General features: G+C 36.4%; 4 protein-coding genes across 7 annotated transcripts; 2 read left to right on the forward strand and 2 right to left on the reverse strand.

Annotated features, from left to right (window-relative positions):
- Positions 1-3,571: 3,571 nt before the first annotated feature.
- Positions 3,572-7,107, reverse strand: LOC122022945. Its single transcript, XM_042581047.1, has 3 exons — positions 6,919-7,107; positions 4,020-4,117; positions 3,572-3,743 (listed from the first exon to the last, which is right to left on the reverse strand). The coding sequence occupies exons 1-3, from the start codon at positions 7,105-7,107 to the stop codon at positions 3,572-3,574; spliced, it is 459 nt and encodes a 152-aa protein (XP_042436981.1).
- Positions 7,108-13,781: 6,674 nt separating this feature from the next.
- LOC122025594 (Fanconi anemia group D2 protein homolog) lies at positions 13,782-28,973 on the reverse strand. 2 transcript variants are annotated; one of them, XM_042584428.1, is made up of 31 exons: positions 28,439-28,973; positions 27,890-28,328; positions 27,503-27,757; positions 27,214-27,426; positions 26,890-27,021; positions 26,549-26,678; positions 26,404-26,450; positions 26,226-26,327; positions 26,006-26,113; positions 25,000-25,142; positions 24,775-24,869; positions 24,582-24,663; positions 24,445-24,496; positions 24,289-24,369; positions 19,205-19,300; positions 19,023-19,126; positions 17,774-18,230; positions 16,697-16,732; positions 16,394-16,598; positions 16,180-16,313; positions 15,926-16,112; positions 15,608-15,840; positions 15,440-15,535; positions 15,197-15,289; positions 15,079-15,111; positions 14,876-15,004; positions 14,686-14,746; positions 14,558-14,613; positions 14,437-14,493; positions 14,241-14,361; positions 13,782-14,152 (listed from the first exon to the last, which is right to left on the reverse strand). In XM_042584428.1, exons 1-31 carry the CDS (start codon positions 28,792-28,794, stop codon positions 13,977-13,979), a joined length of 4,509 nt encoding a protein of 1,502 aa, XP_042440362.1. In that variant the 5' UTR covers positions 28,795-28,973; the 3' UTR covers positions 13,782-13,976. The 2 variants fall into 2 exon arrangements, with proteins under 2 accessions (XP_042440362.1, XP_042440360.1); XM_042584426.1 differs by having other exon boundaries at positions 19,205-19,303.
- Positions 28,974-29,377: 404 nt separating this feature from the next.
- LOC122024306 (splicing regulatory glutamine/lysine-rich protein 1-like) lies at positions 29,378-35,308 on the forward strand. 3 transcript variants are annotated; one of them, XM_042582902.1, is made up of 7 exons: positions 29,378-29,524; positions 32,493-32,642; positions 33,226-33,900; positions 34,006-34,125; positions 34,619-34,716; positions 34,804-34,869; positions 34,995-35,308. In XM_042582902.1, exons 2-7 carry the CDS (start codon positions 32,504-32,506, stop codon positions 35,283-35,285), a joined length of 1,389 nt encoding a protein of 462 aa, XP_042438836.1. In that variant the 5' UTR covers positions 29,378-29,524; positions 32,493-32,503; the 3' UTR covers positions 35,286-35,308. The 3 variants fall into 3 exon arrangements, with proteins under 3 accessions (XP_042438836.1, XP_042438839.1, XP_042438837.1); XM_042582905.1 differs by having other exon boundaries at positions 35,032-35,308; XM_042582903.1 differs by having other exon boundaries at positions 29,384-29,524; positions 32,464-32,642.
- A 1,298-nt stretch (positions 35,309-36,606) lies between these two features.
- LOC122022705 (cullin-4-like) lies at positions 36,607-52,727 on the forward strand. Its single transcript, XM_042580774.1, has 17 exons — positions 36,607-37,170; positions 40,910-41,025; positions 41,121-41,467; positions 46,363-46,543; positions 46,647-46,769; positions 46,849-47,136; positions 48,736-48,861; positions 48,959-49,060; positions 49,153-49,206; positions 49,727-49,833; positions 49,950-50,010; positions 50,089-50,220; positions 50,303-50,440; positions 50,507-50,587; positions 50,652-50,732; positions 52,249-52,329; positions 52,407-52,727. Exons 1-17 carry the CDS (start codon positions 36,774-36,776, stop codon positions 52,518-52,520), a joined length of 2,529 nt encoding a protein of 842 aa, XP_042436708.1. The 5' UTR covers positions 36,607-36,773; the 3' UTR covers positions 52,521-52,727.
- The last annotated feature ends 19,184 nt before the right edge of the window (positions 52,728-71,911 follow it).

Here is a 71,911-nt window from a genome sequence, read left to right on the forward strand (position 1 = left end):
GAACCGCCGGTTAACCGGCGGTTCATAGCCGTTGGAACCGCCGGTTAACCGGCGGTTCGTAGCCGTTGGGAGGGTTTTTTAGGTATTTTTTTTCAACGGTTAGGATCATTTGACCGTTTTTTGATCAATGGCTATGATTTAGTGTCCGTTACTATCAAAACTCTATAAATAGAGAGCTTATTTCATCATTTTTCACACACATCTTCTCTACTCTTAATCTCATTTTCGTATTCTCTAATCTCTACACGCTTTCGTTTTCAATTTTCAATTACAATGGAAGGAGGCCACGGAGGTGCATCATCTCGAGCTCGGAAGGGAAAGCAAATAATGAATCCGCGGGAGGAGGACCCCAACATTCAATCCACCGATGATGAGATCGAGCATCTTCCGAATCCGACACCCGAAACACAAGGAAGTACCGATGCAATTACTTCTAAGGTTCGGGAACTTCCTCCTCTAAAGTCTTCTATTTTTACTAAACATTTTGAGAATGTCACTCTTCCGTCAGGAGAAATGCGTGCAAAATGTAAGCACTGCAATGCTTCCTACAAATTCCAAGCCGGCGGCGGCTATGGGTCGTTGAAACGACATGTAGAAACGAAGCACCCGACGGAATATGGACTCGACCGTTCTCAAACACAATTATCAAGATTTTCTTCAACTAGCGGTAGTACCGATTCCGGTTTATTTTTATATTCGGATAATAAATTAAGAGAATCATTAGCTAAATTTGTTTCCGTAGAACATCTTTCTTTTAGTTTTGGATCTAAATGCACATTTGAAGATTTTTGTAAAGAATCTCTTAATCCATGTGCTAAACGTGTTCCTAGGACTACACTTATTCGTACAATTAAAAAATTAGTAAAACAAGGAAAAAAGAATTTAATTGATGAATTTAGTAAATTAGATAATAAAGTTTCTTTATGTTCCAATATTTGGAGTGATCATTGGCAAACACATTCGTATATGGGTGTGACTTGCCATTGGATCGATAACTCTTGGAACCTCCAAAAAAGATTATTAGCTTATAGAGTTTTTGATGAATCACATAATGCTCATAATATCGCACAATTATTATGTTTAATTTTAGAAGAATATGGTTTAACTCATAAAATATTTTTAATATCATTAGATAATGCTAGTTCTAATACCGCTTGTATAGATGATCTAAAATTTGTTTGTCAACCTATTATTGGAGGTTTATTTTTTCATATTCGTTGTGTATGCCATGTTTTAAATTTATGTGTTCAAGATGGTTTAAAAATTTTAGAAAGTTATATTAAACCAATTAGAATTGTAATTTCTTATTTATGGTCTCATCCATCTATAATGAAACAATGGGGTAGGTTTTGTAAAATTAATGGAATGAGACCTAAAAAATTTCCACGTGATGTACCAACACGTTGGAATTCAACATACCAATTATTACAAGATTCATTTCAATATAAAGAATTATTATGTTCATTTTTTGCACAAAACACTAATACTAATATATATTTATTTTCACAACAATGGAATATTTGTAGTAGTATTTGTGAAATTTTAAAAGTATTTAATGATGCAACCGAACAACTTTCCGGTGTTTATTATCTCACTGCTCAATTAGTTTTAGAAAATTTTCTAATATAGTATTAGTTTTAAATGAACATATTAATAATGAATCTTTATCTCCTTGCATCTTAGCTATGAAAACTAAATGGAAAAAATATTTTTATTTAATTTCTGAAATTTATTTAATTGCATTTGCTTTAGATCCTAGATTTAAATTAGAAGTTTTACAAGAAATGTTAACTTTATATTATGATGCTTTAATTCCAATTAAAGATTCTTCTTCCCCTGATCCAGCTAATATTATATATAATGTTAGAATTTATTTATATGATATTTATAATCAATATTATGCAAAATATGGAACACAAATTAATATTTCTGAAATTCAACAAACTACTAGTAGTAATTTAAAACTTACAAAAGCACAACTCTTATTAAAAGAACGGACAAAACGTCCACGGGGATCCTCAAGTTCCACACAGGAACTTGAGAATTATTTTACGACTTCTTTTGATTTTAATGAAGCAGATAGAGAAAACTTCGATATCTTAAAGTGGTGGTCACAGAAGGCTCAAAGCTTTCCCGTTCTCTCCGTGATCGCAAAAGAAATTTTAGCTTGTCCAGTGTCAACTGTTGCTGTGGAGCAGACGTTCAGTGCCGGCGACAACATATTAGATGAACGACGATCAACTTTATCTCCCGACTCATTGGAAGCCCAAGCATTACTGGACGATTGGACCAGAGCGGAGAAAAGAATCCAAGGAATGCAACTTTCAGATGAGTTGAAGATTTTGATACTGAAGGAACAAATACGATAGGAACAGGAAATGGAAGTGAATGAAAATGTAAAAGGATAAAAATGTAAAAGAACTACGTGGGCTTTGATTCCCCTAAAGGGATACGTAGGCAACTTAAATAAGTGCAAGCCCTTTTTTTAATAAATTTTAATTTCTAATTTTTAATGTTTAATGTTTAATTTTTAATTTTTAATTTTTTTTAACATATTAATCTTGAACCGTGACGAACCGTGACGAACCGTGAACCGGCGGTTCTGAACCGTGAACCGTAACCGTCTTGGGCGGTTAAGGTTAAGGGTCGACCTGCCTGAAACCGTCGAACCGGCGGTTCTGAACCGTCGAACCGTCGGTTCCGAACCGTGGTCAGGTCTAGTTCTAATTACCATGCCGGATAGATTAGTTTTGGTTACCCTATTGGGTAGGTTAATTTTGGAGGGGGCGGCTATTCTAGAGCCTCCCCCTGAATTATTGGTCTATTATTTTTAAGTTTTAATTCTAGATTTGTGTCTGTTACTTTTGTAACTATATTTAACTTGATGATAATCTGATTTTTGATGGGTTCTAAAATTTTTCAATTTTGATTTTATCGATCTAGGTTTGTGTTTTGTTTTTGATTTGGTTTATCAGATTTTATATAATATATTTTATCTTTAGGTATGTAATATTGGTTAATTCCTACTTGCGTGGTTAAACACGCTTTCGGAACCCAAGCTTTATTTTGTTGTTTATGTTGGGTTATTAATGATTTAAATGTTTTATTTGAACTTGACTTGTAGCCAAGTCCTGTTTTATTGTAGACTATTTTTTGACTATTTAAAATTAAATCTAAATTCTTAGATCTTGTTGTAAATTTTTCTAACATACTTTTTAATTTATTATTTTCTATTTTTAGTGTTAAATTTTCCTCCTCAAGTGTTAGGTCTTGAGTTGGCTTGGAATTTATGATTTGTTCCTTGAGGTTTTGGTTTTCCTTAAGGAGCAATTTATTTTCATTTTCTTTTGCTATTAATTTTTATTTAAACAAGCAATAATTCTAAAAAATTTCTTATTCAAATTAAAATATACTCGTCGGGACCTTCGGAAACGAGTACGGACTTGTGGCTCAATTCGGGTTCGGACCCGTCTTCCGATTCATCCTCCGATTCTTCTTCAAGGGCCATCAACGCGAGGTGACTCTGGTGCTTTTGGTCTTCAGCCTCCGATTCTTCTGAGGAAGAGTCGTTCTAGGTTACTTTGAGAGCCTTCTTCTTGGATGTCTTCGACTTGTTGTTCTTCAATCTCAAACACTCATTCATGTAGTGGCCTTTCTGGTTGCACCCGAAGCAAGTCACGTTCCTTGATTCAGATGGGGAGTTGATCTCTTGCAGGTTCTTTTTGCTAAAGTTTTTCTTCCTCCTAGAGAACATCTTCGTTACTAGGTTCACCAGGTACTCTTTGTCTTCAGAGTCTTGGTCGAACTCATCTTCAGGTTCAGGCTTGGTCTTTTTCTTTTCCTTGGAGGGACCTGCAAATAAGGCAATACCTTTCTTGGATTCGGCATTAGTCTACTCGTGTAATTCTAATTCACAAAACAATTCATTGAGTTTTAATTTAGATAAATTTTTTGAAATTTTGTAGGTATTCACGATAGATGCCCACAAGGTATTACATGGAAAAGCATTCAATACGTACCTTATTAGATTGCAATTCTCCATTTGCTGGCCTATCGCGTGGAGTCCGTTGAGGATGTCTTTGATCCTCTCATGGAGTTGACTCACTGTTTCTCCTTTCTGCATTTTAATGTAAATAATTTATTTAATAAAAGGTTGCGCTTAGTTACCTTGGCGTCGCTTGTTCCTTCGTGTAGTTCGATCAACTTGTCTCATAACTCTTTCACATTTTGGTGCGGCCCCACTCGGTTCAGCTCTTCCTTCGTCAACCCGTATTGCAGCATGTTGAGAGCTTTGTAGTCTGTCGAGGACTTCTTTCTCATGTCCGGAGTCCACTGTTCCGAGTCTAGTGGGTTTCCGGAGTTGTCAATCGACACCTTGTAGCCTCTGGTGACACTGAACCATTGATCGAAATCAGTTTTTAGGTAGACCTCCGTCCGCTTCTTCCAGTATAAAAAATCGTTCCCGTTGAATAGGGGGGCGTACTATGCTAAGGCCTTCAATTTGAGACATATTTGTCCTGCACACACAAACAAAAGCAAGAAATCCCAAGACTTTGTCTTGGATTAGTAGTGCGGTATTAAGAAAAATATGTAAAACTGAATTGGTGTTGCACCAATTCAGATTAATTATGATGAGAAGATTTCCAAAAAGGTAACGATACCAGTTTGGAATATAACGAAAAACTAAAAATCCAAAAAGAAAATGAAAAAGAATTTCACCCCCTGTTTGATTAGTGGTTGCACCAAATCAGAGCGGTACCTACTCTGATATCACTTGTTGGATCGTGTAATTCGATAGAGGGGGGAGGGGTGAATATCGATCAGAAAGAATTATCATAGAGTAAGCAGCGGAAAAGAAGACAACGAAAAAGTACAATGCTAACACGAGCCTTTTTACTTGGTTCGGAGCCTTGGTCGACTCTTACTCCAAGGCTCGCACTCGTCGAATGCTTTTGTTGGACAATCCACTAGCAATCTGAAAAGATGATTACAGAATTTGAAGTACAAAGATGCTAAAATGAAATAAGTACCGACAACTAATAAAGAAAAAGAAATCAGTGCGTTTGTCGGAGAAGCTTCATCACAGGAGCATAATGCAGGATCGTAAGCGTCAGAAGGCATAGTCGTGTGTTGTATCTTGCTCCAGGCCTCACCCTCCTTATATAGGAGGCTCGGGGCGCCCGAATCCCTTTCGGGCGACTGGAGTGTGACATAGCCTAGCCAACCATGAAGTTCCACGTGTTGACGTGCGTTTGAGGATAAAATTTGCCTCCGGGCACCCGGATCCCTTTCGGGGGCCTGGACCCTTGTTTTTCAGCGATCTCCTTCCTGCAAGAAAATGTTAGTCCGAGGTAAATGTAAATTATATATCCTGCAAAATAAAGTGTTAGCACAGTTTATAATCAAACAGAATAGTAATTAGATTCCGTCTCACCGAGACCGGAATCTAGTCAAGATCTCAACTTAGAGTTCCGAAATGGTTCTAAGTTGGATCAGCGCCTAAGTTCCCTTCCCGGGAACACGTCCTCACAGTCACTCCCTTCCAGTGACTTACCTCAATTTACCTGCCAGACATCCGATCAACCCGTTGACTCGTCTGGACTTCGTGCTAGCTATCAGGTCAGCCCATCGACCTAGCTGGACTTCGTGCCAGACGTTAGGTCAGCCCGTCGACCCGTCTAGACTTCGTGCCAGCTATCAGGTCAGCCCATTGACCTAGCTGGACTTCGTGTCAGACGTCAGGTCAGCCCGTTAACCCGTCAGGGCTTCTCCTGCACACTTCGTAGAAGTGTTAGATCAATATGAAACTAACTTAACCTACTTTGTTATTTATAAAAACTTGAGTTAGACCATTAGTGCTAATCGCACCAACAATAAGCTCCTGCACACTTAGACACAAGGTTAAAATACCACAGGACCTAACTTAACTTGTTGATCACATCAAAATAACCTTGGGGTTCCAACAATCTTCCCCTTTTTGATGTGAGCAACCTGAGTTGAGCTAGGGTAAATAGACATAAAAGTAAAACAAATAATATCGCAATAAAGTGCAAAAAATAAAAAAAATTGTAATCTACCTCCCCCTAGAGACTTAACCTTTTCCTTCTCCCCCTTTGATCACATAAAGAAATGGGGTACCAAGAGAAACTCTAAGGGTAATAATTTTGAAAACTTTGAAATTTTTGAAAATTATCGATATCATCAAAAATTTGTAATAACTTTAGAAAAAATTAAAATATTTTTGAGAACTTTTCTAAGCAAAAAAAATTTAAAGCAAGAAAATTTTTCTAAGCTAAAAATTCTACGGTTAAAAAGAATTTTAAGTAATTTTAGAAAAAATGTTTGAAATTTTTCTTTAAAGCATTATTTAATTTTAATTTTAATTTTAATGCTTTATCAGTAAGTTAATTAAACATTTATTTCAATATTTTGGCTTCCAGACAGTGGCGAGACACTATGCCTTCTTGGTTATTGGAGCAACAACCACTTTTTTAGACAAAGCCTCATAAAGAAATTTAACGTTTAATTTTCTCGCTAAAAGCACTAAGTCTAATTTAGAGTTTAGGTTAAACAAGACTTTGGAATCCAATATAGGTTCCAACCAACTGGATTAACTAAGAATTTCTTAGGGACATACTTTTTTGAAATATTCCTAATTTATCCCTTGTGATATCTAAAATACCAATTTAGATTGTTGTATTTTCTAAAATTTGTATTATGTGAACATGCATGATTTTTTAAGTTATCTACTTGTATTTTTAAATCATTATTTTCTAATTTTAATATGTCTAATTCTTCTAATGGGAAAGATTTAGCTAGAATTACTTTTAAATTTTTAATCTCTTTTTCTAACTTACAACAATCCTTAGTTAACAATTTAACAAACTTAAATAATTTATCGGGAGGAAGAGATCGTACTTGACTTATCTTGTCAATCTCGTTATCCATGTCTCCTCCTGAACTGCTGATTTCCTCTGAAGACTCTCCCCCTTTATCGATGCTTATCTGGGATGAACTTTCTGTGTCCTCGGGAAGGAATTTGGCTATAAGTGCTGCCTCGGCAATTTCTTCGGTCTCGAATTCTTCTGACGACGACTCAGTGTCCATCGAGGAGTCGGATTTGGCTTCAATCGGTTCTTCGTGGAGCTTCAAGAACTTTTTCCAGAGTTCTTTTGCACTTTGGTAATTGTCGATTCTGTTGAAATCCTCCACCGGTAGTACACTTAAGAGATCATATTCAGCCTTACCGTTTAACATGAAATCATCGCGTTGCTTTTTGTTCCAGAGGCATTTTTTAATTTCTTCTCCGTGTGCATTCTTTGGTGCTTCATAACCATATTTCATTATTAGTAAAATATCGAAATCTGTTTTAAGAAATACCTCCATTCGTCGTTTCCAAAACACGAACTCCCCCTCGAACGTTGGTGGATAGATGTTAGCTCCGGCCATCTCATTGCTTTAGTCGGCGGTTAGTCTTTTTGAGGCGTCCTTACTCTGATATCACTTGTTGGATCATGTTGGTCGGCTAGAAGGGGGGTTGAATAGCCCTAAAAAAACACAAACACAAAGTACCATTCTTGGACTTTTAAAATAACACTTGCATATAATTAAAGAAAGAAAGCAATAAACTAAAAGAAGAGGCTCACAGACTTGAGTTGGTTACAACCGGGGAGGTTGTTAATCCAAGGAATGAATCACAGACTAAAAAAATCTCCTTCAGGCGGAGAAGCCTCTTACAGTAGTGAAAGCATAAAAAAGAGAAGCTAAACTAGAAATGGAAGCTCACAAGTGTTGTATTGCTAATTCTTGTTGTGTTTAAAAGCTTCTAAACCAAGACTGTATTTATAGCCTTAGTCGGGGTGCCTGGAGGGTTCCAAGCGCCTGGGAGGGGAATAAAATTTTATCCCTTTTGCAACGGATTGTGGTCAAACGCGATCTGGTCAAAATCAGGTTCCGGGTGCCCGAACCACTAAAGTCAACTTGGTTGACTTTTGGTCCGGGCCCTCTGCTCCGGTGCTGCTCGCCTCGGTTCAGGTCTTCCACTCTGGCTCTTCTTGCTTGGGTGATTTCAGCTAATCGAAATAAGGCTCACCCGAACCCAATTTCGGCCTTCTCGAGCAACCTTCCGCTCTGACTTCTCGTCCCTCGGAAATGTTGCGCGCTTCCTTCTCGTCCGCCCGTGTACTCTTCTGCAGCACCTCGTTCCTCGGACTCACCGAACCCATCGACTCTCTCTCGTGTCGTTCTTCTCGCTAGCTGCATCTTTTACTCGACTCCCTATGCTCCTAAGCTCCTGCACACTTAGACACAAGGTTAAAATATCACAGGACCTAACTTAACTTATTGATCACATCAAAACAACCTTGGGATTCCAACATGAGGAACCTTTGTGTACACGTGGGTCTCTCATCACGAGTTAGTGACTGGAGATCACTGCTAGATTTGTCACAGATGGGCGAAGACATGGGAGGATGCACGGATAAGGCGGACTGATGAAGATGAGATGCCCTAATTGATAGCACGAACACTGATAGAGTACATAGATGTGTGAGATCGATGTGAGAAATGTATGACTGTGATTGTGTGTGCGATAGTGTTGGGATTGTGATATTGTTGACAGTGATGTAGGTTGGTGTATTTGTGCGTACACCAACCTTATACGGTACTCGAGTTCCCATAGTTGATCCAGCGTTTGCCTGGAAGTGATGTATTTGGAATCGTTCGTACCTTTGGTATGTACACGCTTTTTCGATGATCTATTTACCTATTTATCAAAAAGGAGATAGACCCTACATATTAGAATGAACTAATTCAAATGGTGCAAGAGAAACAGAGATACTTATATAAAAAGGTAAAGCAGAGAATTTTACCAATTTGCAGCTACAATAATCTGAAATATCATGAGTTTGCAATTTTCCTTTAGAAGCTAAGTATTTCAAATGAGAAGAAGAAATATGTCCAAGATGAGAATCCACAAATAAAAATCAGAAGAAGTAGAGCTTAACCGAAAGGATGACAAATCAATACTAAAAGCTGCAACATCTGGAACTTTCAGCTCTTCTAATACATATAGCTCCCCCTACCTATGACCTATCCCAATCAGCTTCTAGGATCGCGGATCCTGCACCTAACAAGAAGATGAAGTAAAAGAAATTGAGAAACCAAAGTCACATAATTGACCGACTGAGACAACATTCAAAGTAAGATTAGGAATATGATATACATTAGACAGAGATAAATTAGACGTACAAATAGAGCCAACACCAGCTAATGACATGGGAAAACCTTCAACGGTCATGATCGACACAGAAGGTGATGAATTTATAGATATAAAAGAATTGACATTAGGCGGCATATGATGTGAAGCTCCAGAATCAAGGATCCAGATAGGGGAATGTATACCTAAGGTACCACTAGAGGGCAAACCTATGTGAGAAGAGACAGACATGGCATGTGGCTAAGACACAAAGAACTTCTGAAACTGTTTGGTAAGAACAACACCACCATAACCACCATAGCCACCTCCAAAAGCATGATTAACTCTAACCATACAGTCATGAACATCCTTTCTATCCATGCCACTAATGGCAGTAGAGGCTTCTTCGCTAAAAGTAAATGTCACAAATCCAAACCCCTTGGACCATCCAATTTCCCTGTCCATGATAACTCGAGCTTCAACCACTTCACCAAAACTAGTAAATACTTCTCTCAGACTTTGATCCTATGTGCCATATGAATGTCCTCCAACAAAAACTTTTGAGGATGGCATCCACCTTGCTGTTTGAAATAATGGACTGGAAGTTACAGATTTCTTCAAGAGATTACCAATTCTATTTGCATAAGTCATCCTTGCATCGAGGATTCATAGAGGTTGATAGCTTTGCGCATCCAAAATTCAATAGTCATGTTTTTTGGTTGTCAGGTGGACTTAAAGAACTCAAAATTCGATCTCCACCGTTCAAAATGTAGCCTTGGATGTGAGGAATATTCTCTTAAAGTTTTAAGGCGATCCAACGATTGAAACTCAAGAAAATACAATACTTCTACAATCACCTCAAAGAATTCTGAAAATAAAACTATTCCACGATTCACTAAGAGAGGAGACGAGGAGATGGATTGACTCTGATACCATGTGAACAAAGCAAAGAATGCAAATAGAGTATAAAAGGCAATAAAGCGAAGAAGAGAAAGAGATAATCACAAAAGGAGGCTAGCAAATTATATTGCAAAAACTTGGATTTACAAAGGAAAAGAAAAATATAAATAGACAATAAAAATAATAATAAAAGACTAATATACTATTATATAATAATAATTTAGTATATACTAACGGAAGTATGTCAAAAATTTACATCATGGGTTTCCTAATGTTTGGATAACTTATAGAATACTATTAACTATACGGGTTATAATAGCTTTTGCTGAAAGAAGTTTTTCAAAGTTGAAGTTGATAAAGAATTGAATTGAATAAATTAAAATAAAAAAAATTCAAACTAATCTAATTGTATTTCTGAATTAAATAATTTCGATTCATTATTTTGATTTAATTAAAATTTGACTCATTTCCTATTAAGAGACATAACCCAAATACTAAAGCGACCCGAAGTTATATTTATGAATTTAATTTATTCAATGTTAATAATAAAAAAATCAATTATTTTAATTGATAAAAAAATCAATTAATTTAATTTTAATAAATTTAATTTAATTAGTTCGATCTTAACTAATACTCACGGTTTAGTGCTGTGACAGACACGTCACTGCTTATGGAAGGCCACTAATGGACGTAAATCAGCAAGGCAGCTAGGGTAGAATGCAATGCATGATTAATCACGTGCCAAAGCGTGAGTCAGTAAGAGAGTTGGACACGTCCTGGGAAAGCAGGAGCAGACTTAGGGAGTGCTTGGTTGGAGGGAATGAAAGTGAGGAATGGGAAAGGGATTGAAAGTTAGTGTTTGGAATGTTAATGTTTGGAATGGGAATGGTGGGACCCACGGATTCAAACCCCCAAATATTGGATTTGGCCATTACCAAATAAAATGGGGGGAATGAGAATAGTGAGGTCCACGGATTCAAAACTCCTCATTCTCATTCTTATTTCAATGAATCTCATTCCTAATCCCATTCCTTTCCACCAACCAAGCACCCCCTTACTCCAGAATCCAGATAGACTTTTTAGATTTAAAGTTTATTTTAATTTCATCGATTCGAAAACTATCTACATGGATGGGTGGCCTTCCAACACTGCTACGTGCGCATAGGGAAGTAGGGCTTGACCCAGTCAGCAGCGCTGTTTGCTTGGATAAAGACATCTGAGTGTGGAAATCCATCCATGTTTTTAACAAAATGGATAAAATCTAAGTCTCGCTCTCATTTCACATTACGGTTATAATATAGGATAATTAATATATTTATGGTAATTTAAAAAATTATTCGGTATTTATGGTGCTTTTAAAAAATTAATTCGATTTAATTTTTGATTGGGTTGATATTGGACGGAGGGCATCCGTCGGGTTAGCCAACTCCCTCCCTTGCTATCCGAATCCAATAGCCTGCGTGATTTTTGCTTAAGTAAATCTTTTTCTATCGGATAGATTTGGGAGAGATGAAACGAGAGTGACTAATATGATCCTGAATAAATATATTCAAATAACTCTTCTAAAATTTTATTTGACTATATATATATATATATATATATTCAAACAACCATCATCATACTACAACACAAGTATCAAAATCTTCAACATCTTGAGATAAAATCGCTCAAACATTATTACGATTTTACTTTTAAAAATAAAAAACAAAATTTTCTTAGTTTTTTATTTCTATCGGCCTAAAAAGAGAAATATTATATAAAAGTATTTGGTTAACTCCAACACTGTGGTGGAAAACTTTAGCAACAAATTGGAGATCCTACAAGACAAGCCGATTCCCCTTATCGGAGTAGAGATCCTACCAAATTTATTTTGAAAGCCAAAAGATATTTCTTCTCCATGACACGTCAAAGGATTCCAAGATGGAGATGACATATTTTTCATCTCAATAAGGAAGCTCTCCGATGGTATCAATATTCAAATCATGTCATGGATATGTAACATAGGAGTTTGTAGATGATTTTCACACTTATTTCACCCCTTAAGAGAATGACAATGAAGATGAGTTATTCAAAATTCAATAGATCATTAATAATAAATATCATAGTCACTTTCTTTAACTCTTCAACTAAACTCATGATCAGTCCAAATGAAAATTATTGAATATGCAACATAGGAGTTTGTAGATGATTTTCACACTTATTCCACCCCTTAAGAGAATGACAATGCAGATGAGTTATTCAAAATTCAATAGATCATTAATAATAAATATCCTAGTCACTTTCTTTAACTCTTCAACTAAACTCATTCAGTCCGAATGAAAATTATTGAATACTTTTATTGAAAGGCTTTATCCTAACATTCAAAAAGAGATTAAGACATACCATCCTTGTACTAGAAAAATTGCATTATCCTTTGCATGATTGCTAAAGAGAAAATCAATGAAACAGCACAAAGAAATAACAAGTGACACTGAAATCATCAATATACACGAAAGAACATATTGATCATTGAACAAATAGAGGACTCAAAGAAAGAAGATCTCAATGAAGGTAAACTACAAGAAAATGTCAATGAAGTATTAAATGCCACTGATAATATCAGTTCATGCCTTAGAAGAGTTATGACCTCAACAAATGAAGGTAAAAGGATTCATTGAACAACAAAATAGTTATAAAGGTGATTCATATCAAGATCTAAACTTTAATAGTGATAGGAAGAATTCATCTATCACAATCATCACAACATCTACAACAATCACTACTTTCATCATTCAAGAGAACAAAACAGCAATACTTTGCCATCATCAACAACATCAGACATGAAGTATTTTTTTTATCATAATTCAATAAGAGCTCGACACAAGTCTAAGAGAAGAAAAATTCAATGTAAACACTGCTCTTACAAAAAAAAAAAAAGAAAGAAAAGATTGCATGGTCATAAACTTTCAATGAAGATCCAACACAATATACCTCACCATCAAAAGGAATTTTTGGGACTCAAGAAAGAATCATAAAAGATTATTTATCTTCATCAAAAAGAGGTTTCAATTAATTTACATTAAGAAGATAATTTATACAAATAAAAAAAAAAGATAATCTTGAGGACAAAGTTGTTTTGAAGGATGATGGAACGATACGATTCCCAAATAAATATATTAAAATAATCATTTAAAAATATTATCTTTAGAATAAGTCAATTTATTATTATTTTTTATATTGACAAAGCATTCTTATATGTATATATATAGAGAGCCATTATATAATCTTTTTGGAAACAATGACGTAGTACCAGTTAATCAAATCATTTTAATTATGGGAGATTGTTTCCCTCGAAATGATCATCTCATCCTTTTACTTTTCCTCAAGAGATAGGATATAGGTACCTATCAGTGATAGTCATAACAACGGTGATCCTGGGCTGGATCACCATCAAGATCACCTACAAGCCCTGCATCGAGCAAGGTCACGACACCATCGACCACGCCTTCAACCTCAACTACAACCCGGACTCAGCCCATAACCCCTCCCCCGCCGTCACCAACAAGCCCCTCCTCAGCGATGGCCAACCTGCCCCCTCTGCTCCGCCCACCAACATGATCATCGGACCAGAGAAGGGAACCATGATCCGTGTCTTTTGTAAGATTGGTTTCCTTGTCACTATTGTGTGGATCTACATATGCTTTACTTGATCTCGATGTTATAATTTGATTCAAATGTTTTGATGAGTTCATAATCTAATCCAAATACAACTCCAATTTGCTCCTATGGACTTCATTGATTCAAAATTCATTAGAAACAAAATCCAATCTTTAGAGGTTTAACAAGTACAATGCAATATTTTGGGTAGAGTTGTACTGACCAGTGAAGAAAGCACAATGTGTCAGTCATCATCTTGTTGGTCGCCAAGATCTTCAACCTCAATTGCCCTTTGTGCTGGGCCAATGCTGTTGTTATCTTCATCGCTATTCTCCATCTCTTGTGGCATGCCATCTTCTCCATTGTCGTAGACCTGGGAACTCACCACCTGCCCGGAGAGGTCCTTGTGCTTCAGATTTCCTGTCATTGTAGTTAAAATGGCAAAAACCAAAGAATCGAATGAGATGAATGTGTTGGCAAGTGGACATTATGTTGCATGATAGCTTACCCATCCAGAAAGTGCAGTTACTGGGTGTGCTGTGAAGAAGAGCCTTGACATGGAACAAGAAGCGCTCCATGGACCTCTTGGTAGCAGGAACCTTGCTTGTCACCATTGTTCTTTTCAATCCCTTGATAAAGAAGATGATTATTTATCAAAACATAAAGACAATCCATCAAATTTGTCAAATTCCTTAACAACTTGCCTTTGCTTCAGAGCATATTGTTTGGATAGTTCTGGTTCCTTTCTGTAGCTCTTTCACCTTCAAGGAAGTTGGCATCATATAGCTAGCAAGCATCGACAAGGTACGAAGAACATGAACTTACTAATTCAAGTATTATATCATTGTGCGCCTGGAATTGATCTTGTAGGAAGTCAAAAACTGAAAAAACAACCATTATAACTATTTGTTTCACTCAACAGCTGAATTACTTGCAGAACTAGAATTACATACCTTTCAGGAATCTATCCATATATTTGCCTCCATACTTGACTGCCATGGCATGGACAACTACCTGTATCATAACAAGTAGTCATAAATATGTCCTTATCATGCCATACTAGAGTTAATGAGGAAATATTAACCATGAAAACATAGAAATAACAACACAGACAGCATAAAGCTCTTAAATGCATTTCAATACCTTATCATGGACCTTGCACATATTAACTAATGCAACCACGACATTCACTGTTTGTCGTAGTTTTATTATGAGTGGTTTGGCTGCTTCCCCTTGTATGTATCTCCTAGACCTCCCTGTGACTTCCTTCACCTGCAAGGAAACAACAATTATATCCTGGATGACAATTTAGACTTGCTCGTATTCTACTTGATACATGTACTGACCGTCTTGCTTAGAATTGAGAGGTTCTCCTCATGCTGCATCAAGTGAAAGTCTTTAAGATCATGAATTGTACAAAAGAAATTCAGGTGCCTTTATGAAGAATAAGCAGGGAATACGAACCAATACTCGGTACCATATTAGGAACATCATAGGTGATAAAGTTGGGAAGCCATTCATGGCTTCCTGTGTATTTGTAGCTCTGTGTGAAGGGACCTAAAACAGTGAAGAAGGTTCTTATAAACGAGAGTTTAGGTTGACTAACAATAAAGGAATCTCATGAGGTGTTCTACTCTGATATCTCTGGAAAAGGTATACAAAGCAAACTAGGTCCAATGAAGTATTTAGAATACAAAATTCAACCACCTGAGGTAAAACTTTGCATGCTAGTTCATCAAGTAGTTCAGAAGTGGACTCGCTATATTTGAGGTATATTTGGAGTATCTTCTGTATCATATCACCCTGAAAGCGAGAGGAAAGGAGTTAGGAAGCATGAACAAGGAGTAACAAGATAGGCAAACAACCTAGATTTACCCTATTTTTATTTCCTTTGTCACTGTCCTCTTTGCATGGATCTTGCAATAAAAGCTTCCGCGAAGATAGAGCAAGCCTGCTTCTTAGAAAACCAACAGCGCATTCAGAGGATCCCTCGTCATTTCTCTTCCCATTTCTTTCCCGACATGGCTCAGTAAGCATAGCATAGGAGTTCACAATCGACTCAAGGGTAACTAATGCTTCTGATGCCAAGGTAAAGGAGAATGAAAATGCTGCATTACAAAAGTCTTGTGTATATCAAGCTGTCTCCAAAATTTTACATAATGATGTACATGAGCTGAGCAAATGAATCATCACCAATGTCCATGATGCCCTCATAAAAAGCAAATGCACCACAGTATAAGTAATCTATGCTTCCAGGGGTTGGCAATGGCTTGATGGTGAACAAGAACTGATCCAATTTCTCAATCGGCTGAAATGCTTCTAGCATGTCCCTCAGAACTGACAAGTTTGTCTTGAGGAAGAGGTCTGGCATGCTAAGCAACTACAACAAAAAAACACTTAACACATTCCCCTCGGCAAAGACTATCAACTACAATTCAAAATAGTACCTTGCTGTAGCAATAAAGAACTTCTTTAAATACAGAAGTAGCAACTGAAATTTTTGAAACCGATATGTATGGTAAATCTGGATTTCCAGCAGCTAATGAACTGGATTTCCAGTGGTCTTCACATGATTCTGATCCTATAAGCTCATGAGTCATACAAATATTTATAAACCTAATTTGAAAAGAATTTCTATAACTAAAATGTTGTTGAACTTACCATATTGAAGAAATGAGACAGCAGAATCTAGATGTTTCTTTAGGCTGGTAAACAGTGATCTAACCCTATTCAAAAACTCACCAGTTGCCATTCTGGTGTAACCAGCTAGTGTCTTCACTGAGCAAGTTGTGGTAAGTTTGCTGGAGGGACTTAAATACTCCAATTTGGAATTAAAATCCCTGATAAGATAGAGATGCAACGGTAGCTAAAGAAAAGTATACATCAGTGCACATCAATGAACAAAAATAAACAGGGAATAAACATGTGACAAAGAAAAAAGGATTCTTGGATTGTTTATAGTACCTCAGCCAAGGAATCAGAGCAGCAGGAATCTTGTTTCTGTTATGGACAATAAACAAACCAACATTGATAAGAACCAAAATAAGAAATGAACATTAAGAACTATTGCATAGTGTATTGTAGGTAATGTAGAAAAGCATCTCATGAAGCCAAACAATAGCTAAGTGTATCAAGAAATCACTCTTAAATGAATTGACTAGAAGATACAATCATATCTGGAATTTCCTGAGCTTTGGTCATGCTTTATATACCGAACAACAATAATATTATGTTAATTAGAATAATGACAGTCAAAATACTGGTGTAAGAAAACTGGACATAAGGTTAGATACAATCTAGTTGTAACTTAGATTTCTTACAACCTGATGCCCTAAGCTTAAGGTTGGATTCCTTTTAAAAGGATTATATCCAACATGCTGGATTCCTTTAAAAAGAAACCAGTGTTGGATTAAGAATACATACCTTGCTTGAAAAGATCTAGAATATACCACATGTGAGAATGAAGGTTTTAGACAATATGCGATTCATAAGGCATATAAAAAAAAATGTGGTTGACCCAGTACATCCTGCATTTATGATATATGGAGGTACATGCAGGAGCATAAGCAGTCTATTAAATTAGTGAAAATATTTATATCGATGTCTAATGTGATTACCACTTTCAAAGAAAGTGTTTAAAACAACAATTACAAGATACAAGCTACTAAAGTGGATAGCTTAAGGTTCTAAGTCAACTTGGTTCAGTTTAAATTGGTTTATATTAACCAAATAAGGTTTTTTTAATTACATATGCAGCCTCCATATACCTTATGTGACTTTACGTAGTTGTTATGTGGTCTCATTCAAAATATGCCTAGGCAATTGCATATGCAGGACAAGTGAGGCCTTTCTAAAACCATACATATTAATGCTCTACATAGGCCCAACTATTATGAGGTCAGAAATAAACTATTGGATTAGGAGGAAATAAATCAACCAATAACAGTAGGATGTAATCTAAACATGCCACCAAGTAAACTATCATAAAACAAAGAAATCATGAGCAAAGCAAGACACATGGTTTCTAATTTTCATGTGTACCTCAGAAAAGCTCAATATGGATAGGCAATCAACAAGAAGAGGTCTGAATTTGAATCTTTGTGATTCCAAGCAAATAGGCTTTTCTGAGATATCAACTAGCCCAAGTTCATTACAACCAGCAATCTCATTTTCCTGACAATGAGGCCTGTTGGATGTTGCACCTGAAGAACCTGCGCTTGAAACTTCCTGGCTTTCAATTGCCCCTGCTCTTCTCAATACATCCATGATGGTAGGCTGTCGGAGTTTTCCATTAGCATCTGGTTTTTCTACCGTCATTGAATCTTTTTTCTGTTTTTGGTTTTTGTCATGCAAAATACTAGGCGTGCTCTTTTTTCCCTTTGATTTTGTATTGTCACGCCTGCTGAAAGATGAGCCATAGTGTTCCGCAGAATAATGGAGTTCAGGTAGCGATAAAGGGTAACACTTGAGATAAGCATTCAACAATCCCTCCAATAAACTGTACGAAGGGTACTTCTGTTAGGATTACATCAAACAAATAACACTTAAACGATTTACAAAACATATACTAAAGCTTCCAGAGAATTTGAAACATGTTACCTTTGAGATTCATATGAATCATATCAACCAAAATCCCCACAAACCACTCAAGCAATCATAAGAAGAAGTTCATTCATGATTTTGATTGTCACACTCCATCAATTTTCTCAGCCCTACACTGCATGTTCCCTTCGTCTTCATTAACTAACAGATCCTGGTAGGATTTTATCTTTGATATCTAGAATAGAGCTTGGATATTATATTTTTTAGTAGTTTGCTATCGGTTTGAATATTTGGGTTAGTACACGACATGAAGTCGGAGCAGTTGCACTGCCACCGAATACATATTTCTATTTACTCTAGTAATCTTGAATTAAGTATTGATATGATATATAATGATTAAGTAATTGAGTTAAGCAGATACAAGAATAGTAGTTTAGCGTCATATACTGACATATTAGTGATTTAGCATATGTTGTGAAATCATATAAATGAAGCACTGTCCTCCTCTACAGATCCAGGTAACAATTCTCTCTTCCTGCCCTAGTTGTATAAAAGATTGACATAGACAACTTATATATCAATTTATTTGTGCTTATTGCTGGAACGCAAATGTAGTTAGTTATCACAAATAGAGTTATGCATTGGCAATATCACTCAGTGTAAATTGACCTTGGATGAGACACTATAAGTAAAACAGTACTCTTGATCTGATCTAAAGTTTGGAAATGTTGACTAATTTAATACTCACACCAAGTTTCTCAAGCGCTTCATGATTTTTGGCACTAGCTCTTCACTTGGAAAATGGGATATTGAACCCACTCTACCAATGATTTGTGTACTGAAGGCATTAAGCTGCAAGTGCATCATTAAACATCCTAAGCATAATCATATAATAAAGCCACCAGAAATTAACAAGATAAAAAAAAATACCAGCTCCCTTATCCAATTTATTGCATAGTAGATGGAGGAACATATGATCCATTTCTGCTTATCTGTGAGTTTTTTCCCATCTGCTCCAACCAAGAACTGCTGCAGTGCAAGAAAAAAAACATCAATTATCGATCAACTTTTCTCACTTATGATTTTATTTAATCGTCACCTTCTTTTCCTACTAACATGAGATCCTGATAAAAATGCAAAGAACACAATAATCCACAGAGGCTTACAGGAAGGTGAACTTTCTATGCCAGTGACAACCTTTAAGTCATAGTCTACATCGAGTGGCCAAGATATATGCTCAAAGGACTGTCACACTCAACATATGTATATATGCTATCGGACTAAGATGCTACTGGAAATGCAGGCTAAATACATTAAAAAGAACCTTTTTTCCATTGGAGATGATTAAAAAAATGTAGATTTCCACCCAAGATTTAAAATTTCGACCCGTACAGGTTTCAGTATTGGACCAGAACGATACGGTTTCGGTATCGTATCGTGCCGTGTCGATATAGTTTCAGTATTTTTTTAATAAAAAAATATATTAAATAAAAAACAAAATATTTAACATAAATATTTAAAAAATAAATAATATAAAAAATAATCTTTAAAAAAGGAAAAAGATATGAAAATAGATAAATAAATTAATTAAAAATTTTAAATTAAAATAAATGAAATATAAAATTAATTAGATAATTTTATTAGGGTTTAACAAAATCTCTTTAGATTATCTCCATCATAGCTAGGAGTTGAATAAAATAATTAACCTAAGTTTAATTTAAAAAAATCCGATACCACTCGCAAGCTCACATGACTTCGACGTTGCCGCGGGGTTGCGTGACCCCTCAACCATGGCCGCAGGGATTGTGTGACTCCTCTGGTGCGACCGCGATGGTTGTGCGACCCCTCTGCAATGGCCGCAGGGTCGCGCGACGCTTCTGCGGCTACAGCGGAAGGGTTATGCGACCCCTTCGTTGTTGTTGCGGGGTCGAGCAACCCCTCCACTGCGACCATGGGATCGCACAACACGTCGCAGCTGACATGGGTCTGGTGTCGGGGTCGTGCCGATCGTCGAGCAGAACGAGATGTTTCGCCTATTTCGACCATCTCGGCATAACACTTTAAACCATGTTTGAGGGGTTTGAAGAATTGTGGTTTGAAGAATTTGTGATGTAATAAGAATAGATTCTTAAAATAATCTGTCGAATAAAAGAAATGGGATCATAATCTATTTTTATTATTTTATTTTTATTTACAAATAATTTTATTACTTTTACTATTTCCAATAAACCTAGTTTATTTTGTCATACAAATTTATCACTGTATTGTATCAAGTCTTGTGTGACTATCAAATCTAACCTGCGATCGCATCAAGTGACATCAGAGTCCAACTTTACCTTGCTTCCTTAATTTTCTAAACACTTATTCCCTTTCTTCGCCCCCATTCTTTGGCTTCCACTAATACAATTAAGGATAAAAGGTAAGACTACATGAGTACTTGGAGGACTAGGCAGGAGTACTTGGAGGATAGGAGCTACACTTTTTACGAGCTAGAGGAGAAGATGCAAGAGCACATCTTCTTTGGCTGTGCCCCTATGCCCCTGTAGCTGAGCTGTGTAGACAAATCAGGGAGTGTCCGCATATGCATTATGGGATGTCTATCTATAGGAGGATGCTTCGAGTTTTCAAGCATTCTTACTTCGGAACCAAGGTTTTGGCGAAGGATTGTCACCATATTGTTTCTTCTATGATACAATATGTATGGTTGGCAAGGAATAGTTGCCTGTTTGAAGGGGGCCATGATTGATGTAGAGAGTATCTGAGAGAGAGTATAGGTGCATGTGTATCGATCTTTGGCTGTTTACTCTGACCATATATTGTATCAAGCATGAGTAGGCACTCATGACGAGCATTATACATTTTGACTCGTTTATATACACATTTACCAATAAAAAAAAAAGATAAAAGGTAAGAAATATATATCGAAAGAGACATTGGGGTTTATTGCAAGAGATTTGAGACCCAATGTTAACACCAACAAAATTACAAGAGGCTAAAATTGAGATCATGTGCATAGAGTTGTGATTTCATGCAACTCCAATTACAAATATGAAAGAAATTGAAATTGAGATCGAGTGTAATAGGTTCAACATCTAAATAATTTATAAAATTGTAACACTAAGAGAGATAGATGCCTATCAAGAGATCCATATACTTGGCAAGTTCAACAACCAAGTTTGCATAATCCCAATATAATTCGCATAAAATTCTTTTTTATTTAGTTTGTTGGCTAGTTGAAAGTATTTTCATTTAATTATTTTTTTCTTAAAAATGAACAAAAAACTTCATTGTATATTGTCTAAAGACCAATGAAACATTAGTCCTACCCAAAAACAATCTACCCCACCTTGTCCTCGGAAGAAATCCCACGCCCTAGTTTACCAAAACAACCAAATCTCTACTGGTCAATAGTCTATCATGATACTTTATTTTATAGGCATCAATACTTGTTTAACTCTTACTAGAGAAGTGATGCAAGGAAATAGCAGCATTACAAATACAACCAAAAATCTGAGCAACCGAGCCACTATCATCCTTAAATCCACGTTTTCCTCACCTCCCTCCACCTTTCGCCTGTCAATTTATGAATCCTCATCAGGTATTCTACACTATTTCAAGATTTGCACTTGTACCAACCAGGGCAATATGAGACTACCATAAGATGCTATCACGCCATGAATGGTATTGCATTGGCATGGGCAGCATAATTACAAGAAGCCAATGTCATTGCAACATAGATTCCAAGTTAGTGACAGGAAATACAACAAGAACCTATCAACACTTTATACAACCATAAAGACATTTACTACTGTGTCTCTTTCTACTTGTGTTCAACTCAAAAGCCATGTTATTAGGTTTCTTTATCTACTTTCCACTAAACCGAGAATTCAGAGGAGCCACACGGGTGCTAGGAGAAAATTTTCAATATGTGTATTGTATAGTATATGTTAATGCATAAGAGATTAAGTTCATGCATTCATGTAACCAAGCAATTAAAAACTCCGTCAAGAACCTTAATATCCATTCCAACTCAGTGTGAGAGAAAAATGATATTGTTTGTAGACATTTCCAAGGTTGTGTTCCTTCACTCCTATTACTTAAGGAACTAGCAAAGAAGAAGATAACAATAACATAAATGACCATTTCCTTTAACAGAATGTCGCTTCAACTCCTTAGAATTCCAGCTTTAGGTGGAAGGGAATGTCATAAGAATACTCTTTTAAGATAATTGTCTAATAAGATAAACCAAAACATCGTCCAATTTTGTATTTTGTTTCAACTTATTTCCATTATTTATGTATTTAACTAAGATGAGAAAATTATTGCAAGTCTTGCAAAAGAGGCCATCTCTTCTTGTTTTTGCTATTCAATCACTAATGCCACATCTTATTTTAAAGATTCCTTCCCTCTCTTGGAATCATTGACAGAGAGACACAAGCCATGAGATGATTGGCTATGGCCACAAAATTATCCTCAAGTTATGTCAAGTCAGGTGAGATCAACAACTACAACAAGTGAATGTTGCTTACATTGTGTCCATTTTCCATGACTGCATGGTTGTATATGATTTTGCATTATTATTTGTCAGAGGTAAATCCAAATTTCATGACTTAACCTAGCATCGTGCCTTAGTACATGCTTATGGATTCTCCTTGAGGTGGCACCGAGGGAAAAATATGTAGGTACAGAATCTTAACGCACATTATATATGCAGATATATATCTCCACCAGTTATTTGCCCTTTGCAATGAAATTAAGGAATCACTTGTAATAGATCGCTCATACTTGGAATGGGCATGACATCTAGAGTGCATGTAATGCCTCCTCATTAGGTTTATCTAATCAAGAGGGGGATAGATGGAGACTTATCATTTAGGAGTCTTAGTCAAACTACACTTGGATTACTCATGTTTTTCAAAGTTGTATTATGCAAGTCTAGATCACATCAACAACATATTTTGGAGAAAAGTGAACAAGTATCACCTACAAGAACAATTCGTTCACCCAATCTCAGTTCCCACAATTCAGGATCTGATCTCTAGTAATGGCCCTTCTCAATTCTGTGATGCTTAAGGTATGACGTTATGGGGTTGGGAGATTCTGGTCTCTTCTTCAATGGATTGCTATACTCCTTTACTTTGTGGCATGACATTCAAGTTCTTAGGTCAAAGTGCATTTGCAAATGAATTTCCTCTAGAATTGCATATATATGCATGCCTAACTGAAAGGGGAAGGGTTATGGCTATGATTTCCTAAAAACAGTATTTTCCATTTCCTGCCAATGCAACTTTTGTTTAGTTGGGATTGACAATGTGGAATGATGCCATTGCACATAATAGTCCTAGCACATGACCAATTTTGTTTACAGAACCAATGTAGCTCAACCATTATTCTCCAATTGGTTGGACCCCTTGTTGGGTTGGTTCCACTGGCAAAACTGTAAAAGAGCTTGCAATTCTTTTTGTTTAGTCAGCATGGATCAACTATAATTTAGTTGTTGTCCAACAAATTGTATCTCTATTGGGATACCCTCGCATTTTTAGCTCTCCTGATTGGTGGTACCATGCAGAAAATTTTTGCATATTCTGACATAGATTAGCCTTCTTTTTTTATCTTTCTTGTTTCTGCATTTCTGTATATTTGGAATGTTGAACTTTCTAGCTTTGGGCTTGAACTCGAAATATTTTTCTAAACATATGCAAATATGATAGGATTTACACCCAAGCTTATCCTCAGAATATGCCATTACAAATTGGTACTCAAGGTTCATGATGAGTACTTCCGGAAAAAAAAACATTAGAAAAATGGTTTATGATTAGCCCAACTACAGAGAAAATAAGACAAAGTCCAAGCACGAAGTACATAATAGCTCAGCTAAGAAAAACAAGCATCTATTCCATCAAGAGATCCTTGATTTCATCATAAAAAAGGAAGATGCATAGATATTTCACCACCAAGAAAAACATTCAGCAATGCTTTTGTATTTCAAAATTTTAGGCCTTGAGATATTTCACCTTAAAAGAAGGGAGATGAATAGGACAACCCAGAAGAGCATCTATTCCACCAAGAGATCCGTGATTTGTCACCCTTTCAACCTTTTAAAAGAAAAGAAATGTATTGAAAAAAATATGTAATGTTCAGAGGGAAAAGACAGAATCATCATTGCTTACAATGGATAGTAACAGAAACTGAGAAGGCAGAAACTGTAAAGATGATGAACACCTGGAGCCAATAAAAGTGTCATACCACCTCATTAGTGCAAAGATGAATGGGAAATCAAAGTAGACAAGTAGTTTGAAAAACTTACTGCTCCATCGATGAGAAAAGTAATGGCAAAACATTAAGGCACACAGGAGATACAACACCATCGAGATTCATCCATAATTCTCCTGAAATAAAGAGAGAATTTATATACATCATGTAATACTAGTTTGTACCAATTCGTTACAAATTTTTGCCTATCAAATCATAAAGAAAAATTTCCATAAGTGGTGACTAACCTTCTATGCCATTGGATGTGGATTTAACTGGCAATTGGCCTTCCACAAGATCAGAGAGAAAAAGAGACTCGAATTCCCCAACATGTTGGCTTATCCTATAAGACAGTTGATTGAAATAATTCAATCATCATAAATCACTTCCAGAACTAATAAGGGACAATCCAGGCAATATGTTTCTCTTTTACTATAACAAAAAGCTAGAAGATAAGAACAAGAAATACAAACCACTCAATTATCACAGGTTGCAAATTAGTGCTCTCCAATAAAACAATCAGTTCATCATAAAGAAGGATCAATGGCTGACTCATCAATTTGCATGAATCAACAGATAATTTCAGAAGTTCCAGAGCTTCTTCACCATTTGATTTCTGCATATAAAACATTCGATAGAAAATCATGCACTATTGCATATCTTTCAACCAAAAACATCCCATCAATCATAATGCATATACAAATAGAGAAGGAATTGGACAAATCCAATGAATGGAGAAGGGTGGTGAAAAGATTCTAAAAAGATTTGGTTTCCTCTTCTTTTGATTTTTCTTTTCATTCCAAATAATCAAGAAGAGAGCAAATTATTAATTTTTCTTGAGAGAAAACATAAAATGAAAAGACAAACATGAAAAAAATAGAAGCAATAGAGAGTTCACTCAATCCAAAAACACAGAAAATCAGAGTCAGAATTATAACCACAGTACCACCAAATTACCCAAATAGATATGCACCAAAAGCAGTTGGAAGTTGGAATGCAGTTATATTACAACCCAAGCAAATATTCCACTCAATTCATACTCTCTTTAATTTTCACATCATTCCTCTCTTCCATCCACTCTTACTTTATATCCATCCAAGTAAACACTATTATCATCATTGCCAACCTATGTTAGTCCCAATTTTTTGGGATAAATAAGCACAGTGCAAGATTCATCCAATGTCTGCTTGAATGCTATCAAAAGGACAAAATGCATGGAACCAAGTATGCATTTGTTTAGTATGGTACCATCCAAGCCTTTGTGTATTAGGTCAACCACTTGGCAGTTGTATTTTTTTAACAGAATACAAAGGCAAAGCATTATGGCATTCATTGCAAATGAGAAGTCCCCAATGAATAAAGCAATAGTGATATTGTAAATCACTTAAAATATTATATAGTACAAAAAGTATCAGTCTAAACACTTGTTGCAATGGAACAAACTAGCATAGTTCCTCATTTCACAATATCAAAAGAGACCTGCGTTGACATGTAAGATGCAGTAGCATTGACACCACCAAGGGTCGAAACTATCTTTATTGTACCAATTATTCCCATTTTTCTGTACTTAATATCTGGATTTCCAACCTACAAGAAAATCAAAGGTAAATAAACAAACTCTCTTTATCAACTAAACTTTAAGCAGGAAAGAACAAATGAAAAAGAAACCCAATCTTCAGATATTGTAAACAGAACTTGCCTGTTTTCTGATGATAATCAAAAGTTCATTTAAAATTGAAGAACCAATTGAATTTGCACTTGAGTAAGCAGCTAATGCCAATTGACAGAAGACTTCATAAACCTACCATGTGCAATAGAAACAACATAATTAGATGAAATGTAGGGCTGCAAAATGTTATTGATAACTAGCTCAAAACCTTGCGGAGATTTTGTTCATGAAATCCATCTAAATAATCCAAGATACCTGAGAGAAAAAAATTACATGTAAGGAAGAACAGGCGGCTTACCTCCAATTACAGAAAAAGGTCAGCTAAGGAAGAACATAAATTTGGACAATCTTACCAGTTATATGCGAAGAAATTGGAACTAACTGCTCAGCATGCTTTGATGTGACTAAGATCATAGTTTCCAAAGCAGAACACACTTCGTGACCAACTCCTGAGCCTATATGTGTGACCAATGCACCAAGGATCTAGTTAACAGAAATTAAATTTTAAGAGATGTGCATATCTTGTTTCAGGATAAAAAAGTCATATTTCATTGTAAGTTGTATTATTAAATAAAATAAATAAGGTAATAATTAATCAAGTTCTTGGAGAAGCACAAAAAAACTTATTTATATTGTCATATGGATAGGCAATTTTACATAAATCAGGGAAATCTGTATTGATAGATATGCTTACTTCTTGCCTTGAGTAGGTATCACTGAACTCTTCGAACAACGACGTATACAAGTGGATGCCAAACATTTTAGCTTGCGGTTCTTTGCATGAGAGTAAGTATGCAGTGATAGAGAGAAATGAAGGGAAGTAATCCTGAATTGACAAATTAGAGATACAATACACTAAAGTTATATTGAGAAGTATGAATATGTCTGCCTTGTTTTTTGCTCAGAATCATCAAATACTAAAAAAAAAAAAAAAGGGCAGCCCGGTGCACGAAGCTCCCGCCATGCGGGGTCCCGGGGAAGGATACACTGGATAGAAAAAACTATAGAGAGTAATAACCTTGACAAGTTCCCTCTGCCCATTAATGCATTGCTCAAAAAGAACTTTATGAAAACAACCATCCAAAATCTTCTTCTTAAGCATCCTTTCTGAATTCTTCATCATGCAACCTCCATTTGTGTGAATGAGAACAATGAGCCATACATCAATGACTTTATGTTCGCGAGGTTGGTCTAGGGAGTTCATCTCTTTCAAAATTGCCTCTGAGAGTATCTGCAATTAAAGCAAGTAGTAAATATGCGCTATGCAGAGAACTCAAAAAACAGATAATTCTGCAAATTTCAAGTACATTTTTGAAAAGGAGACTCAATCGCAAAGCATCAAGGATTGATGCATCAGTGCTATCAACTGGTGATTTGCCTTTAAGCTTCTTGTTTCTGCATGCATGAGAGTTGATAACCCCAGCAAACTTTAACTGCTCACGGATTTGAGATAATATCCTACGAACATTTGCTGGTGTAGACGAGAGCAGTAGAAATCTAAGCAAATGGGGCATATGGTCTGCTTCAACTGTTCTAATGCAAGATAAGGCTGTGGTGATGGCCTTTGCGTAATCAAGAGAAAAGATATTAAAATTAACAGCCCCATCAAGCATGTTAAGAGTTGCAAGATGGAAAGAAAATAAATGTCACTTTGTATAAATAAATAAATAATAAAAACAAGAGAACATCAAAACCTGTTCTTGCAGCTGCTCATCCAAGTTCAAGTTAGAGAAAGAATCGAGTACAGGCAGAATGATCTCCGAATCCTCCTGCAACAACCGGTCAAGAGCAGTCACTACTGTTCCATTGCACTGCTCGCCAATGATCTCAGGGAGAGAGCCAACTATCTCCTTCTTTAACTGAGGAGGTGATATGGAGACAACTTCCATGAGCTTCTCGATAAACCCCTCCGCATCAACCAGGAAATCAAGCCACATAAAGTGTTTGACAATAAGCCTGGCTACATCGTCTTTGAGAGGTAAACCACCATTTCCATAGGCATCAAAGTGCTCAGGAATCTTTTCAAGAAGCAGAAGCAGAATCTGGGCCTGGATAGGGGCGACCAGGAGAAGAATCCGAGCCAGGCTTTCCCCTTTCCGGAAGCCACCATCTTGCGATGCCGGAATTAGAACCCTGGATCAGAATGAGCGGTTCAAAACATCCAAACGAGAAGAAATAATGGTGTCGAGGAGAGCCAGGGGGTTAAGGAGCCAAAATAAAATAAAATAAAATAAAGCTCCGACCTCTTCAGATTTTGAGGAGTGCGTGTGTACGCAGAGAAACCGGCGACGAAACGGGAGCGGAGGGAGGGGTCGACGGAGAGGCGTCCCTCGAGGCAGCGGCCGAACCGGTGAGGATCAGCTGGGAGTGAAGGTGGGGCACCTGGCGTAGCCAGTAGGGTGCACCCGGCGTCGGCGAGGACGGAGATAAATGCGGTGAAGTCCCGTTCGCTGCCTTCGTTTCCTTCGTCTCCTCCGTCGCTCCCTTCCGTGGCTACGGCCGCAGCGGCGACGTGCCGGGGTTGAAGATCGTCGTCGGAGACGGGAGCAGGGCGCCGCTTCCGACGGTTAGGAGGTGCGGAACGCTGCAGGAAGACCATCACTGTGGGCTGCGTTAGTTTGGGAAAGGAGCCCGGAGCGGCGATCGACGCTGAGGAGAAACGGGACCGAATTTTCCCGCCAATTCTTGCTTGCTGGGCCGTAGGGCGGTTTGTTAATCGGCACTTTTGGGCTGCGATGCGATTCGGGCCCTGGCGGCTCGCCCCGAACCTAAAGTCATGTAGGGGAATGGTCCGTGATGGTTCATGCCAAATCCGGCCCAACATATCATCTAAATGGGTCAATTAGGCTCGCGTTTAATTATATTTAAATTTATTTAGTTATATAACTCGTTTTTTATATAATTTAATAGAATTGTTTTAAAAAATTATTAGATTTTATTAGGATAATTAAATTTTTTTATTAAAAAATCTATTGTTTTATAAAACAAAAGTTTTATTATTAATATAATATATAAAAGCGGTTAAAACACTCTATATATTAGATAAAATTTAAAATAACATTATTTTAATTAGAATTAGAAATTTTTCTATGTGATCGGTCCATTTTGCTAACTCTCCCTAGTAAGACCGGCAGGACCGTTAGTAATCCGGTTCATTACTACTATTCTTCGTTTCAGGCCGAACCGGTCTGATCTGCAACATCCTCGTCGGAACCAAGCAAAGTGCACCTTGTTATCCTTCTTTTTTTTATTTCACCGCGACTCCGCTGGATTGAAACCCTAGCGAAACAAGGACGAAAAGGAGCTCCTTTTGTTTCCGCTTCGATAAGGTATCTACACTGATACGCGCAATTTCTTAGCCATTTCTCGTGTTGCTTGTTACTTCTCTTGATCGATTTGCCATGATCCGGTTCCTGATCCTATTTCTTACCTTTATTTATATAGTTGATTAGGGGATAAACTTCGTTTTCGTGTATATATATCCTTGTCTGCTATGATCATTTTTTTTTCTTATGCTAGCGAGTAAAAGGTCATATTTTTTTGGCTATTGATAAATTACTGCTCTGATAAATTGACCTCTCCTTTTTCTAATATACTGATAAAAATATGTCATTGGCATGATTTGCTTTGAGACTAACAGTAGGAAGATCCTCATTTCTTCCTTTTTCTGAGTTTGGCTTCAGCTCTTGTAAGAAACTGTTAGTCTTGTAAGATTTCTAATGTGCACTTAGAAAGCTGCTTGCCTTTATAATTATATACTTAGGCATGCCCGATCTTTTCCTTACTTGAGTCTAACCAACATTACCAACATTTTAAAGCACTAACGTTGTTCAATTAGATATAGTTAAACTTATGTCAGTGATTTTAAGTGTGTTTAGCGCCCTCAATGTCCCTTCACAATCAGATTGAAGTATTTACCTAGTATAATCCAGATGTATCTATGCTAGTAAAACTTGAACTCATAATTGCTCAATTAAAGGTAGTAAAGGCTATGGTTTTATTGGGCTATTGAAATCCTGGCATCCATTAACTAATGGTAGGAATGGGATTCTTAAAATTGGCTTATGCATTCACACTATAAATTTTTAATTGATTCATCCTTCCTTAATTTGTTTCAAATTTTAGAAGAACTAGATGGTGGAATTTTGAGGGCAACAATATGGCATTTTTCTGTGATAGAATGCTGAAAGAAGAAGTTTGATGTTATGTGGACTAATGACAAATCAGATCATGAATGTAGCAAGATCAATTTTTGGAGTGTCTAAAGGTTGAGGTAAAACATACAAGGAAAGTTGGTGGTGGTGTTAGAAGGTATGAAAGACAATTAGTTTAAAGAATTCATAGTTAAAAGGTTGGCAAAATTTGTAGATGAAGACAAATTAAATATGCATATAGTAGCTAAAATGGAGGCAAAAAAGTTATAATAACATTTGTCAAATTGCAAGAGCTAGAAAAAAAAAATGCATAGACTTGGGCAATGTTGATGACTATTTAATTAAAGAAAGATGGAGAAATTATTTTTTTTATAAACTATTTAATGAGTTTTCTACATATAGTCTGATTTTAGATACTGAAATTTTTAATAGATTTAGGAATTGAATAGTTTTCATAATTTTAAATTAAGTGAGTTTAAAGAAGTTTTAAAGAAAATGAAGATAAGTGGAGGTTTGGATGTCATTCTGAATGAAGTTCTGAAGAGTGTAGTAGAATAATTTGGTTTACTGAGTTATTCAATAAAACTTTGAGGATTAAGAAGATTGTTGAAGAATGGAGGAAAAGATTTTTTTAGTGTCTATTTATGAAACAAAAGTGATATACATTGTTTTTTTAAAATTTAAATTCAGAGGTCAATGAGTTAAAATGGAAAAAAAATATTGTGACTACAATATGAGACAATCACTTTTGAAAATCAATTGTTTCATTTCTGGAAGATGAACTATAGATGTCATTTATTTTAATAAGACTACAAAAGGGAAAATATAGTAAAAGAATGATTTAGATATAAAATATTTTTATGATTTACATATAGCCCCAAGCCAACTATTGTAGAGGTTTTGCATAAGAAAGGGGTATGTAATAATTATATTGATGTAATTAAAGAAGTGTATGATAATGTAGTTATTAATATTAGAGCTACGAGCAGCAAATGATTTTCAATAGTCGTAGGTTTGCACTAAATGTGAACCCTAAGTCTTTGTCCTTTTTTACATTAACTTTTGATGAAATGTCCTTTAATATTCAAAATAACCAAAGCCTTTGGTATCGATTATTTGCATATGAAATTATGTTAACTATGGCAATACAATTAGATTAAATTCAAATCTTGAAGTGGGGAAAAGAAACTAGAGGTTGTTAGATAAATGGAATTAACACTAGGCATATGGAAATGTAGTTTTAATGACAAGAAAAGAAATGACGGCATATTTATTATTTAGATGGATGAACATGATATTCTTATAAATAAGAGATTAAGATATATTGGATCTATTATTCAACAAGAATGCAGTATTGATGAAGATATTGGATAAAAATAGGTCATCGAAATGGAGAGAATTCTAGAGTCTTGTGTGTTCGTTGTGTCCCTGGGAGTTTAAAAGGGAAGTTTTATAAGTTTGTGGTACGACATTTTCTACTTTATGAATCGAACTGTTAGGAAGCAACACACATAAAAAGTTAATGTAGTAAAGATGTGAAAGAGAAGTTGCATGTGTGGCACTTAAATTTGAGAGCAATTAGCTGTAACTCTAATAGCTGATAAAATAAGAGAATATATGTTGGGATGGTATGACATATTCATAAACCACTAATAGATTATATAGTTAGCCAATGTAATAGAAATGATTGCTTGACTTGAATATTACTATAGTTTTGCATCGTGTTAAACAGAGAAAGAAGAGTTATGTAGCAACCATAAATAGTTAGGTCAAACACGGCTTGATTATATTGAAAATTTGGAGAGAAAAAATTTCTAATTGCTCTGGGGTATAACCTATTGTTTTATGTACTATTCGGTTTGATCAAGTTAGAATTGAGTTATTTACTATTCAGTTTGATCAAGTTCTAATTGAGTTATTTTTTTAGGCACAAGTTGATGTTAAATAATCTCTTAAGAATGTCTGCATGTGTGACAACCAGTATACATTTTACTAATTTTGATTTAAGTAATTAATGTCTTCAAATATGTTATATTATTTGTACTGTTCTGTTATTTTGTGTCTCCTCCTTTTTCCTTTGATTTTAAATCATTGCTTCTTCAACTTGAGTTCAGATGATGGAAAAAAGCTATACATTGTCTAGGTACTGGCTTGATGGAGGATCCCTCACCCAAATCATTATCTGAAAACTTAGATGTGAAACCATCTTTTAGAAAGCCCACAAATGATGCTACTGGTAGGAAGTATCGCAGCCGCTTGCCTCTTGGTAGATCAGATTCATCTTCATCTGATGGTTAGTAATCCAACTCCAGCTACTTGTTCCAAAACTTTTTATCTTGCAGAATGTTGTCAAGAGGGCTATCATTCACTGTTTGCCTCTTGGTGGATCAGATTCATTTAGTCCCACATTGGTTATCATTCACTGCTTGCTTTTGCCACAGAAGACATTGTACTGTACCAAAATTTGTGTTTGCAATTTTTTAATCTGTATAGAGATGAATGATTCTTGAATCTTAATCTTCTTGAGAGAGTTGGCTGGTTTTTGTAAAATGTGTGATATCCATGACAAGAACTCCAAAAAAGATAGAAATCATTAAGGAGTTTAAAATAACTAACTTGACTGACCTGTTACCAACCTTGGTTGGGTGTGTTTTTGCTCTTGTTTAATTGATACCAAAAAACCCTGAACTTTCATTACACTACTGTCTCTTATGTGACTGTTGCAACTGGCTGGGGTTTTATTAATTAAACTCTTAAAACATGTCTCAAAAGTTGCCTCGTTGCTGCATCTACTGATTTGATGTCCTAGAAGGCTAGAATGCTATAAACGTTTTGCATTTGTGAGTATGATCACCTTCTTGTGTTATCACTGATAGGAAGTCCTACACATGAGTGGAGCTGCAGTCCGCTACCTTCCAAGAATGATCCTGCACAGATGTCTTCTGATCAGCGGAGGAATGAAGCTGGAAAAGAGTTAGAAAGGGATTCCCATTCTACTCGAAGCAGATCTAGTAGAGGCCATGAATCTGAAAAGCACAAAGAGAAATATTCATATTCCAATCCACATGAATACAATAGGTCTGATGCTTATAGCAGGCATGACAGGCAAACTGATGAGAATGATAGGAATTACCAACGGTCTTCCAGATCCACAAGGAATGATAGATTATCTGGCAGACATGCTGAGATTTCAGAGCGCAGGAATAAGGAGAACGGAAGAGAGTATGATAAAGGTTTTGAAAAAACCGATTCTCGGAGAAAGTTAAGTCGACAATATGATTCAGAGCATGACCGTTATAAGCAGAGAGAATCACATGAATACAGAAATACCAATCACAGGAGCCCCCCTGTATGTAAGAATGATACTTCAAGTAACAAGGGGCACCGTGCACCTGTGGACCAGAAGAGAAAATATCATGAAAGGGAAGGTGAGAAACATGAGAGAAAAACTATGTTCAGTCAACAAGAAAAAAATGTAGATGAAGCCTCTGAAAGTGTAAACAAGAACAATCAAAGCTCTTCATCAAGGGAAATCAAAGATGTTCAGCATGGTAAATGCTTCATGGAAATATCTTTATCACTTTGCAAGTACATGCATTTCCCTCAAATTATCTACTAAACATTTGACAAATAATCTGAAATTGACAACTTTGTAGATAAACTGTGGCTATCTAGTTCCAGGCCTGCTGGTGAGACTGATTCTACAAACAAGAATGCTGAAGGTGCTAATCTTGCTAGTTCCGCAAAATTTGTTGCTATGCAAGCTGCTGAATTGGGTAAGTTCATCTAGTTTTTATTATAATTGCTTGGAATATTGTCACAACATCAATCTTCTTGGTTATTTTAATACCCTCTAGGAGGATCATCTCAAACCCCTTTGCACTATCAGTTATTTTCTTATTCTTTGTGTTTAATTATTATGATGGATGCTTATTTCTCGCTCATTACAAGGCTGTCATACCTCTTTCTGCTCTAGATTCTGTGTAAAAAATTTCAAGCAAGCCAACATTTAAACAAACGAACAGAGATCTTGATCTTAGTCCAAAAACTTGTCAAACTCATTTGATTGGTTATCGAAAGCTTATTCAAGGTGGCGAGTGTTTTGAATTCAACTTCAAGGAGTTTGGAGTTTGGTTAGAATGAGTACATAGCTTTTGGTGCTGAGACCATTGTGGTAATTAGAATACAGATAATGGTTGGCTTTCATTAGTGGTGAAATTTCAATTATTTGGTCCTTTGTATCGGACTTACACCATAAGACATCTGCAGTGAACAAGAACCTTGTAGGTTTCGGAGGCGTTGGCTGCTTGTCCACTGACCAAAAGAAAAAGCTTCTTTGGGGTAACAAAAAGAACTCTTCTCAAGAGGTATTTCATGTTTCAAGTTCATTGAAATTTTTTTGTCGATTTAGGTTGCTATCCTAATGCTTCCCATTCTACTTGCAAATGTTTCAGTCCTCCAGTAGCTGGGACCATCTGTTTTCGGACCAGGAGCGACAGGAAAAGTTCAACAGACTCATGGTAGTCTCTAACCTCCTCTTTTTGCAATTTGTCGTTGGAACCTTTCTTTTTCTTATGTTACGAGAGTGTTCAATCTGTAGAACAATTTATTGGAGTATCTTGACCCTTACTAACACATTTTTTAGAGTCTGAGGTTGCCTTTTTGGCTATGGCCGATTGTAGGGTGTGAAAGGCAATGCAGCTCCAGACGGCAAAGTGGAAAACAACAGAAGCCTCCAAGCAAAGAAACACCAGGAGCTCGACACCGACTTGGAGAAGCAGTATACAGCAGGCCTTCGTCGAAGAGATGGTCGAACCGTTGGTCTTGGGTTGTAATAAAATTAGAGGACACAAACATGTGTTTAAGAACTCGACTCGTGTGCTTCTTGTTTGTGAAAGAAGAGCCCTGTATTGGCTTTCCAAAGAGAAACTACTAATTATGACCGAATCTTTTCTAGCATTTTATTGTGAATTTTTTTCTATAAAAATTTCAGGGAAAGATAAATTCTATTGTCAAAAAATTTAAGAATCAAATGCCCTAAATTTTCATGTTTAAAGTCATAATAGATAGAGGAATGTTAGGTTTTTTTTTTTTTTTAAAAGTTGGCAGCAAGTATCCTGCTTTTGTGCTGATTAATCTTGGGATGATTGATTTAATTTTACGAAAGTTTTCTATTAGTTAATCATTAAGATAAAGTGTTTATGATGAATAGTCCGTCAATCTAGTTGTTTTAGGTTAATTGTCCATTAAAAAAAATTATTAGTTAATTTATCGGAATTGGTATTTGATTTTTAAATATTTGCTTGATCCTATAGAAAATTTTTACCGGTCATTAGAATAAATCGGAAGCGCTTATGAAGACTCATCCAAGTGACCAATGTTCTTAGAGTTATTATCACATTGGAGGGAAATTTCATCAATATGTCATAGCTTAAATGTTTGGTTAACCACTTAGAGGTGATAGTGTCAAATATAAATATGACTTGACGACTTAACCCGAGTCAATTCGAAAAAAATTAGGTTCGAGTTGGGAGTTTACAGATTTGAGTTGATTTAGGTTGGATTGGAGATTTTTTAATCGGATTTTGATTGACCTAGGTGGATCAGAATTTAGATTTTAATGATTTTTTTTATTAAATTAAATTTTATTTTAAAAATTATGATCTTTTAGATATATATCAATATCGTATTAATAATAAAATATTGAGATAAAAATAAAGAATTATAAGAAAAGTCTAATTTTTTTTAATTCAATTATTTGGGTCCCACTGTTGGTCGGGTTTGAATTTAATTTAAGGATTTCAAATTTTATTTAGATTTGAATGAAATTTGGATTAGGATCTTTTTATATATATATTTTTTCAATCCGATCCAATACCATTTGATATGAGCTAACCGCTGCACCATTTGACTCTTGATTTTTATATTTGTTTGTAATTGGCTGAGAAGATTATGATAGTTATAATTATCTATTAATTTTGAGTATGGATAAATATTTTACAATAGAGATGTCTAAGATAAAAGATATTTTTATTAAATAAAAAATTGTAATAATATTTTTTATCATACCAAACTGTTTTAAAAAATATATTTTTTATTAAATAAAAGGAACCTTAAAGTATTAAGAACCAAATTAATGAACGCATATATTCATTTCGAACTTTGACCGGACTAATAGATCCAGAGATCGCCGGGCCGAACCAAGTTGTTCGACCCGGTCTAATCCGAATCTCTTGACCCGTTTCCAGGCCACCAAATCCCCATTCCAGAGAAGGGGATCGAATAAGAACACTCCTTTTTCCCTTGCTCTCGCCTTCGCCTTCTCTTCCTCCTCGCGCAGGCCCTCGCTTCCCCTTCTCCTCCGTCTCAATCTCCCCCAATCGCCGTGGCCTCCGCCATGCTCTTCTCCGCATGAGATCAATTGATGACTCAGCAGAAGAGGGCCTTCTCCGGCAGCAGAAGCAGCGGCGGCGGCGGCGGGGCCGGAACCACCAGGAACAGCAACCAAAGCAGCGGAGCCTCCTGCAGCGCCACCCCGGTTTCCACGGACTGCTCTGACCCTATGAAGAAAGCCAAATCCCAGCCGGTCGATGCCTGCTCCTTGGACCAGGAGAAGAACGGCCTGCAACGCCGCTTCGACACCGACGTGCCTCCGCGGCCTGCGGAGGAGGACGACACGATGATCATCGAACAGGAGGAGCTGAAGCCTGGGTCTCCAGCCCCTGCTGCTATGACGGGGGTTGCTGCGAATCTATCCAGGAAAAAGGCTACACCTCTCCAGCCGCCGACTACCAAGAAGTTAGTCATCAAGTCATTCAAAAGTATGCGATTTTTTTTTTTGGGTCTATATTTAGCTTGATATCTCTTTTGGTAGGCTTTGACCGGTTTCTAGGACTTGAATTCTAGCGTACAACCAACTACTCATCTATTGGCAATTTCAACTAATTCATCATGTAATTACATTGAAATTCTCATTATCATCACCCATTCACATGCAAAGCCTAGGTGGCTATTGGAGATGTGAAGCCTAATTGATTCACTATGCAATGCTGACCCTAATATCTTCAGTCGACCCTGCTAGGTAATCAGCGGACATACCAGGCCGGTGCTCTTTCAAAATTACCTATTAGGCTTTCTACCAACATGATCTGGTGTTCCTGATCCTATTTTCCAGAAGCCTCAAAACAGTCTTATGTATCACATGTGAGACTGTTGTCTAATGCTTTGTTTGTGTAAATCCTAGACTATTTGCTTTGAAAAAGAGGGGTTGGGCCTGTGATATGGTACTTCTTTGTAGTGGCAATGCAATGTGTTAGACCCAGGTGTTAATGTCTTGATCTTTGGTCTTGATGAAAACTAAGGGAAACTAATAGTTCCTGCTTGAGTTGTGCTTAGGGTATACTTGTAAGACATGGGAAATCATGTTTGGAGACTTGGACAATATCTGAAGATCGTAAAGCATTGCTTACAACAACAACAACAGCAACCAAACATTTTCCCACTAGGTGGGGTCGGCTGTATGAATTCTTTTACACCATTGAGCTCTATCTCCGACTATATCATCATCTATATTTAAATAAATTTTATCTTGTTTTATTGTTGCTAACCAAGTCTTTTTTGGTCTTCCTCTTCCTCATTTGATATGCATGTTTATCATAGTTTCACATGCATTTATTGGTCATCTAAGTACATGTCCGTACCATCTTAAACGTGTCTCTCGGAGTTTTTCCTCAATAAATGCAACTCTGACTTTCTCTCTAATACTCTCATTTCTTATTTTGTCCATCCTCGTATGTCCACATATCCACCTTAAAATCCTCATCTCTGCAACTCTCATCTTCTGCTCATGTGCTTGAGTCATAGCCCAACATTCAACTTCATATAACATAGCAAGTCTAACTGTGGTTTTATAGAACTTACCTTTAAATTTAAGAGGTATTTTACGGTCACATAAAATACTCGACGCTCCCCTCCATTTCAATCATCCTGCTTGTATTCTATGTAAGACATCTCTTTCAATCCCTCCATCGTTTTGCAAAAATGATTCTAAATATTTAAATCTCTCGGTTCCAGATAACTCGTCCTCTCCTATCTTAACAATTGTCTTATTACTTCTAATATTGCTAAACTTAAATTCCATATATTCTGTTTTTAATCTACTAAGCTTTAAAACCTTTTCCTTCTAGTGTTTCCTGCCAAGATTCTAGTTTAGCATTTACTTCTTTACGTGTTTTATCTACCAAAATAATATCATTTGCAAATAACATTCATTACGGTACTGTGTCTTAAATGTGTGCAGTGAGTTCATTCATAATTATTGTAAAATGATAGGGACTTAGAGTTGATCCTTGATGTAATTCTATCTTTATTGGAAATGCTTCAGTTACTCCGTCTGAAGTCTTTACTCTGGTGGTTACATCCTCGTACATATTCTTAATTAGTTCAATATATGTTACGCTAACCTCTCTCTTTTCTAAAATTCTCCATATAATTTCTCTTGGGACTCTATCATAAGTTTTTTCTAAGTCTATAAATACCATGCGTAGATCTTGTTTTTGCTCCCAATATTTTTCAATTAATTGTCTAAGAAGATGTATAGCTTCTATTGTCGACCTTCCAGGCATTAACCCAATTACCACTAAGTTTTTGGCAGGAAATTGTCACCATTGATTCTTTGTTTGTTACTTTGTGTTATTGGGCTGTCCCAAGGTTTGAAATCTCGTTTCAAGTTGAAGTTTCAGTCCAGTGCTATTGTGCACGTCGGGACAATTTTTGTTACTTTGTTAGTTACTTTGTGTTATTGTGCACGTTGGGGCAATTTTTATGTGCACGTGCAGGCAGAATAAGATGTTTGTCCAGTGCTGATTGTCACTGAACAAAATTATAAACCATGAGTTGTCCCATTTAAATCTTCTTCATTCTTGAGAGTTAAAGCCTAATTGCCTTATTGTTTGAATCTAAGATCCTTCTTTGATCCTTAAGCTTTGAAGAACATCATCATGTGATCAGGTCACTCTAGGAAAATCATGTCCTTTTATCTCAATGTTTTCAAGAGCGATCCATCATCGATCTTTATATTTTTTTTTTCTTATTATCTCTACTAATTTGCTACTATCTTTTGTAATAAGCCCACATATCCATCTTTGTCATTCTCATTTGTCATATCAAATTATTGTAGCATATTTGCTTCTTTCCCAACACTGATCATAAAGTATGATGGCGTGCCATTTATATGAGTCTTGTTCCATATCAAGTAATATGGGTGAATTACATAATACGTCAAGATTTATACAAGGGTGACAGATGTGATACTTGGCATTTTGTTTATATGGTTATTCTAAGCGCAGTGTGTGCATTTTGAAGTTCTATGATACAAATATGTTACAGCATTTAGAGAACTTATATATGCTCATAATATTGTGCCTGAAACATATGCACGAGGTACAATAAAATCATAAGTGAAATCATTTCAGAAAGAGATTATTTAATTACCCTAAAAATACATATGTCAGTTTTGTGTTCTTCTAAGACTAAATTATGATTAACACATGAACATAACCTCACTTTTTTAAGTTTCAAATTGTAGCCCCTTTGAAATTGTAACTTCAACAAGGGAAAACTGTAACATTTGTGTAGGCCAATATTCAAGTGAAAGAAAGAGGCCATATCATTAAGCTATAGAAAAAAAACAATAAACATAAACTACTATTAGTAATTATAGATCAAAATTAGTATTGCCTTCAATTTAGAATCTTTGAGGTGTGGAACTTCTTATTGAAAGTCTGGCCAGGTTGCAAATATCCTTCTGTTGCTAGAAGACTGCGACATATTAGTGGGTTAAACTAGAATATGATATTGTAAAAAATCAATGTTATATCATTATTGGTGCAAATTATAAAGGGTAAATATTTTTAAGAGACTCGAGACTTGAGAGTATGATTAATTAAAAAGTCAAGAGACTATATTAATAACAACAACAACAACAACAACGAAGCCTTATTCCACTAGGTGAGGTCAGCTAAGAGATTATATTAATAGGAATGTATAAATTGTACATTGATATAGAAATGTCAGGCAACACCATATGTAAATTGGAGAATTGAAGAAAAGAGAATAATCTCAAAACTATTACATTATAGGTGTGGTTCTTCTCCCCCCTCAATGTGATGGCTTTTCTGAGTAGTGTCATAGTTTTGACATTCTCATATCAAGGCATTTGAAGATACCTAAATAGTTGAGGTATGGCTTCTCCTTTGACATTCTCTGTTTTTCTCCTTTGCTAAAGCAATCAAAGAAACAGGAATACAAGAAATATATGTCATTTATCAACCATCAACTTCTCTAAGAGACTGGTATATTATCTAAGAAATTGCCTATTCTCTGAATAATGGCCAAACTCCTTTGCTGTCAAGTGTCAGCCATATTACTGTGGTACCAGTGGAGGATGCCTTTGCCAATTTTTATTATTTATACTGATTTAGAATGTTCTTAATAAAAACTCTTAATGCTATTATTCTCAGAACAGCGCTTTGCTATCATTTGCGTTTTCATGTGTGTCAGTCAAACCCTCACTTCCCGCTAACTTTGAGGAGGATACATGGGCAACATTGAAGTCAGCTATCACTGCTATATTTTTGAAGAGACCAGATCCCTGTGACTGTGAAAAACTCTATCAGGTGGTTTTCCTGATTATTTTGTATGGTTTTCTGCATATAGTTATAATTTCCTTTTTCCGATGGAATGACATGTGATTTATTTCTGTTGTCTGTAGGCTGTCAGCAATCTTTGCTTGCATAAGATGGGAGGGAGTCTTTACCAACGAATAGAGGAGGAATGTGAAATGCACATTTCTATGGCATTGTCATCATTGGTTGGCCAGAGTCCTGATTTGGTGGTATTTTTGTCACTGGTGGAGAAATGCTGGCAGGACTTCTGTAACCAGATGTTGACCATACGTGGCATTGCTTTAGTACTTGATAGAACATATGTTATGCAAAGTCCAAATGTCTGCTCATTGTGGGACATGGGTTTGCAGCTGTTCAGGAAGCACCTCACCTCATCTCAGGAGGTAGAGCACAAAGTTGTCACAGGACTTCTGAGGTTAATTGAAAAGGAGAGGTGTGTTAAGAAAAATTCATTTTTCACTTTCTTGGATTTGCTAAAAACTTACCTTGATTTTTGATCCAAAATAGCAAAGGGTTATTGCATTACCATCGGCTATTGCAGGTAAAGAAGCGAGTCCATGATTCTAGGACCAAATTAGCAAGTTGGACTAATTCTGAATTTACAAAATATTCAATAATAAGAAAATAATTGAGGGAATAGTTAAGAATTGATGACCATGAAATTTTGGGAAGAATTGTTAATATCTTAGTTCACTTATTCAATTGTTAATATCTTAGTTCACTTATTCAACAAAGATATATTGATGAAGATATCATTATTAGGATAGAGAGTAGAGTGAGTAATTGAATTAGAGAAGAGATTTAGGAGTCTTGGTAATTGTTCTGTGCTTCTTAGGCTGCTATTGTATGGTCTACCATATTGAAAGACTATCAATAGTTTGAACAGTTAGAGGGATAATTAGTTAGAGTAGAAAATGTGAGAGAAATAGAAGTAAAGCAAAGAAGATTGTTGTTTATCGAATAGTGATTTAGTTGATTTGATTAGTACTGGTGATATAGAGCGAGATTTCAATGAAGGGATAAGGTCCATGTAGTTGTCCCAAATAGTTGAGACAATAACAACCAAGTCTTATCCCACAATCTGGGGTGGGTTATATGGATCCTCCTACGCCATTGAACTCTATCTTTTACTATATCATCATTTATATTTAAATAAAGATTATCCTATTTTATCATTGTTAACCAAGTCTTCTTTGGTCTTACTCATTTAATGTGCGTATTTGTCATAATTTCATATCACCTAACTTATTTATTGATCGTCTAAGTACATTAAATGTGCCTCTCAGTTTTTCCTCGGTAAATGAACTCTATTAAGAAACTAGTAACAAAAAGAAAAAGCAACTAAATAACCATTAATTCATGACATTTAACTATAATGCAACAGTGCTATCATAATTGTAATACATGAATCGTAATAACTAACACAGTTAGCACTCTGAGCTCATCCATTCATGTATTGTCATACAACACATGCACAAAAGTGAAGGTACTCTAAGAACAGATGGATTGTTGCAACAATCGATCACCAAAAGCATGAAGATATATCATGACTTTTACAAGGACTCTGTTCCTTCTCATGGCTTAAAGACTCTCTCACCTTATCATCTATTCTCCAACAAGAGTTGCTCACGAGCCCAAATTAACCTTTGCTAATCCTCTGGACTAATACTTCAAGGTGCTAGCCAAATTTTCTCTTATGCTTTTCTATTCCTTTTCTTCCTCTCTTTGTTTGTGTTCACCGATCTTGATTAGTTGACCAATCGGTGGACTGTTCTGTCAACCAACCTGTGTGGTCAGATCGTTGAACTATATTCTTCAATTGTTCTTCTTTGTCCATCTCTAGAGACCTTGGAAATACGCTCCTCTCATCTATAATCCCTCTTTCTCATCATGTGTACCTGTCAGATTCTTAAAAAAGTATCTAAATAATGGGTTAGAACAAAAATTAACAATTACAATGCTTGAATCACTAAGAAATCAAAAGAAGGGTCATAGATCCTATCTCAAAAGAATCCTCTCTGGAGATTCTTTGTTGCTGCAAAGAATCCACTTGAAGCATCTTCAATTGCTAGAGAAGAAACCTGCCCTCTCTGTTTCTCTTGGTTGTCTCAAGGAGATGATCGCAAATACTATCTCTTTTACGTTTAACAGGTTGCGTGTAATCAACACTCAAACCAAAACCTAGTCCATCCTCTCTTAATAATTATTTAGGTTTTAACAAATACACTCTTGAACTTCCCAAAATACCACCTAGAAGTTTACCATATTTAAATTCAAATAAAACAAATAAAATACAAAACAGAAAAAAGTATTGGATACAATGGTTACCTCATTAATCTTCAGTCCATCCTCTCTTAACAATTATTTAGGTTTTAACAAATACACTCTTGAACTTCCCAAAGGACCACCTAGAAGTTTACCATATTTAAATTCAAATAAAACAAATAAAATACAAAACAGAAAAAAGTATTGGATACAATGGTTACCTCATCAATCTTCATTTTAGATATAATGGGGGACAATTTGGCATAGCTGATATTTGATTTGTAGAGAGATTGTAGTTTTAGTTAAGCAACTAATTCACTTTTAGCGAGATAAGGCGACAGATTTTGTAAATTGAAAACTAGGAGACTCGAAATAGCTCCTAGTCCAGTCCTTGCAAATGCCAAAAATTCATTTGTGAGCTTAGCTACTTTTATTATGCTACAGTGTACTAATTGACAGGCCTAAATTAATTGGTCCACTGCTTGCCTTGCATTGAAAATCCTTGTAATCCAACTTGAACCCATTTTCGTTTTCAGCAACTTCTATAGGGTGAAAACTAGCTGACTTGACCTGATTTGAACATTTGTTTATTCCAAGATGGGTTCTGTACTTCATTCCTTAAACTTCTAGTTATTTTTAAAGAAAAACAAACCCAGAATTTAACTATAGTTAATATATAATCCAAAAAGTTTAAAAACAAAAAGGAGCTAAAATACTTGGCCCAAACCATGTTTTAAAGTGAAACTCATGCTTAGTTAAATTACTGTGTTCTAATACCAATTGCATGCATAATTTATCTTGTGCTGCCTATGCCGAGGTATACCAAACTGTAGCAATACTTGGCACATTTTGGCACGTGTTGGTGCCCATTGACAAAAAAAATCCAACTAATGATATTAATGTTTGCCATATTTCTATAATTTGTTTTTCCAAAATGTTAAATGACTTATTCTTCAAAGGAGTACCAACCTTTTGAATCTATCTTGGAATGCATTGAAGTAAAAATGAGTAAAATCCATTTGTAATTCAACCATCTAATCAATAATCTTTTTAATTTGCCCACACGAGTGGGCGTAGTTGGTTCATGCATGAGTGTTGTTGCCAATAGGTCTGGGGTTGATTCCCAACAGGTGCAGAATGCCCCGCTAGTTGCCTCGACCCTTCCTTGCATGCACTGTTACTGTTGGGCAAAATCTCTGGTGATTTACCTCCCTTCGAGACAGTCGGAGGCCACCCTGGAGGGGTTGCCGAGGTGATAGTCTCACCTTGTGCAGCCAATAATCTTATATTTTGAAGAAAATAATTTAAGTAGAAGGTGATTAAATGAGTAATACTCATTTAAATTTGTCTCGACACACTTTGACACATGTCGAGTGATGAACATAGACATGGTATGACATAGCCTAATCTTAATTCAAGTATCTAATTGCTATAGTTTATTATTATTAAAGTAAATAAACTGAGAATTAACAGAGTAAAACCCATCTAAACTTATCTTGGCTGGTTTTGATCCATGCTTAGTGTTGGTTTGTTATCTAGCTGGGGAACTAAATAATGACATATAATAATACAATAAACCTTAGCCTAAACCAAGCTACCTATGTTTGTAAAGAATGTAAACTTGAATTTAGAGATTATTTTAAAGAATCTCCCTTTTGAGCCTGAATTTAGAATGTAAACCTGACTTTAAAAGTTGCAAAATCTTCCTTTTGAGCCAGTTTACTCCCAAATTAGTGTTGAGTTTCACATCTCAGTTATTACTTTCGAGTTTCGACAACATGAATCATATTGCACCAAATATAACTTCAAAATATATTTTTGTAGTCAAGCCAAACTACAAAGTTACAGAATTTCTGGAATTTGAAAAGCCTTGACTTCAAAATCACTAATCTTAAAATCCATTTCAGTTTGAATCCATCTCCAAATGCACAGAGTTTAATTATGTTCTATTTTGTTATTCTTGTTTCTTTTTAAGTTATGGCTGGTGTTTCTTGTTATCCATGCTTTGTACGATCCATCAAAGCTTTCAATTTATCACAATTTTAAACATATAGAAATTATTTTACTCTCACATTTACTCTAGTACCCTTAAAATCCATACTCTCCTGACTCTGATTTAACTCCTATTCAGCTAACTTTCACTCCTCAGAATTACAAATTTCTTTTATACCTCCAAGGCTTTTGTCTCAGCATTAGGAGGTACTAGTATTTGTAAAATACTTCTCGTTATTGAATTGTTTTGTTGATCAACAAGTTATGGGCAAGAGAAGCGAACAAGGAATTGAAAGTGTGGATAGTTTAAACTATTATTCTATTTATATCTATTTGAGTTACTTTCATTTTTTTTTCTCTTTTACCATTTTTTAAAGTATTTACATGAGTTAGACTAACACATCATATCATTTGATTGATTATTTTATTTTCTACATTAACTGTGATATAAGTCAATATAAAGAATTAAAGGTCATCCATATTAATGATCAGTTACATTAATTATTTCATGTTTGATAATTGAGACCTAGTACTATAATTTTTTTTTAATCCAATACATTATAATGATTTCTTTATTTCGGAAGCATTGTTATGCAACAGCTCTCTGACACTAAGATAAGTAGTTAGTAAATCAAACATAAACATAAAAGGTCCTATGTTTGAACTCCAACCTGCCTCACAAATAATTCCCTAGTTAAATTGAGTTAGTTCCACATATTGAGTTGGGCTCTACTTCTAATCTAGTTAACCATATAAAATATTAAAGGAACAGTTAGACCTCCACTTTAGTTAACAAAAGCTTTTGGATTAAACTGTCAACAGCATAATATGGGCTAGCCTGCATAGCCAACAACAATATACAAACATGGAGTTTTTTAGCTTTCTAATGAACTTACTTGGGTTGATTGTCTAAGAATGGACTTAAATCAACAAAATTATTGTTTATGGGCAGCACAACTGATATCAAACAAGGCTTGTTTCTGATGGTCGTAGAACACTCTCTTACTTCAACTAAGTGGATGTTTCTTTAGTGTCTTTCTATTTTCATTTGAAAGTAGTTTTCTTTGGCAGGCAAGGTGAAGCTATTGGTAGGACTATCCTGAGTCATCTTTTGAAGATGTTTACTGCACTAGGAATTTACACTGATAGCTTTGAGAAACCATTTCTTCAAGACACTTCTGAATTTTATGCATCTGAAGGTGTGAAATATATGCAACAGTCAGATGTTCCAGATTATTTGAAACATGTTGATGTGAGATCCTTCCTGCCATTATTCTTCCTGTCTAATTTATCTAGCTAGTTTGGATGTCTGATTTGCTTATTATGTTCTTAATCCCTCTGTTACAAAATTAAAGTTGAGGTTACATGAGGAGCATGAAAGATGTTTGATATACTTGGATGCTACTACAAGGAAGCCCCTTGTAGCAACTGCAGAAAAACAACTTCTTGAACGTCATACTTCTGCAATTCTAGAGAAGGTGACTTGGTTCATGCCTTCGGTCTGATGATCACAAAGTTATCTTTCCTATCTCATTTTGTTATAATCTCATTGTCTAGGGATTCACGATGCTTATGGAAGCAAACCGTATTGATGACCTTCAGAGAATGTATACCCTATTTCAGAAGGTTAATGCTCTCGAGTTAATAAAACAAGCTCTTAGCTCATATATTCGTGGTACTGGCCAAGCTGTTATCATGGATGAAGAGAAAGACAAAGATCTCGTTTCCTACCTCTTAGAGTTTAAAACATCTCTGGACAAGATACTAGAAGAAAGTTTCTTCAAAAATGAAGTTTTCTCTAATACCATAAAGGATTCATTTGAGCATCTGATTAATCTTCGTCAGGTAAACCCACTAACACATGCTGTTTTGATTGAAATGCCTAGATGTTTTATGCTGCTTGGATTATGTCTTAAATGGCTAAAAATTGGTTTGCATACTCCTTGACTTCGTGATTGTTAGAGTCAACATTAAAGACCAAAAAATGGCTGTGGATGTGAAATTTATTGAGTTGTTTTCTTTCTTCAGATGATTTTCTTTCTGCATTGTTCATCAGCTCCTTTTTTTCTCAGCAAAATATTGTGGTTTTCTGAAGCAACACTTCGTTTAGAGTTAGACACCCTTCATAGTTAACAGTGTTGACCAACTCTTGTAGTTTATAATCTAATGTATGTAACAAGAGGAAAGAGAACTGTGCTCAATACAATTTTAACCATTTTTTTGTACCATGCCACATATATTTGATGCCAGTTTCTTGCATTCTTGTCCATGAAATATTCAGTGAGTATTATCAAGTTTTGACAAATTTGAGTAACTAAATAGGAGCAGGTTTGCTTGGCATTCTAGAGTTTAAGAAAGACCATGTTAAAGTGATGTGGAGGTCTTTTGTATCATAGAGAATGTGTGTTGTTTCTAGGTGCAAGATTAGAAAAGCTATGTTCAAAGTTTTCAGTGTTAGTAAATCTTCCTACAATTTGTTTATTTTATGTTAGCAAAGAAATTTAGTCAACCAGAATCTATTTAGTGCTTTACCTGCTTCATCTGGTGGACTTTGTGCTACAAAAATTCCTGAAGTAATATCTTTATGGTTTTAATAGTCTATTGAAGCCATCAAATCTGAATATGGGCAATATATTGTTGTAGAGTGGACTATTGTTTTTATATATATTATAATAACTGAATGAAAGTATTGGCAATGTAATGACAGTATGTTCTACCTCCCCCTTTTCTTCCTTCTAATAATGGGTCCATATATGACTGTCAATATCACCTTAGCAACTACTGTGTGCTTTGTAAGATTCGCTCATGCAGAATTTTTACAGGAGCAATCTATCAGTGACCAGATTTTGGGGAAAATGTGAGAATATAGGGGAGTAGTGTAAAACAAAAGAAAAATGAGAAAAGATCAACTAAAGGAGATGGTTTTCATTAAGACCTCTTCTTTTCCATTTGTATCTGAATACATAATCAAGTAAATTTTTAAAATCTGTTATACTCTAGATAAGATTAATTTAGGGCAATTCCCCAAAAAGGCCCCTAAAGTTGATTGTTGCCATGCTAAGGCCTCTATTTCATTTAATTACCTTTTGTGGCCTCTTTTTCTCAAAATACGTTTGTACCTCTTAAAAATTTAAAGGGATCTTTGGAACACTGATGTATTGTTTTTGTTTTTATATAGATCTATTAAGTTGAATATATTCAATAATATCTGTAATTGTAAATGTTTCTTTTATATGTTTAGCTTATGTTAATAATGTTGAAATGTGAACTTAGACATTTTATGTACTTTTATCAGAAGATTGAATTTTATTTTTTATTATGAAACCTATTAATTGCTAGGTAGTGAATTGATCATATATGCATTTTGCATATGCCTTTTAGAACCTTCACCATTTGTTTAGATTGTTGATTGTGTTCCATTTAATCTTCCGTGTCATAAAACAGAATAGGCCAGCTGAATTGATTGCCAAGTTTGTGGATGAGAAGCTCCGTGCTGGCAACAAGGGTACATCTGAAGAAGAGTTGGAGGGTATACTCGACAAAGTTTTGGTGTTATTCAGATTTATACAAGTAAGTTTTGCATATTTGGTTCATGTTAGTGATATGCTCTATTCACAAGTATTTGAATAAGCTCAGTAGTATGGTTTTTTTTCATGTGTTGATTCAGGGGAAAGATGTATTTGAGGCATTTTACAAGAAAGATCTTGCAAAAAGATTATTGTTGGGAAAGAGTGCATCAATTGATGCTGAGAAGTCAATGATCACAAAAGTAATTAAAAGTATTTCTAAAGATTGTTGCATGAATTCGTCTGAGATTTATATTTATCAATTTCTCTAAGATGCAATTTCTTGCTTTTTCAGCTGAAAACTGAGTGTGGCAGCCAATTTACAAATAAACTCGAGGGAATGTTTAAGGTACCATAATTGTTGAATGGATCTACCGTTTGAACTTTGCTATAGATCTATCATCTATTATCGTCAAGGGCTATACTGGTGCTATTTTTCATGGTGATTGAATGACTTCTACATTTTTAGTGACTTTAATTCTGGGGCCATGCTTTATTTATCTTCCTCGACCATAGGAATAACAAGCGCTAGTATGATATGAAGTTATGTGTTGTAAATCCCAATCACCTTTATCATCTCAGAATTCTACAGCACTATCCAAGTTGTATGATAAGTACATGTGCCATCTGTTCAGATCTATTCGTAGAATTTGTATTCCTTCCATTTTTTTAATAAGCAGTAAGGTTCTTTTTAAATTTATTTTGTATGGCAAAAAATTGGGTAAACATATTTTTCATGCCATCATCATTATTGCAGTTCTAAATTAAACTTCTTGTCACACGTGAGGCTGTCAAGAAAGTTGCTAATGGAATTCCATTCATTGGTTTTTGGCTTTGCAAGTAATTGTTTCACACTGATAATTACACAGGACATCGGGTTATCAAAAGAAATAAATGACTCCTTTAAACAGTCATCTCAAGCTAGGACAAAGCTTCCAACTGGTATTGAAATGAGTGTTCATGTCCTGACAACCGGGTGTGTGTTATTCATTTAATTAATTGTCTATCAAATTATCTAGGTTTTAGAATTTATGTGTTGTGAATTGGACTAGCCAGCTCTGTTTAACATACTTTTCCTCCTGGTTCCTCCAGATATTGGCCCACATATCCACCTATGGATATTCGGCTTCCTCATGAGCTGAATGTCTATCAGGTATGGTTGTGACAACTACAAATTTTATTTAACTTATTCCTAAAGTGTGAATTATTTTAATTACTGTTTACATCGTAGGACATATTTAAAGAGTTCTATTTGAGTAAGTACCATGGGAGGCGTTTAATGTGGCAGAATTCATTAGGCCATTGTGTTCTGAAAGCAGAATTTCCAAAAGGGAAAAAAGAATTGTCAGTGTCATTGTTCCAGGTAAGTCTGATTTTTTACTACTTTCAGTGCTGATTTAAGTACCTGTATATTATTATTCTTTTTAAACTTCTCATGTTTCCAGGCAGTTGTTCTCATGCTTTTCAATGACACTCAAAAGCTGAATTTTCAAGACATTAAAGACGCTACAGGCATTGATGATAAAGAGTTGAGGAGGACTTTACAATCATTAGCATGTGGCAAAGTTCGAGTGCTACAGAAGGTAATCTATCCCCATATAGCTGTTGAATGCTTATCTTTTTATTCAAAATACTCTTATTTTCTGCAGTCCCCCAAAGGAAGAGAGATTGAAGATGAGGATTCTTTTGTGTTCAACGAAGAATTTACCGCTCCATTATATCGTATAAAGGTAAAAGGCGAGATTACACAAATTTTTGGATTCAAGTGATTGAGCTAAGACATTCTCTTTCCAGGTAAATGCAATCCAAATGAAAGAGACAGTGGAGGAGAATACAAGCACCACCGAAAGAGTATTCCAAGATCGTCAGTATCAGGTATATTTTATATGCTAATCATCTATCCATTTAACTTTGGCTAAGCAAATGATATGTGATAATATCATCCATGAAAGAAGAAATTTTAAGATAATATGTCATATTTATGTATTAGTCTAGCACCAATTTGTATAGACTGACAATGATATTGTGTATGCTTAATAAAAATGCTCATTAATTGAAGCAAAAGTGCATTTATTGTCGCAAAAAGTGATTATGCTCACCCCAGGTGTCCCTCACAACCCGTCTCCATGTTAAGTGAAGGAAGGTAAATTACGATGTCAGCTTATAACCGACCGCTAAGTTGGTTAGGGGGTGGAAGGTTTTTTTTTTTCCCGATGGTATGTGCTCTCAGGAATTTGATTCTTTGCCGCATTGTAGTAAGTCTGCCACTCTCTAATCAACTAGGCATCCCGTGGGGACTAGCAAAAGTGCATTATGTTGCTTCTTGGAGTGGTCTCAATGAGTTTCAACATGTTAATCAATATCAAGTTGGGAGAGATGCATATAACTATAGAAGGCATACAATAAACATGCATGTGTATCGTCAATTCCATTTGTTGTGAATCGTGTTCCACAAACTGAACATAATTTCAATATATGTTTTTAAAAGAAACAGTTGGTTCGGCACTCATGCTGTTCATTTGAGAATGCATTAGTGCTTGGGTATATGACATGAGTCTTTCTGGCTGTGGCATGACAAACTGTTCATTCAGAGTATTTAATCATAGACGTGCTGCACAATGTAGCACACTCACCCCTATTTTCTTTCTCCACATCTGAATTCCATGTTCGTGTTGCAAATAAGATTAGGCCATTTCAAAAATTATCCAAATCCAATTAATTTGCTCATAGTCTAAATTTTTAATATTTTATTTTGCTTGTATTAAAATATGATTTTATTACTTTTAGCTTTAATAATTCTAGTAAGTTTAATCTACTTTTCCAGTTTATGGAACCACCATGACTCCATCCCATGACAAGAAGTTCTGACCACCATGAAGAACCACTTGAAAATTCATGTTTATCATAAATTTCCAAAGATATACATCAAGGCTTAGTCTAGAGAGCCAGTATTTCCTCTACTGATTTCCATTGGTCAGACTCAGCCCAACTCACACTAGACTGACCCAGCCGACACACCCAGCGCCATGCTTGAAAACACAGCATTTGTAAATATGGTAACTGAAAAACTTTCTCATGACTAACTTGGACTCAAGACGCTTTACTGGTGCAGAAGGCATAGGGGAATTGGGAGTTTTCAGTGTAACTTTCTGCAAAAATTTCTAATCTGCAAGAATTCTTTGTACTGACCAAAACGTCCTTCGCATGGCATATGAAACTTGAGCTCCATCTTCCCGTTGGTGAACCTTTCAGTTTTGTGATTAACTTGGACAGTTTTTACTATATCCTTTTTGTTTCATATTCTTGTTAGTTGGTAGGAGATTTCTGAAGCTATATCGACTGGTCCTTGCAATCTACTCTTTGCATTACAAGCTTCGGTTTTTGTTCGCAGGTTGATGCAGCTATTGTTCGTGTTATGAAGACAAGGAAAGTACTTAGTCACACACTGCTAATTACCGAACTCTTTCAGCAGGTAACTGATCGACTCTCCCTCATTCTTTTCTTTTTTCCACCTTTTATTCTGATCACTCTGTTGTGTTGTTCTTATAGCTTAAGTTTCCGATAAAGCCCGCGGACTTGAAGAAGAGGATAGAGAGCCTTATTGACAGGGAATACTTGGAGAGGGACAAGAACAATCCGCAGATTTACAACTACTTGGCATGAACAATCTTATAATCATATCGTAATCTGGTCTGTGTCAATGTTCAGTCAAGCCCCTTCCTATACGAACCTTGTACAGCAAACTGTAGTCTTATTTTCTAGTATAACTGTGAAAATTTTCCCATATACAGAGTATCACTTCTCATTTTGAACCAAATTCTTTTTAACTATGAACAAGATTCATTTACCGTTGCTGAAATTATATAGCTATACATGGAGCCACGATGAAGCTTAGTGCTTGGGTGTTTGTAATACATTGTAAATTACAACTAGACTATTTGGTAAATAATGCTTGGACTAATCTTGCGTTCGTTCTTGATCTCTCAACTTCATCGAGAACTAATACAGTTGCAGCAGGCGCAATGAGAGCTGAAATCTGATCTCGATACTCCTGCAGAAGCCTGGTGAGGAATTCTGGTTCTAAACTTTTCTATCACCTCAAACAACACCAAGGTGCCATGCTCGAACACTATCTAATTAAGCCTGGTGAATTAATCTGGATCTGAACTTTTCGACAACTTCAAACATTAATATTTTAAAAATGGTGTTAAGTTTTATATATTTTTTAATGTTTTAAAAATTAATATTTTCTTAAAATGGTACTTTTGAAGATTAAGTTTTAGGTTAGTAAAGATAACTTTGCTTATAATATAATTAGTAAAATTCATTAATCTTTTTAATAAATAAGTCAATCTAATAAAACAAGTTGAACTTATCTAGCAACTGAACATCATTTTTACTTTGACATTTTATTGAATTGGGCACGCAGGTTATGAGATTTCTCATTTCGCGATTTTCCGCATCTAACTTATATAATATCAAAATCACAAAGTATATTCCCATTATACCGCTTTTTCTGTCATTGCTCTCATAAGTCTCTCTTAGTATATTCCCATTATACCCTTCTTTATTTCATTTCTCTCAAAAGTCAGTCTTCTGTAAAATTTTATTTTATCCATTTAAAAATTCATTCTTCTTAATGTATACTCGAATTCAGGTAGAGAACATAAATATAATATTTAAGGTAATTTTTAGGAGTATATTGATTTAGAGTTCTCTAATTCATAGTCAATTTCGAATAAAATTAGAGAATCTATTGGTGATGATACGATGATAAATATGAATCCCCTAAGAACGGGTTAAAATAGAGAAGACTGGCAGAGGTGGTAGCCAAAGTCAAAAAAAGGTCAAAGATATTAGTGGGGTGTCCAAGTTAGTTGTAGGGCAAGTCCAGCGTGAGCGCTTGCCCAGACCTCCCGCCCAGACAGATGATGTAGTCAATCTGTCACATCCGCTAATCAAATTGTACAAATGTATTTTTCCACTGAACCCATTAATTTCACAATAACGTTGTAGTAACGAGCCCAGGATCGATCCGAGGAACCAACGGTAGAATGTAATTTAGGATTGTCTTTTATTCCTATTTTTGGGGTTTTCGATATAAAAATGGAATTGGGGATTTTAAAGCTTTAAATCCAAATTAAGCAAATGAAATGCAAGCAAATAAAAAACTACACTACTGCTGAAATTAAAGCTAATTAAACTACAGAAAACTAAATTACTCACTAATACTTAACCCTAAGCTAAAGCAAAATTAACAACAACTTTAAAATCAATTGAAACTAAATTACTCAAAACACATGAATTAAAACAATTAAGCTAAGAAGAACTATGATTACTGAATCAAAATAGCATAACTGAAATCTAAATCTTTCAACAATAAAATGAATGCAAAAATTAAACCCTAAACCATCTCAACTCCAAATCTCTTCTCAAATGAGTCTCTCCTTGCCGTCACACAAGGAAGCTCGGTGAAACCTCACTTTGGCAATTGGAGGAGACAATCTCAGTATCTCGCTCAACTCAACCTTTACCAGATTCACCGGACACCCCTCCAAGCGAATCTAACGAAGATTGAAGCTGCCAAAACTCCAGAAATCTGTAATTCTATTGTGCTGGAAACTCTGAGCTGTGGTGGAGTCGATGGTTGATCGAAGATCGTCGGAAGGTTTCAGGTACCACCGGAGGACCACCGCCGGTGAACAACTGTGAAGCGGAGCCACTGCATCGGAGGAACACCGCCGAGCAGGGTAGAAACAGAGTCGCCGAAGCAGAATCGTCGCCGCAGGACCACCTTGAAGCGATGCTCAGATACGAAAGCCGGACGCTAGTAGAAGGAAGTGTCAACGCCAATGAAACTCGCCGAGAAGTGGATCTGAAGTGGAGATGGGAGCGTCGGCGGAGGAAGACGAAGCTACAGTGGAAAATCGTGAGCCAACGCCGAGCTGAGTACACTGTAGCTTCTCAAAGCTTTTATACCCTTTCAAATCTGATCGGATGGCTGATAATGTTTCGGGCTAAATCAATGGTGAAAGCTTGCCCAAAATCCTATCCGAATGTACTGATGTTGATCTAAGGTCTGGATCTACTCTCTCGTAGGTCGGATCGATCAGATCATCACTGGATGGCCCAGATCTGCACAGTCTTCAGTGAACGGCCCAGATTAATCCGGCTGGATCAATGGCTGGATGAACTCAGATCTGGATCAAAACTTTTGGATCTTCATCAATGGCTTAGATCTACTCCCCATTAAGTTGGATCAGCCAGATCTTCAACGGATGGTCTAGATCTGTCCTATTCTTGATGAACGGCCCATAATGCTCCAAAGCTTGATCTTCTCTTTTTAACTCTGATTCGAGCCCAATTTCGGTCCAAATAGATCCAAATCTAAGATTCTTTGATGCCTACAAAATAAGAATCAAATATTAGCATCAAATAGCACAAAAATAAGATAATTTACAATTAAGTCCAAAAATACACACAATGCACAAAATGTGATGTAACCATGATTTTAACCTATGAAATTAACATCAAATCATGCATATATGAATCAAAATAATGCAGTAAAATCATGGTTATCAAATCCCCCATACTTAGCCTTGAACGTCCCGTGCAAGTAAAGAAAACTCAAAATCATCTCCATAGAAAATTCCCTAGCAATATCTAAAAGATAGTAAAAAGAATTTAACTAAGATCATCTAAAGATCACAAACAATCATGAATACAATCCAAACAATAATCAGTAGGTATGGTAGTTTCAATCCAATCGAAAAAATTTAGCAAGTTGCAATCTCACAAGGGATTTACCTAATCTATCTCTCACACTCAAGCATGTGTATAAGTATGGAGAACACTCAATGCAACTCACAACATTTCACTACCATAAGCTTGCTTATTTTCTAATTCTCCACCACTATAAACATAGCATACATGAATCAAAAGGAATTTATCATGAAGAATTGAAATGGAAGCAAAAAGAACAATGAAAATGAATGAAATTGGCAAAAGAAAAGTATTCAATGAAGAAAATGAGAAGATGAGAGTATTGGAGGAATGTACTTGATGAGTTGACCATTTTGATGTAAAAAGAGATGAATACCATTTGTTTTTAACAATTCAACATATCAAGCTAACCTCTCCTTCAATTTAATGAAAATCCAAGATTCTTGATACTCTATCTCCACTCTTGATACTTTTGATTTGCCAAAAATCTTTTTTACTTCACTGTTTTTCCACTTAAATTCTAGCATTTGGAAGCTCAAATAATCAATCAACTAACAAAGAACTCACTAATCCCCCACACTTAAACTTTGGCCGTCTCGGACAATGAAACACATCACAACTACTTGAAACACACACAAGCACACTTCTTGTTATCATTCTGCATTCTGCAGAATATGTTCTATTTCTCCTTCTGTTTCTGTGGTGAATTGCAGGTACAAATTTCTCATAATGTAGCAGCTCTTGAATCTGTTATCCAACACATATTCTCATTGAATTTAAATAGATAGGATCATCAACAACAAGGTTTTCTGGTTAGAAACAGAATAGAAACAGAATAAATTTTACATGAGTTCCATATCTGCAGAAATAGAATCAAATGTTGCAGAAAATTTGAGTTTAGATTCTGGAATCTGAAAATCAGCAACAACTTGAAAGCAATCTAACTGAATTCTCCCGGATTCAATGAATTTTGACTCAATGAAATTTCAACAATCAAATTACATCCTGAAATTTCAACAACCAAATTGATACTTGAAATTCAGAACTGAATTTCTGCAGAAAAACATGGCTAGTCAATCAGATGCAACAACAGTCAACAAAATCAGAACCAAAGTATCAAAATCCTATTAAGAATATCAACTTAGGTTGTCAGCTTGTGTATCACAGTTGGGTCTGTAGATCTCTGAATTTCTGAATCCAGAATGCAGTTCCATCTCGGTTACTGAACTTCAGTTCAGAATTCACAACTCCAGGTGACATCAATTCAAATCATGGAAGGTTAAGCATAGAGTAAATGACATCTTATAACATGTCCACTTGAAATCCCATTGATCAGAAAAATGAAAAGCAACTTGGATCATAACATTCAATGTAATTATTTCCAGCAACAAAATCTAAAACAAGCTGCAATTCTGAAATCAGCAGCAGATTTCAGAACAGAATTTCAGAAACCATTTATGAAATTGCAGCACACTATAGCATTCGAGTACAAAGAGGTTTCAAGAACTTAATAGCATAACATGATTCAATTCTGAATTCTGTTGCAGCTTCTGCTGTGCACCTCCTTGCATCCTGCTCACTTCAAATTCTTCAGCTTCGTCCATCTCTGAAATCAAGTTTCATAGGTTATTGTCTCACAAAATTACAGATAATGCGCAAACTCCAGAAATCTGATTTCAGCAGGATGTTTCCCAGGTTTAATAACAGAATTTCAATTTCTTGTAGCCTCAAAATTTTGCACATGAAAGACTTGAAAAAGGTAGAGCATCAAATAACAATCAAAGATCGATAGCTTCACAAATCAAAGTTAGAATCCACTCTGAATTCTGAAATTTGTAACTCAATTTCCAGCAAGTTGATACTATCTTAATTCTGTCTAGTTCTCCACAAATGAAGGCTTAACTTCAATCTAATCCAGATCAGAAACCATTGCTCAGACACCATTTGTCACTGAAAATACAAAAGATTTACTTGAGTTTCTCAATGAATTGAGAGCTGCTTCAAAGAGTTTGGTACAATTCAGAATTCCAGACAATGCTGAATCTGTATCTTAAAAGGTTTACATCAATTAAAATTTCAGAATATGTAACTTAAGGTAATTTAGTTTGTAATGTGGAGATTTCAGCTTCACGAAGAATTTCAGTAAGCACAGAATCAATACAAAGCTGAATTACAGTGCCCGCTGTTCAAAATCAGCACATAAGATTGGCACTAAACAATGCAATGCAATTAGATAATTCCATAAATCAGTTGCTCCTTTGGTTCTGCAGATTATATTCTTACACAATGTAGCACAACTAGCTGCAAATCTGGATCCGTATAGAAAATTTTGACTTTGTAACAATTTTGCCATATTTAACCATCACAAATCTCAACACTCCTCCATCTTGCTTCTTTAGATCCCTATCAATGCATACTTGAAAGAATTCCAAGTTTCATTAACTCCAGCTCATCATAATTCATTTCCAAATTAGCACAGAAATGTTACATTCCTTATTCTGCAAAATTCTGCACTCTAAAATTCAGCAACCCACACTGCCCCAAAATTTTTACTGCAAGTTCCCAGTCCTGCCTCTTTGGATTAAATTTCAGAAACTAAAAGTTGAGGTAATTCCAGTTTGTGTAATGAAGAGCTCTACTCAACTTATACTCTCATTAAGCACTTACATACTGAAGATACGCTGCAACTCTGATAATGAGCAGAAATCTGTACATAGATCAGATCTCAGCAATAAAATAGTTAAATGCCTCATGTCAACTTGTTGGCACACAACTAATGGTAACTGATACATCAATTTCAGATTCCTTCAAGTTGATGGTAAAGTCTGTTGATAAAATTTGGCACACATTTGATACTAAATTCTGCATTCCTGAATTTCCAGCTTCCACAATAATTCAATCTGTTTCCCAGAAACTACCAAAAACTTCTTTCATTTTTTTGCATTCTTCTTTTGTCTAAGTAACTGAAGGCTTATTTAAGCTTCCCATTGATCAAGAGGCTTCATTAAAAACTCAACTATTGCAGATTTTGCAGCAGATCTTCAGCCTCTGGAAGTCCATTTCAGAAATTCGAATTTGAAATTGACTTCTACAATCTGCTGTTTCAGATTCCATTTTAACATTTTTTTTCCTTTCTGGAATTCAAGGCTTGTTTCTGATCAGCAATTAGTTTGAAAAGTTGGCACCAATTTCTTGAAACTCCAAACTCCTTAATAACAGAAAATAGCTTCACCAATCTGCAACCAGGGCAACAGTTCTACAATCCCTTAAATTCTGCACATTTGTTTCTGAATAGATTTCAGAAATTTGAAATTTCAGGTTATGCATTGCTAAGTTGATATTCAAACAGCCGCAACATGAATTCCCAAATTTCAAACTTCAGATTTTTAAAAGTTCACTGATCTGATCCCTTAAACAGATACCACTCATTCTAATTCATTTGAGAATTACACTCCTATTGCATTGATAGAACACCAATTATGCTCCTGCAGCAATTTAGAATTGAAGTTCAGTCTCTAAAAATTTAAGAAACTATAGACTCAGTTTTCTGATTCTTGCTGAATTAAAGAAACTCTCTAAGATGGAATTCATGTATGCAATTCCTGAGTTAAAATCCAGATTAAGGGATCACTTCAAAGCTGGCAGAAAATATCACCAACCATCAACTTCAACTTGAAGAAACAGTTTCTTCATATTCAGAAAGCTGCAATAAGAAGTAGGTACTCCGCAGATTGAAATTGGCACGATCAGTTTCCAAATCCAATTCCCAGCTTAACTTTTGACTCTTCTTGAGATTCTGTTTTTTTTTTCTTTCTTTCAGTCCTTGCTCAAGATTGGCTATCAGAAGTTGATTAATAACATCCAAGAATTCACTAATCTCCCTGCAACAAAATGCTTGAGTAAATCTGCACTTCTCAATTCCTGCACTAAAGTATCACTGATTCTTATTTCTTCCACTGCAGTAATGTATCAATTTCTTCCACTGCAATTTTGGCACAAATAATTCACAAAATGGCACACTAGAACTTAAGTTGGTGCATTCTTCACTCCTTGCTTATCTTGTATTCTTAATTGGAAGAAAAGTTTCTATTTTATCACAGTAATATCAACATTTCAGAACTATGGTCGGGCTACAACTCCTGACTTCTCCTCTGATCAGATAGCTCTTATTCTGATATTTAATATGCACTGATTTAATACAATAAGATGTGTTTCCTGTGTTATCAATCAGTTTCAATGAAATTTCTGTATTTTCACAATTTAGAAACTTAATACAATAAGGTTCCAATCCAATTTGTAGCTGCACAAGAATCTAAAGTTTCCCAACATCAGCATTTCAGAACTGTCTGAATTCTGGTCCTCACTTATCAAAATCTGCAGCATTTCACAATTCGGCTTCAAAACCTCACTGTTATATTTCCATTTCCAGTTTCAGATTCAGCAAACATGCTTCCAGAAATTTGATTTACAAGCATTGGTACAAAACAACTTAACTCATTGTCACAGTTCACACTTTTCAGCCTAACAATTATAACTCCTTGGATTTAAGTTTCAGAAACTGCGAGTTGAGGTAATTCCAGCTTGTGTAATCAAGATTTCCATTTCGCATAGAATGAGTAAGAAATTGAATTTCAGTTGCTACTGACCATAATCAGCACACATTGGCAGTGATTAACAGGTTCCATAATTCAGTTCTTAGTCTTCTAATCTCCAGAAATGAAGCTATTAATTCCTTTTGATTCTAACATTGTTACACATATGCAAGGTTAACTAAACAATCCAATAGTGAATCTCATTCCTGCATTTCTGTTTTTGATACATATTCCAAAACTTAAGCCGAGGTTCAACAATTCAACATTTCAAAATCCATTTTCAACTTCCTTATGCATTTCTGTTTAAAGCCTCAACTCTGTAGAGATTCTCAACTTCACCTTTTTGTTCACTTTCAGCAAGTTGATCATAAAATTCAAAACTGCATGATAAATTCTGTACACAATTCATTTCTGCAAAATCTGCAATTTGTTCATTTCTGTCCGACTTAGATTTCTTTACAGCAATGACAACTCAATCTTCAACAATTTCTTCTCTGAAATTACACAATATTAACTTCTCAACTTTTGCAAATCAGCCTTATTTGTTCAGATTTTGCACTTTTAAAGTAACCTCTTTCCTCAAACTACATCACAATAAAAAAATTCAATTTGGCTTAATTTCTGTCCAACAATTTAATTAAATTGAAGTTTACATTCATATTACACCAGTAATGAAATCCAAACAAGGTTAAATACACCAACAGCAACTTTGAAACTTAGCTTCCAGTGGCAGTGATACATAATTCCAGTCTCCTTGCAGCTGTAGAATTCCACTGATGCACACTTCAAAAACTTTCATAATTCAGTTCTTTCTCTTCCTATTTGCAGAAATGACTGAACATACTCTTGCAACTTATACTTGGCACAAAATTGCTCAATCTAATGCATTTTCAACAACACTTCTCAGATTTCAATTAAACTGCAATATAAATTAAGAATTCTGCTCCAAAAATTGTTAAGCATCCTTAACTTCCTTAACTTCAAGCAATGCAACCATCAACTTAACTTCACAAGTTCAAGAACTTCCAAACAATTAAATTCCTCCATGAATCTCAGGCATAGGCAATTCTCCCCCACACTTAACCTTTATCTACATCTTGGTCAAGTTAACTCATCAAGCAATTAATCCATAACTCTCAACGAAATAGAGCAAAGATGATCAAAGGTTAAAATGCAAGAGGAAAATGTTCCAAGAAAATGAAGTAGAAAGGAATTGGAATTTATGAGAAAACAAAAATTAGAACAATCCTTCTTTTCCATGCATACATATGCTATTGCGATTTTGAAAAGAAGCAAAGCAAGTTCTAGAGTTTAATTTGCTATGAGTGCATGCCACACAAAGACAATAATAGAATATAGGCTTAAAGTGGACCTCTCTAGGTAATATTCATGCAAATAAGCTTAATTGATCAAAATGGAATCCACCACCATTTTAACCAATTTCATGTAAGTAAAGCATCCAATCATGCCAAGTGACCTAAAATTTATGATCAAATTTAAGAGACCTTTACCATCTTAAAAATATTACTAAAACAATTCATGGAGACTTTATTCAAATGACATGCTATGTATACCAACCTAAATGCAAAGTATGGAAATAAAATTGCAAAATGTATAAACAAAGTGCAAATGCAAAGTATGAAACCAAAATGCAAATGAAAAGTATTAAACTAAAGACACGTATAAGGCAAGAATTTATTAACAAAGCATGAATTAAAACGCAAAAGGAAGCGAAATTGGAACCAACTCCCCTTTCATTCCCGGTGGTTGAAGAAGGTCTAAAAGAAGAAACCACCCCAGAAGTGGAGTTATCATGGTTCCACTCAAATTCTCCTTATTACTCATTTTTCCCTTCAAAATTCTTTCCGGAGGTCTTAATCGGTTCAGTTTTAGCACCCACTCCGGAAGCTCATGTTCTCCTACAACATCAATAAAAATAAACACCTCCCACATGCAAGTGGGATAAAAAGAAAATAGGAGAATATTAGTGTGGGCAAAAGATATTTCAAGAAATGATTCACAACTAATAAAATCAACAATTGGTACCTCAATAAAATTCTCTGAAAAATTACACAAAATTCTCACCTTGTCATCTTGAGAGGTACATGGAGTGGTGTTTGTTACCTCTTTCTCCTCAAATAAATGCTCAGCCTCTAATTCTGGTGAATGTACAACTTCATGTAGTGATTCTTGGGTGCTTGGCTCCATAGCACAAGTCCCTACACTTACATCCTCCATTCTTGGTGATTCTTGAGGTAATGCTTCCAGTAAGCATTCCCCTACACTTATATCATCTTCTGCAACAAGACCTGCATCATTCACATCATCTAAAGCAACATCATCAGTAGATTCAGAAATTTTAACAACTACATCATCATCACAAATAATATTAGAAAATTCTTGTGAAGAAGTAGATGCAGTGTCAGGCCTGACAAGATCTCCACAATCCACCTCTTCACTGGCTCTTTGTGCTTGTAACTGATTAATAGATGATGCTATCTGATCTAACTGACTCTGTATATTCTGTATCCTTGCAAATTGTTGCTCTTCATGCTCTCTCATTTGTTGCATAACTTCATTGCATTTCCACATTGATTCTTCAATTTGTTCTTGTGCATCCTCATACCTATTCCGCTGCTCCATAGGTAGGTAGGACTGATAGGACTGAGTCTGAGGCTGATAATAATAGCTCTCCATCCCATCTCCAAAATACTGATGATATGGATCCATGGTCACATGAATTTTCTGTTCTTACACTGAAACACTAGCAAATAAAATCAGAAGACTCAGGAACAAATAAAATCAACACATGAATACATAATCATGAAAACAATCAAACAACAATCCTAAAATTACTAAACATTGCATATTACAATCTCCCCGGCAACGACGCCAAAATTTGATGTAGCCAATCTGTCACATCCGCTAATCAAATTGTACAAATGTATTTTTCCACTGAACCCCTTAATTTCACAATAACGTTGTAGTAACGAGCCCAGGATCGATCCGAGGAACCAACGGTAGAATGTAATTTAGGATTGTCTTTTATTCCTATTTTTGGGGTTTTCGATATAAAAATGGAATTGGGGGTTTTAAAGCTTTAAATCCAAATTAAGCAAATGAAATGCAAGCAAATAAGAAACTACACTACTGCTGAAATTAAAGCTAATTAAACTACAGAAAACTAAATTACTCACTAATACTTAACCCTAAGCTAAAGCAAAATTAACAACAACTTTAAAATCAATTGAAACTAAATTACTCAAAACACATGAATTAAAACAATTAAGCTAAGAAGAACTATGATTACTGAATCAAAATAGCATAACTGAAATCTAAATCTTTCAACAATAAAATGAATGCAAAAATTAAACCCTAAACCATCTCAACTCCAAATCTCTTCTCAAACGAGTCTCTCCTTGCCGTCACACAAGGAAGCTCGGTGAAACCTCACTTTGGCAATTGGAGGAGACAATCTCAGTATCTAGCTCAACTCAACCTTTACCAGATTCACCGGACACCCCTCCAAGCGAATCTAACGAAGATTGAAGCTGCCAAAACTCCAGAAATCTGTAATTCTACTGTGCTGGAAACTCTGAGCTGTGGTGGAGTCGATGGTGGATCGAAGATCGTCGGAAGGTTTCAGGTACCACCGGAGGACCACCGCCGGTGAACAACTGTGAAGCGGAGCCACTGCATCGGAGGAACACCGCTGAGCAGGGTAGAAACAGAGTCGCCGAAGCAGAATCGTCGCCGCAGGACCACCTTGAAGCGATGCTCAGATACGGAAGCTAGACGCCAGTAGAAGGAAGTGTCAACGCCAATGAAACTCGCCGAGAAGTGGATCTGAAGTGGAGATGGGAGCGTCGGCGGAGGAAGACGAAGCTACAGTGGAAAATCGTGAGACAATGCCGAGCTGAGTACACTGTAGCTTCTCAAAGCTTTTATACCCCTTTCAAATCTGATTGGATGGCTGATAATGTTTCGGGCTAAATCAATGGTGAAAGCTTGCCCAAAATCCGATCCGAATGTACTGATGTTGATCTAAGGTCTGGATCTACTCTCTCGTAGGTCGGATCGATCAGATCATCACTGGATGGCCCAGATCTGCACAGTCTTCAGTGAACGGCCCAGATTAATCCGGCTGGATCAATGGCTGGATGAACTCAGATCTGGATCAAAACTTCTGGATCTTCATCAATGGCTTAGATCTACTCCCCATTAAGTTGGATCAGCCAGATCTTCAACGGATGGTCTAGATCTGTCCTATTCTTGATGAACGGCCCATAATGCTCCAAAGCTTGATCTTCTCTTTTTAACTCTGATTTGAGCCCAATTTCGGTCCAAATAGATCCAAATCTAAGATTCTTTGATGCCTATAAAATAAGAATCAAATATTAGCATCAAATAGCACAAAAACAAGATAATTTACAATTAAGTCCAAAAATACACACAATGCACAAAATGTGATGTAACCATGATTTTAACCTATGAAATCAACATCAAATCATGCATATATGAATCAAAATAATGCAGTAAAATCATGGTTATCAACAGACCTCCTATCTCGACTCAGGTATCGAGTAACATGGTCGGCCGTCTCATCCGAGCGGAGAGGATGGCTGATCAGCCATCCTTTCCAACAACCAAACAAGATTTCGCCCGACCTACCACCTATCCAATCGGATCTAAGGGCCGATCGAATGTATGATCGCGATAATATGAATGGTCGAGTAAAGAATGAATTGAATAGCTGACCGCACTCCGCAAGGCCGAGCTGGCAATCCACTGGTTGAATGGTTGTTGGTCATCTCAACGTGGGCCCATGAATCCACATTATCGTACACTTTTGGAAGCTTGTACAGTTGACAACAGAGAATGTCCTGCATGTAAGATCGAAAGCGCTAGGGGGGGGGGGGGTGACTTTCACGTTCGTTTCGAAAAACTTCAATTAAACATGCAACGGAATAATAAAACACAAACACAAACACCAAGGGTTTTACTTGGTTCGGAGCCTGTGACGACTCCTACTCCAAGGTCCACGCTCATTGAGCATTTACTTCGGGCAATCACTATCAATCTAGAAGTTACAATTTGAAGTACAATATTAATAAAAAACATATACCAACAGACAAGGAATTAGTAAACTTGAAACTTCTAGTCATCGGAGTCGAGTTGCAGCTTTATCGGATCGTCCTTTGAGCAGCACACGGAGGAAATATTGCGTTTTCAGGTGTTGTCCTTTACTGCTGCTTGAGACAGGCTTATATAGCCCGTTGAGGGCGCCCTCAACCTCATTGAGGGTGCCTCCAATCCCCGGGTCAGCGCGCGTGGATAAGCCCTGCTTCATTGATGCTTATCCTCCTGAGGGCACCTCCAAGCTCTATGGAGGGTGCCTTCCATTAGCATCCAGGGCGCCCTCAACCTCCATGGAGGGTGCCCTCCATCTAGCGTCCAGGGCGCCCCCAAGCTCCATGGAAGGTGCCCTCATGCCTTGCGGAGGAGCTGTTGATCACGTAACCCGAGATGCCTCCAAGCTCTATGGAGGGCACCCCAAGACTGTTCATCCGAGGCTTTCTTGTTCACTTTACGTCCTGCAAAGTATGTTAGTCTACAAACAAAGTATACCTTGCAAAACAGAGTTAGCACAATAAAATAAGACAAATAAAAGTAATTTTGACAGTCACCAGACTGTCCGGTTCTGACTTCGGATTTCCATCTAGAAATCCTAGGTCGAATCGACGCCTACTGTTCCCTCACCGGGGAACGCATCCTCACTTACTCCACTCAAGAGAGTTTACCTGTTGCCAGACTAGTCCTCCAGACCTATTGGACTTTTGCCCAGCGCCCGAGGCTCCAGGACTTTCTGCTGGACGTTCGCTCCATGACCCGTCCAGTCTTCCACCCGATTTGCGACACCAAGACTTTCCACCTAGAGTCCCCGACTCTAGGGTTTTTGCCTGAAGCCCTCGACCCGCCAAGACTTTCCGCCTAAGGTTACCACCCCTAGGACTTAGGGTTACCACCCCCTAGGGTTTTCCCCTTTCCTAACCGCAGTTAGGACTTTTGCCCAAGCACACTTAGGACTTTCCTGCAAACTCATTCAAACATGTTAGACCACAAATAACCTTAACTTTGAACCCTTTGCCATTATCAAAACTCATGTTCGATTGTCGGATGCTTCCCGCACCAACAATCTCCCCCTTTTTGATTATGGCAATAAAATTCAAAATTAAGTAAAATATGAAAGTAGTATAAATGTGTACAAGCATAAAATCAAGATTCAAGTGCAATCAAGTGAAAAAAACATATAGGTGCAAAAAAAAAACATGTAGGTGCAAAAAATATAAACTTTTAGTTGCAACTTGTTTTATTTCCCCCTTAATCACTTATTTACTTAACTTTCACTCTCCTCTCCCCCTTTGTCATATATAAAAAATATTACTTAAAAAAAAGAGAAAAAAAAATGGAAAGATAGGAAATATTTAACTCCCCCTGAAAGGTAGCTCTTACTTAAATATAGTTTTGCAAGAAGAATAAAAAATTTGAAAGAGACTTTAATTAAATCTTAAAAATACCTTAGCTTTAAAGGATTTTAAACATAGATAAGTACAAGCTTTAAAAGAAGTTGATTAAATACTTAGCTTTAAAAGTACTTATTTTAAATAAAAATTCTGATAAAAGTGTTAGCTTAGTTAAGTAAAAAAAATTTTGATAAACACTAAGCTTAAAACTAATTTTAATTCAACATTAAACTTAATAATAATTTGTTTAAACATAATTTTAAGTAAAGTCTAACAAAAAACTTTTGTTTGAAAAAAAATATGAACTTGGCTTAATTTGAAAATCTTTCTTTAACTCCCCTTGAACAGTCAATTTTTGTAACAAAAATTTTATAGTCCTAAAGTCCAAGCATGAGTAATAAAATATGTACTTTCAAATAGTTGTCTAACCTTTAGTTACTAGCTGTTTACCATGAGGTAACAACTTTCACTTGGTTAGTCAAATTAAATAAGTGTTCCAGTTAGTTTGACTAAGCATGGACAACTTAATTTGATTAATATGAATTTGGTGTTTAATGCCTAGACTTATGTTGATGCACAGACATAAGTATTCTGAAGTCCAGGCAGTACCATATGCATCTCAAAACATTCTAAGTATCTTTCATACACAAGCAAAGTAATCCTAGTGTGCTTGTGAGATGCTCTGGCTGAACCCTAGAGGTACATGCTTTCTAGGGGGTAGATACCTAGGCTAAGTCCAAATTTTGAAAATATTTTTCCTAGAATTTTAAAACCAACATTAGAACTTTGAAATAGCAATTAAAGAAGAACTAATTTTGAAAGTAAATTCTATTCTGCTAAGCATGTTCATCAAACAAACAAAAATAAGCTATCTATAGATATTATGTCAATCATATACAATGCATAGGAATGTATATAGTCTGATCATCGCCAGTAGGTGATGGTAGTAGTCGCTCTGAGGTGTGTAGAGTCTGAAGGATCTGCTCAAGTCTGGAAGTCATGTCATCCCGGAGAGTAGTCATCTCCCCCAGGGGTGCGCTGAACCCATCCGAGACGGACCGCTGTAACTGCGCGGAGGACTCCTCGAGACGAGTGAGTCGATCCTCGATGGACAGTGAAGTCGAGGGCTGGGTCGAGGGTTGTGCCGGAGAAGGAGGATGCCCAAAGATCTCTGCCTCCGTAAGCTCTAACCACTCCTCTCCCTCGGTTGGGACATAAAACTCATCTCCTGCTGGAGTAGCTGGCTGCAACCCACCTCTCTAGTCCAGGACCCCCTGAGCGATAATGTCTATATGCACTAAGGCTAATTGACACTGACCAAACTCGTCATAAGGACTAAGGGAAGTAACCCTCCCCTGGGTCGTGTCTATCTCTAAGGTCGAAAACATATATATCAAGACATGACAATAGGGCATATGGACCTCGAGTCTAGTGACAAGACTGGATGCACGTATGATGTTATGAAACATATGTAATGTTATATCTATATCTAAATGCTGACTGAGGGCATACAAAAAGGAGTGAGAAGGTCGTATCGTCGGAATGTTCCGAGACGCGATCGGCAAAATACAGGCAGTCAGGACCCGATACATGATATAGTCTTTGACCCTAAGAGAGAGTGACCTGAAGTTAGTCACTACAGGTGGTCTCTCCTCCCCAAAAAGATATATATATATATATATATATAGATATTTAAGTAGATCTTTTTTTGCTAAATATTGTACTACTATTACCTAGATGATTGAACATTACCAGCTAGATAGGCTGGTTTACTGCAGCCATGCAGTTAACCACGACTTGTGTGCTCAGTTTTGTAACAACCTAGATAGAGTAGATGATATGATTTACTCCACCAAAGTCGGTGGAAAGGATTTTCAGTTTTCTCCCACCCTCTTATGCACTAGTTTAGGACTTAGGTCATCCACATATATATATATATACACTTTAATGGGGAAAAGGTATGCCTAATGAACTCTAGCCTATGCCGCTCAGTAGGAAACCTAGCATTGGTGGATGGGGTACTACTGGAAGCAGGGTCTATGATCCATCTCTTCCTATTTTTATACATGCACATATATAAAAACATGCACAGAAAATACATACAGACAAATATAATGTAATGGGGGTATACTTAGGAGGCATCTTGAGGTGTTAGTGGGGTTGAAGGGGAGAAAATCGGGCTGAGAGGGTGCCTTGGCGTGACTTGATTCGGGAAAGAACACGAACAGAAGAGCTTCTGTTCACTAGAAAAATTGGTGTTGAGGGCACCCTCAATCGCATGGAGGGTGCCCTCAATGCATTATGGGAGGCGCCTCCTATCGGTGGGAGGCGCCCTCCATAGCTTTTGGCGGGAAAATTTCCGCCGCTCCCAAGGGCACCTCCTTTCATTTGGAAGCGCCTTTGGGAGGTTCCCTACAGTGCCTTTTTTTTATATTATTGTTATTTATTTATTTAAGTTTAGTTTTGGGTTTTAGATTAGAATTTACGTTAGTTTTAATTAGGATTAGTTGAGTTAAGTTTAAGTTTGTGTTGATTTGATTAAGTTAAATTAATTTGGAATTACACTAGTTAAAGATTGGATAGATTTATTAATTTGGGTTAATTAAGAATTTATTAAATTGAATTAATTAGATTTATTTGGTTAATTAATTATTTATTAGATTAATTAAGTAATTGATTAGATTAATTAATTGATTTGGTTAAATATTAATTAGGCAAATTTATAAATTGATTAGATTAATTAATTGATTTGGTTAAATATTAATTAGGTAAATTAATTGATTTGTTAGGTCTAAATTTTATCTAAGTCTATCTCACCCTTTTCTAAGTTATCAATCAGGGAACCTTATAGGTTTTTGTGAGATGGTTAATTTAATCTCTGATTTAGGTTATCATCTAAGGATTAATTTACATTTGAGTTAGACTCAAATTTTTCAATTAGTCAATTAAATATTCATTTCAAAGATTGGCTTCCAATCTATGGCGATGCACTAGGCCTTCTTGAGTATGAGATCATCCACCACTTCTAGACAAAGCCTTTCAAAGAAATTAGATATTTAATTTTTTTTTTGAAACCCCTAGGTCTAACTAGTCAAGTGTAAATTACGTTTAGGTCCTTATCTAGCCTAATCTAAACATGTATAATAAGAGCAGTAAAAGCAAGCATCAAATAATTCTATTTATAAATAAAGATGATTTTTCTATTGGTTCCCCCTGCATCATAGTCTCGATAAAATCTATCAAGATAGTGGATTTGATCCTTGGGAACCCAATATTATCCAAGTCCAACTTGATTAACCAAGTTCGAATTGGGCACCCATGCTTGGACTACTTTTCTATTTGTTCTATTTATAATTGATAAATAAGACTTGTGATCTTGTCCGAGTGTTGAGTTGATGGATGCTGGGGATATGGCACTCATGTTGATTAGCCGAAGACTCCCAAGACGTAGCTCCTTTGCCGCCGTGAACCTGCAAACACAACACCGAGCCGGGGAGGGGTTCCCGGCGACGACCCTCCGATGCTTAAGTCAAATCTCCGACAGAAAGATGTAGAGTAAAGAAGCGAGAACTATAGCTACAGTAATGAAGTGAGCATACCTTTGTCGAAGTCTGGGGGTCCTTATATAGGGCTCCCTAGAGGCGCGTGCACGCTCCTCAAAGCCTACCTAGAATGGATGTGTCAGAAAAGCATGTCCGACACCCTACCTTAATAGTACGAGCATATCTCTGACGTGACAGTGGAAGTTTCCATCGTACGATTCTCTGTCCGACCAAGCCGCTGGCCATGCCTCTTGTCGGCGACACTGGTTCCAGGAAGATCTCGCCACTTGCTCCCTTTGTCCTTTACCAGGCCGAGAGGAGGAACTGCTCGGCTAGCGCCTTTCCTGGGCCGAGCGGGGGAACCGCTCGGCTAGTACCTTTCCCGGGCCGAGCGACGAGCGTAGGCCCGTCGGGTGACGACCTTCAGGCGGATGCTCACTCGGCCGAATGTCGCGTCTACTGTTAGTCGAGCGGGATGGTCGCTCGGCTTCCATTTCTTCCCGCTTTACCTTGTGAGCGTCGGAAACTCGGCATCAAGTCGAGCTATCGAAATGCTGGGTCGGCCATTCCTCCTACTGATCAGGAAGGTAATCCGCCCGATCGAACGGCTTGCCGGGTGTTGACCACTTTGACCTCCTACCGGGCGGGCCCCCATTACCACCGGATCACATGCCCTCCCTTCAAGTATAGTCGAAAGAGGCTGAAAGTTCGACTGACTGGATGAATAGCCTGGCGAGTAGTTGGGCGATCGGCTGATAGATGGGTTGGATCCCGCTCGGTCCCCGTAGGATTGCTCTTTCTTCCCCGGTCGGTGCTTCGTGTCTTCATACTTAGTATCTTGGATACTTTTCCCCACCGATTTCGAAGGGATGCGAGCCGGTCAGTTAATGCTGACGCCGTCCACATCTCCTCGTGATACGTGCAAATCCTTTCCATTAAAGCTGAGCATGCGCCCATTAAATGTCATCCTGTGGAATGATGCCACGTGTCGTTGGCACAGCCGCCACACGTCCGCTCGGCCGAGCCAGGTCTTTATAAAGTCTCCACACTGACTTTTGTTTCATTGCTGCCGCTCTCGTGTTCGCGTGCTCCGACGACTTTGCGTTTAGCGCTCCGATGATCCTTCGTTTAGTGCTCCAATCTCCAGCTTCTCCTCTCCCTCAACGCTTCCCTGTCCAGTAAGCTTCTTGACCTATCGTCTCCGTATTTGCTGTGGTTTCTTGTCCTCTGTTTCTTTTCGCCATTTCGCTTGGTGAGCTTTTCCTTGTTCCTCTTGCTTTCTTGCTTTCCCGGCGATTTTCTTTAGCGACCCCTCGACCTCTCTGCTTCCCCACCATGACTAGTTCTTCCCAGCTGGTCGACCTCGCCCCTGGTCCCTGGTATACCACCATGGAGACCAGGTTTGATGTGAGCAACGCGACACATCTTATAAATGCCTTTGACCTCCCGCCCAACCACGAGATTATCCTGGTCGTCCCATCCGATCAGCCACACAACCCGTCGATCGGCACTATTTATTTCTTTCAATACCAGTTTGTGGCCGGTCTCCGGTTTCCCCTCCATCCGTTCATAATTGAAGTTTGTATTTTCTTTAAAATCCCGCTCGCCCAACTCGTCCCCAATTCCTTCCGTTTATTATGTGGGTAGTCGTGCTATTCAAAGCGCTCAACATC

The sequence above is a fragment of the Zingiber officinale genome, chromosome 9B, assembly GCF_018446385.1.
Source record: "Zingiber officinale cultivar Zhangliang chromosome 9B, Zo_v1.1, whole genome shotgun sequence".
Classification (NCBI taxonomy): Eukaryota; Viridiplantae; Streptophyta; class Magnoliopsida; order Zingiberales; family Zingiberaceae; genus Zingiber; species Zingiber officinale.

Bases quoted from the DNA above. Each gene is read 5' to 3' on its own strand.
- LOC122025594 (XM_042584426.1), bottom strand. From the start codon at position 28,794: ATGGTCTTCCTGCAGCGTTCCGCACCTCCTAACCGTCGGAAGCGGCGC. The intron at 28,329-28,438 runs GTCGGAGCTTTA...ATTCTGATCCAG, and splicing joins ACTCCTCAAAATCTGAAGAG to GGTTCTAATTCCGGCATCGC. The intron at 19,127-19,204 runs GTATTTTTTTTT...ATGCACTTGCAG, and splicing joins TAAATTGGATAAGGGAGCTG to CTTAATGCCTTCAGTACACA.
- LOC122022705 (XM_042580774.1), top strand. From the start codon at position 36,774: ATGACTCAGCAGAAGAGGGCCTTCTCCGGCAGCAGAAGCAGCGGCGGC. The intron at 41,026-41,120 runs GTGGTTTTCCTG...TGTTGTCTGTAG, and splicing joins ACTGTGAAAAACTCTATCAG to GCTGTCAGCAATCTTTGCTT. The intron at 50,441-50,506 runs GTAATCTATCCC...TATTTTCTGCAG, and splicing joins AAGTTCGAGTGCTACAGAAG to TCCCCCAAAGGAAGAGAGAT.
- LOC122022945 (XM_042581047.1), bottom strand. From the start codon at position 7,107: ATGGACACTGAGTCGTCGTCAGAAGAATTCGAGACCGAAGAAATTGCC. The intron at 4,118-6,918 runs GTACGATCTCTT...ATTAAAATGCAG, and splicing joins AGATTGACAAGATAAGTCAA to AAAGGAGAAACAGTGAGTCA. The intron at 3,744-4,019 runs GTACGTATTGAA...GATGTTCTCTAG, and splicing joins GAGAATTGCAATCTAATAAG to GAGGAAGAAAAACTTTAGCA.
- LOC122024306 (XM_042582902.1), top strand. From the start codon at position 32,504: ATGGAGGATCCCTCACCCAAATCATTATCTGAAAACTTAGATGTGAAA. The intron at 34,126-34,618 runs GTAAGTTCATCT...AGACATCTGCAG, and splicing joins TATGCAAGCTGCTGAATTGG to TGAACAAGAACCTTGTAGGT. The intron at 34,870-34,994 runs GTAGTCTCTAAC...CACATTTTTTAG, and splicing joins AAAAGTTCAACAGACTCATG to AGTCTGAGGTTGCCTTTTTG.